General features: G+C 40.0%; 2 protein-coding genes across 3 annotated transcripts; both read left to right on the forward strand.

Moving 5' to 3' along the window:
- The first annotated feature begins 16,507 nt into the window (after nt 1-16,507).
- Nucleotides 16,508-26,802, forward strand: LOC307003605 (uncharacterized protein). 2 transcript variants are annotated; one of them, XM_079622267.1, is made up of 3 exons: nt 16,508-16,620; nt 17,197-17,344; nt 25,131-26,802. In XM_079622267.1, exons 2-3 carry the CDS (start codon nt 17,260-17,262, stop codon nt 26,453-26,455), a joined length of 1,410 nt encoding a protein of 469 aa, XP_079478393.1. In that variant the 5' UTR covers nt 16,508-16,620; nt 17,197-17,259; the 3' UTR covers nt 26,456-26,802. The 2 variants fall into 2 exon arrangements, with proteins under 2 accessions (XP_079478393.1, XP_079478392.1); XM_079622266.1 differs by having other exon boundaries at nt 16,532-16,793.
- Nucleotides 26,803-35,791: 8,989 nt separating this feature from the next.
- LOC307004679 (piggyBac transposable element-derived protein 3-like) lies at nt 35,792-52,149 on the forward strand. The gene is made up of 3 exons (XM_079624073.1): nt 35,792-35,855; nt 36,446-36,629; nt 48,343-52,149. Exons 2-3 carry the CDS (start codon nt 36,509-36,511, stop codon nt 50,265-50,267), a joined length of 2,046 nt encoding a protein of 681 aa, XP_079480199.1. The 5' UTR covers nt 35,792-35,855; nt 36,446-36,508; the 3' UTR covers nt 50,268-52,149.
- The last annotated feature ends 19,940 nt before the right edge of the window (nt 52,150-72,089 follow it).

The following is a 72,089-nucleotide window of genomic DNA, read 5'->3' on the forward strand; positions in this document are numbered from 1 at the left end:
TATCTGGGTATTGTGTTAAAAGGTGCTCCACGCATTTTACTAATCATTGTTTACAGGCCTCCAAAATACTCTTCAGCCTTTGCTGAGGATTTTACAGAACTGTTATCAACCATTTCCTCAGAGTTTGACTGTTTTGCTATTGCCGGAGATTTCAACATCCACATAGACAATGCAGAAAACAATATGGCAAAAGAAATCAAAACTGTTTTAAAAACTTTTGATCTGACTCAGCATGTACATGGACCGACACACAATCGTGGACACACTCTAGATTTACTTATCAGTAAGGGTCTAAACATTTCATCGATTGTTATTAAGGATGTAGCACTGTCTGATCATTTCTGTATTTTCTTTGATATATTGATCTCTCCTGCCATTGAAGCTAGATCTGTGTCTGTCAAAAAGAGATGCTTAAATGAGAACACTAGTGTACTATTTATGAAGGCTATATCTTTAACACCAAGCATATCTGCTGACTCTGTTGATTTTCTCCTTGATTCTTTTAACTCAAAAGTTAAAAGTGTAATTGATGATATTGCTCCTGTGAAGGTCAGGAAGAGTGGTAGACAAAAGGCACCCTGGAGAAACTCAACAGCAGTGCAAAATATGAAAAGACAATGCAGAAAAGCAGAGCGCATGTGGCGGAAGACAAAACTTGTAGTCCATTATAACATCTACAAAGACACCATCCATGCTTTCAATATGGAACTAGGCAAAGCTAGACAGACTTTCTTCTCAAATATTATTAACAGCAACTTAAACAACACACGCACTCTTTTTGCTACTGTAGAGAGACTGACAAACCCCCCGAGCCAGATTCCCAGTGAAATGCTCTCAGACAGCAAGTGCAGTGAGTTCGCTTCTTTCTTCTCTGAGAAAATCAATAATATCAGAAAGGCGATCAGCACATCCTTGAGTTGCACTAGGGTCAGACAGATCAGACCACAACCTGAGAAAGTTACTATGTCTGATTTCAAAGAAATTGATGGCAAAATTTTGGAAGAAACCGTACAGCACCTTAAAACATCAACCTGCGCCCTTGACGCTCTTCCCACATCTTTCTTCAAAAGTGTGTTAAACAGCTTAGAAGCAGATCTCCTAGAAGTGGTAAATGCCTCACTTCTCTCTGGAAGTTTTCCAAACTCCCTGAAAACTGCAGTTGTCAAACCCCTCCTAAAAAAGAGTAATCTTGATAAGACTATATTAAGCAATTATAGACCGATCTCAAATCTTCCTTTCATTGGCAAGATCATTGAAAAAGTTGTTTTCAATCAGCTGAACAAATTCTTAAGCTCGAATGGATACTTTGACAATTTTCAATCTGGTTTCCGATCGCATCACAGCACAGAGACAGCGCTCATAAAGATAATTAACGATATTCGCTTAAATACTGATACAGGCAAATTATCAGTGCTGGTACTACTCGACCTCAGTGCTGCATTTGACACTGTTGATCACAACATACTTCTTGACAGGCTGGAAAACTGGGTGGGTCTTTCTGGGATAGTCCTAAAATGGTTCAGGTCATACTTAGAAGCGAGAGGTTATTATGTGAGTATAGGAGACCATAAGTCTGAGTGGACATCCATGACATGCGGAGTTCCTCAAGGCTCAATTCTTGCGCCACTCCTATTCAACCTGTACATGCTTCCAATGAGCCAAATAATGAGAAAGAACCAAATTGCTTACCACAGCTATGCAGACGACACACAGATCTACTTAGCCCTATCGCCTAACGATTACAGCCCCATTGACTCCCTGTTCCAATGCATTGATGAAGTAAACAGCTGGATGTGCCAAAACTTTCTTCAGTTAAACAAAGACAAAACTGAAGTCATTGCGTTTGGAAACAAAGATGAAGTTCTCAAGGTGAACGCATACCTCCACTCTAGAGGTCAAACAACTAAAAATCAAGTCAGGAATCTTGGTGTGTCTCTAGAGTCAGACCTTAGCTTCAGTAGTCATGTCAAAGCAATAACCAAATCAGCATATTATCATCTGAAAAATATTGCAAGAATTAGATGCTTTGTTTCCAGTCAAGACTTAGAGAAAATTGTGCATGCTTTCATCACCAGCAGGGTGGATTATTGTAATGGACTCCTCACTGGCCTTCCCAAAAAGACCATAAGACAGTTGCAGCTCGTACAGAACGCTGCCGCCAGGATCCTGAGCAGAACCAGAAAATATGAACATATCACACCAGTCCTCAGGTCTTTACACTGGCTTCCAGTCACATTTAGGATTGATTTTAAAGTATTATTACTGGTATATAAATCATTTAATGGCCTAGGACCTCAATACATTGCAGATATGCTCACTGAATATAAACCCAACAGATCACTGAGATCATTAGGATCACATCAACTAGAAATACCAAGGGTTCACTCAAAGCATGGAGAGTCCGCTTTTAGCTATTATGCCAGCCGCAGCTGGAACCAGCTTCCAGAAGAGATCAGGTGTGCTCCTACAGTAGCCACTTTCAAATCCAGACTCAAAACACTTCTGTTTAACATTGCATTTACTGAATGAGCACTGTGCCGCTGTTCGTCCGACTGTTTGCACTGTATTTTATTTTATTTTTTTAGCTTTGCATTTACTGAATGAGCATTGTGCCACTGTTCGATATTAAAGTTTTAGTCTGAGAAAGAGCTAAGAATGTGAATGCTGGGCTAAGGAAAGTGAAAAGAATGTGCAAGTAAATGAAAGAGAAAAGAAAGTTGATACAGGGAAGTCGTAAGAAGATTGAAAGAGAATAGAAAGTTGATAGATGGTAAGTAAGAAGATTGAAAGAGAAAAGGAAGTTGATAAATGGTAAGTCATAAGAAGATTGAAAGAAGATTGAAAGAGAATAGAAAGTTGATACAGGGAAGTCGTAAGAAGATTGAAAGAGAAAAGGAAGTTGATAGATGGCAAGTCGTAAGAAGATTGAAAGAGAATAGAAAGTTGATAGATGGTAAGAAGATTGAAAGTCGTAAGAAGATTGAAAGAGAATAGAAAGTTGATAGATGGTAAGAAGATTGAAAGAGAAAAGAAAGTTGATGCATGTAAGTAAGAAGATCCTTTTAAAAGAAAGATCTATAATAGCTACCGGTCGATATAAAATACGTCCGACTGTTTGCACTGTATTTTTTTATTTTTTTATTTTTTTTTTTTCAAACTGTGATTCAGGAAGATTTTATTAATTTTTAGGGCTGTCTGATTGGAAGAGATTTTGAAGGGGAACGGGAGAGCTTCACTCCGACGAGGCGAGTGAAGATTAGCTATACTATGGAGAGTATAGAGGTTCGCTGTTTGTTTAAAACAGCAAAAGTGAAACGTGCTCTGTGGGGGCCCAGTGGGGCAATACTGGTGTGGTACACCACCCCAGCAGAGGACGTCCCTGGATTAGGTCCAGTGGCACCGCAAACCTGCTCAATCGCTTCCATCTCAGATAGGGGTGATTATTAATTATCAGGGCTGTCTGATTGGAAGAGATTTTGAAGGGGAACGGGAGAGCTTCACTCCGACGAGGCGAGTGAAGATTATCTATACTACGGAGAGTATAGAGGTTCGCTGTTTGTTTAAAACAGCAAAAGTGAAACGTGCTCTGTGGGGGCCCAGTGGGGCAATACTGGTGTGGTACACCACCCCAGCAGAGGACGTCCCTGGATTGTAGGTCCAGTGGCACCGCGAACCTGCTCAATCACTTCCATCTCAGACACGGTTTTAATTATTCTTATTTCTTTTCATTATTTTAATTTCTTCTATGTAAAGCACTTTGAATTACCACTGCTTAGCTTTGCATTTACTGAATGAGCACTGTGCCACTGTTCGTCCGACTGTTTGCACCGTATTTTATTTTCTAAACTGTTTTAATTATTCTTATTTCCTTTATTATCTATGTAATTATTTTTATTTTTATTTCTTCTATGTAAAGCACTTTGAATTACCACTGTGTATGAAATGTGCTATATAAATAAACTTGCCTTGCCTTGCCTGCCTTGCCTTGCCTAACACACCCTGTGTAAAAAAATCCTTTGTTACCTTAAAGGGAGATGTCTTAGCTCATTATCTCATGTCCAACCCAAATTCTAACTGGTCTGAGCAACGTCATGTCTGCAAAAGTTTCCTGTTCTTAGCTGCTGCTCTTTTTCACACATCTTGTCTATCTTTAGTTCGATCAAAGCTGCGCACATATTTTTTTTACACTTGGAGTACAAAAAGTTATTTGGAGTACACATATTGTCAGCCCTTACATGACCCAGTGAACATTTTGTTCCTTCAAGCTTGTTCTAACTTATACATTTATAAAAAACTTAGTTTTATATCTTTAATAATGTGCTTTTGATTATATTCTTTTAAATGCTTATGAGTAAAAATGAATCTTCATCGTTAATAAAAGTTGTACCCATCTAAAAGTAAAAGAAACACATCTAAATGTAAAATTTCCATAACAATCCACCCCATGTTCATTCAAAGAACATACACAATTTGACATTTACTTTTCCATACTCATAGTGATTTACAACAGGTAAATTTTCCCCATGGTTACTTAATTTTCTAGTCAAACTCATGTTCGCTCTTGTTCTCATAATTCTCATCATCATCAGCCACTGACACATTAACTTCACCTCTGGTGCCCTACGTATCATTGTTGTATTCCCCTGGATTCATTCTCACCATTGTGGTAGTCACTGTCTTAGCAGTGATTCTAGAAATATAATTCATTAATCATGGAATCGTCAAAAGAAAAATCAAAATCAAACATCCGATTGGCATAATGGTACTTATTAACAATTTCGTCCACCCCTGCAGGCCCAAGAACCAATTATCTAGTGAAAATTACATTTCATCTGGAGTGGCTATGGCCATTTTCATGTGTTCTATTATGTCTGATACATTTTGATAGACGTCAGTCAAATTAAAACAAGAGGTTCCTAACATTTTGCATATTTTCGAATAAACCTCCGTTCCTACATCTAAAAGTCCTGGATAATAGCACCCCATCCATTTATTAGGAAGGGTGTGGAAAGTGGTTTGACCACAGACACATACTGTTCAAGCTGTTGTCTCTCGGAGGTCATCGTCGTCACCTGGACATGTGATATTTGTACCATTAGATGTTATACATTTGTTATTATTCATGATTATTGTAGTTTTACAGTGTGCTGTACCAGCCATTATTGCCCCTTGTTGGGTCCCTAATTTACATAGACATACGTCGCCTAATTGCGGTTTCACTGCCCATACCCTGTCAAAGTCTCTAGTACTGTGTTCTGATGGGTTCTGACATTTGACTTTCTTTGGAGATATTGATTTGATTTCTACAGAATTTTTCACATTCAGTAATTTCTACATTGCACATGGAATTAACCCTATTAATTCTCCTAAATTTGCTGATCTTAATGGATGGACCCTCCAGGTCCTGCTGCTGAAATACGATCACATATTATGCTTATCTTACTCCCTTTACCTTTTGTCATTTTCGCCTCTATGCTATCATCTCGTGCTAGCTTACAGCCACACCAATTAAGAGGATAAGATTTAGTGACCTATTGCAACCTTACACATTAAAACCTTGTCAGGCAAAAACATTTTCTTGTGTAAATGATATCAGTCCCTTTTCTCTATGTATTTTTGGTCTCAGGGCAGAGGTCTAGTTGACATGATCAGACAGGTTATTCCAATGCCCACGCCGTTAAAGTTCCACATAGTCCTTGATTCAGTTCTGACCACTCCTAAAATTGCAGGATCGTCTCTTACTATTGATTCGTCTGCTCTCCAGTGACGGTGGTTTTCAAATTGGTAACCTACGGGATGACAGGCCTCTGGTTAGTCTGATCTCTGTTTGGCACTCGTTAGCTGTGAATGGGATTCTTCTTCTAGGAGCTGGCACTTTTCGACAGTGGGTCCCATGGATCCACGGAAGTCCTCTCCTCGACTTTCACCGCAGTGTGAGTTGTCAGCAAAACCTGGAATGGCCCCTGCCACCTTTTCGCCTTCCAATGCTTTCGTCTCAGATCCTTTATCAACACGAACTCTCCTCGGATGCTGTGCAGGGCCGTCTCAGCTGGCTCTGGAACTGCTGCCTGGACCTGTTTTGAAATATCACAGAACACCTTATCCCGTTCAACACAATATTGCAACATGTCATTTTCACACAGAGTGGTGTCAGGCAATGTTTGAGGATTTTGTGCCTCCCAGTCCATCTTTCTCATTCTCATGTAAGTTAGTTCCTCCTAATTCCGGATGTACCCAGGAATGCTTCAAACTGAAATTGCACTGTTTACAAAATGTGAACCATTGTCACTTAATAATTTTTCAGGATTTGAAATTCCCATGGTGGGACAATTTCTTGTAGGAATAGTTTTGCCATTCCTTTTTTAATCTGCCTTTGTTGTTGGCATGGCTTCTACCCATTCTGAAAACATGTCGACTGCCACTACGCAGTATTTCTTTTTGTCAGATTTTGATAATTCAATATAATCGAGCATTACATTTGAGAATGGTCTCTGCGGCCTGGGATGCCCCCCTGTCTCATTGCCTGACCCCTCCCCACATTGTTAATACCACAAATCAAACATCTGCTGCAAAAATCTGCTGCCACTGTGGAAAAAAAACTTTGGTAAATCGGTTATTTTGCATAATAGTAAACATCTCCATTTGTTTCTGGGGCCCCATTGTCCATTTTTATATTCACGGCCTGCCTTCTTCCATTTCTCTTTATCATAGGCAGAAGTGTGTTGTTGCATCGCTTCTGTCACCTAGTTCCTCATTCAGCTGTATTGCTATGGTTATCTGAACAGGAAGTCGAGCTGCAGCCTTCTCTGCTGATCTGTTTTCTTTTTCAATGGATACTGCATTTTCTTTTTGGTCTATAGTCGGATTTGGTCTTTATTTGAATCGGCTCACAATCTGCAATCAGACCTACATCATATTTATCAGTAGCCCATAAACATTTTGGAAACTCTCTCCAACCCGTCTGTTATGACAGGGAGTTGTGTTAAACTCAGTCTGTTTAGTTTCACTTCCTCATCCAACACTGTGACTGCTCTCAAACTTCTGTGTTTTATGACATGGCTGTTTGAACCAAACGGTATTCCCTTTGGCAGATCATTCTTTTTTTTTTTATCTATTATGACCCAGTCGGTCAGTTCATGGCACCTGGCCATGAAGGGACCCGCGTCACGCCATTCAGCCTTCACTGGTTTGGCCAGCGATATGATATAGTGATATATTTTCCATGTCATAAAACACTGTCTGTTTGTCAGTCAATTTCACATTCAAAGCACATCATTGGTCAGTCCAATACACATAGTCAGTCGTCACAATTTCTATGTCAACATTGTCAATGTCAACATTAAATCATCGCTGCGCATATTCATCATCATGATCAGTGCTTACATGAGAAGTGCAATGTAAATCTGAGTCTCTCATAGATTCAGAAGATGGCAACACTCTGTCATGAGCCGCTTTGTGGTCAGACATGTGTCAGAAATTTGCCATTCATATACAAACAGAGAAAAATCCTCTGTGCTTTCAGTTTCATGCGTCATTCTCATGTCAGCTGATAAGCCCTGATCACCACAGTAAACAAAAACACCCTACTTACAAAGTAAATCCCTTTGCATTAAATTCACTGGACATAACTTAGTAATTAAAAAACAATGCTTAATTTTTTATTTTATTTTTCCCCTTCAATTGAACACTCAAGGGTTTTCGAATATTGTTCTATGACCACATGACCAGTTGCACTTCTGGAAGAAGTCGTCTTACCAGAGAGTGGAATTGGTTTTTCAAACTCTGTGGCTTTAATTACAAAATTGGAAGCTCCCGTGTCAAGCAGAAATAGTAAAGATACGTCATTAACAGTCATTTCTATCAAGGGTAAAGAAATATGAGTCTTATAGAAAACCCTAGCAAGCAAGTCTTCATTGCATAGAGCAGAATCAGAAAATAAAGGTAAATTATACTCATCAGTTGGAGAGACAGGAACCCCGTCGCTCACCCCCTCCTCCTCCTTTCAATCCGCCTGATTCCCGCCTTTGCCGTGTGGGCATTCATCGCGCCAATGTCCTTTTCGTCCACAATTAAAACATTTGTCATAGGGCTCTTTGCGTTGTTGTTGAAATGGTTGACAGTTTCGTCCTTTTCCCCGACCACGTCCTCTCCTCTGCCATTGCCTCTCTGGTTCATTTGGTGATGGTTGGAGTTGTTGTTGCCCATATACACACCTTGCATTGTCACCAGGGCCAACATGAGGTCTTTGTCTTGCTTGGCTGCGTTGATTTTCCGCTGCGCTTTCATGATGTCTTGCGTGTTGTCTCATTTCTACTGTGGAGGCCAGTTGCCATCCGACACAGCTCTTTTGAATTGCTTTTGAAATGTCACTGTCCAATCCATCCAAGAACAAAGTCTTTACTTTCATTTTCTGGAGGGTTGCAGAGTGGTGGCATGGTTCTTTGTGTGGTGCGTTAGGAACTGCGTGATCCCGTCCTTCTGCGGCTGCTGGAATCTGGTTAGGATTGCGAGGAGGTGGAAGATGAGCCGGATGCGTCCTGTCCTCCTCTCTTATTCTTACAAAACAAAAACAAAACAAAACAAAAAACGCCATAATAGGGAGAAGAAGAAACAATGTCAGATCCGTCATTTTCAAGATTGCTGTGTGTCTTGTCTTTCTTCTTGACAACGTGAGTCGACCAATTTGCTTTAGTTTTAGTCAAATGTGACACACTTAAACCCCCATTGAACCCATATTGCATTTTGCATGAACCTTTCGAGAAATCAACATGTTCTTCATCTTTCCTTTTTGAATTTTCATTACCCATTTTTACTTTTACAATTTTGTTTGTTCAATTTCCCTATAATACTTAATTTTGTTTTGTTAATTTATATTTGCGTATTTTTATTTATTCTTTTATTACTTTATATTTATCTATCAATTTTCCTCGCGCAGTCACCCACGCTCTCCTCTACGTATTAACTTTTCCCTGGCGCAGCCACCCCACGCCTTGCCTTCATCCGTCGATGCAGGTCTTTCCAAATTGCCTTTATTCGTCAATATAGGTCTTTCCCAGACCAGTGCTTCTGTCTGGTGTTTGAGAAATTATTTCCAGGCCTATTCTCAAAACCCTGGCTCTTTAGGGAAATTTTAATACGTTTTGTGGTCTTATCCCGGACCTGTTTGGGAACTTGCTATCAGGTCTATCCCAAACGTGACTCTTTAGGAAAAAATATTCAATACGCAAATATCAATCAACAAAATTTGTCTTATTTGTTACATAAGAAATTTCCTCTCACCGTCTTGTGAGTCTCACTGTCTGTGAGTTCTTTAATCTTGGAATTGCGTCCACCTAGGTCGTCGTGAGGAGTTGAACAATTCTCTTTCCTTAAGCTTGAGGATTTTGAGCCGTAGAGTGTTCTCTCGGGATGGCCAGTCAACTGTTCCCCTCACGACGATCATCGGTTTTGCAATCGCATCCTCGTCGCCATTTGTTGTGGAAATTATCAATATTAAAACCTGGATGAAAGAGACAAAGTCGATTCTCAAAAGATTAAACAAAGTATTTTATTTCATGCATGAAATAAGACGTTCAACATACAGACAGTGTCTAAGTATGAGAAGGCCCATGGCATTCTCACGCAGAGAGCATCTGACATGAGAAGGCGAAGGCTAGTCCCTTTCGCCAAGGTTATATACCCTAACACACCCTGTGTAAAAAAATCCTTTGTTACCTTAAAGGGAGATGTCTTAGCTCATTATCTCATGTCCAACCCAAATTCTAACTGGTCTGAGCAACGTCATGTCTGCAAAAGTTTCCTGTTCTTAGCTGCTGCTCTTTTTCACACATCTTGTCTATCTTTAGTTCGATCAAAGCTGCGCACATATTTTTCACACTTGGAGTACAAAAAGTTATTTGGAGTACACATATTGTCAGCCCTTACATGACCCAGTGAACATTTTGTTCCTTCAAGCTTGTTCTAACTTATACATTTATAAAAAACTTAGTTTTATATCTTTAATAATGTGCTTTTGATTATATTCTTTTAAATGCTTATGAGTAAAAATGAATCTTCATCGTTAATAAAAGTTGTACCCATCTAAAAGTAAAAGAAACACATCTAAATGTAAAATTTCCATAACATATTACATAATACAACTAAAGTACAACTACAATGAATTAATGTACAAAACAAGTTTGTGTCTCAAACTGCAATGGAACAAAGGTTGAGGCCCTTTTTTATAGACATGGCATAGATTAAGCCAGTAGTAGGCCTTAATGCGTAGTAAAACTAGGACATTTAAGTGTTGTTCCTGCAAGAAAAATAAATGTTAGTTATGATTAAATAAAAAATCCATCACAGTACTTAAATGTCCTAGTTTTACTACGCATTAAGGCCTAAAGGAATACAACAGTTTTTATAGAATAGGAGCATGGCGAAAATGATATGATACATTACATAATTTCCCTACAATTTGATTGGTTCAAACTCTGTTTTCTTGGTCTAAAACTCTGACTTTGAGTGTGTGAGTGTATAAATAACAAATAGGGGAAAAGAAACTAGACAGGTTTGAAAACTTGTGATTAACCTTGTGATTAACAATGAAGTAATCAAGAAAACAGAGTTTGAACCAATCAAATTGTAGGGAAATTATGTAATGTATCATATCATTTTCGCCATGCTCCTATTCTATAAAAACTGTTGTATTCCTTTTAAGGGTGGGATTCTCTGGCCGTGATTAAAGGGTAACTAAACCCTAAAACAACTTTTTTTAGTTAATGATCTGTAACTGTACGTTCACACCGCCGCCGGTGAGAGCGGCAAAATTCGCTCTCGCCGCCCTGCCATCGACGCCGTGAGATTCGGGGACTCTCTGGCGCTCTGACGTAGATTTTAGAATGCGTGATTTTTTAAAAAACTTTATTTAAGGGAGCCGCGAAGCAAATAAGAACTGAACATAAATCAGTATCCTATGTTGTGCATACTGGACACACGTAGGGTATAAGTTAACCTATTAAAATATTTTAAATGTGAAAGTAACAAAACACCAACAATTTCAGACAACTTTTTCCATGCGTCATTCTTTTTATTAATGTCCCTGTATGTAAACAGGGACACGTCGTACAATAACGGGAAACCCGCAACAGAAATAATTAACTTTTCCTCCATTTAGCTTAGGAACTAATGTGGTCGGAACCAAAGTTTACAGGATTGTGTTCTCTGGTATCCTCTCAGGCGGAGGACTTCTACATTCCGATTGGTTGCCGCTGAACCGCGTCATAGCTTATTACCATAAAGTTGATTTGATCTCAACTCTTCTCGCCGTCCAAGACGCGCCGCGCCGCTCTCGCCGGAGCTCGCCGCTGGCTCTCATTAAAAATGAATGGCTTCCGGCCAATTTGACGCTCTCGCCGCGTGCGGTGTGAACGCACAGTAAGAATGGGGCTTCATAAATGCTGTTCATTGATTCAAGTAAATTTTTTGATATTTGGGTGTAAAGTGTTTTAATTTTAAAATATATGGTGTGCCCTCTTCAGGTTAAACGGAATCTCCTGAAGTAAGGGTACCCTGTGACATAGGGGTACCCTGTGATGATACTCTGTCACGCCCTTGGCAGCCGCTGGTATAAAAGCATCTGGTTCCGTCAAAACCAGAGCGAGTCAGGAGTTGGAATTACAAGTTTTGAAAACGACCAGGGTAGCGCATATTAGCATCTAGTTAGCATATCATTTATAGTTATTTATTTTGTGTAGCCTAGGTAGTTAATTTGCATCGTTTTTAGTGTTATTAGTATGGTTGGAAGCATAGTTAGTTAGTACTTTCCACCAGACTTGGAAATTAGGCGCCAGTGTTTACATGCACTTGTGTGCCAAACGCTGCTCTTCTTGCATGGACTCCACAACCACCGGCGCGTTTTGCTGGATATTTTTTTCACATAGCGGCAAAATATGCTTAACGTAGGTCAATAGTAATAATAATCCACTCAGATACTGGACCCATTCTCTCTTGTGCGGCTGCTTCGCTAGCATCGTCGCATGCCGATCGCGATGTGGGAGTTAATGCAGGGGGGCAGTGTTTCGGAAGACACTGAAGCATCCCCGGGCGCCGCCATTGGCTAGCGGACCCCCACCTGCTGTTAGCATTCCATTGACTCCCATTCATTTTGGCGTCACTTTGACAGCGAATAACTTTACATCTGAGGCGTTTAAAGACACCGTTTGTCCATTTTTTATTTCTAAAGAAACACGAAAATGTATAAAAGGCTCCATTACCTTGTATCTTACGTTATGGCCCCGTAGAAGCAGTTTTTGTAAAAATAGGCTAACGATTGCGTCATACCCGCGCGACTCTGTCGCACAAGTCGAAAAATTACCGTATGGACAGGCAGAGAAGCTCGCAAGCAATCGGGAGGACGTGGAGGCATAAAGTCAAGGGAGAAGCCCATAGAGAGTGATAAAGTTGCTCCCGTTGCTAGCTCATGGACAGCTAATACCCACGCTCTCCGTCTCTGCGGGATTCGGAAGGGAATGATTCAGATTTCTCTCGGCACAGCTCCTAGAAGACCTACAGGTTGCTCACGTCACATCTACGTCGTCAAGCTCAGTTTGAGCCTGCACAGTTCGCCTTGCGATCAGGAAGTGAGTGCTTCTAATTGACTTCATTTCTCTCCGTTGAAACCTATGGGGTCGCTGTGTCCAGTTTATATACTGTCTATGAGTTAATGCGATGCGACACCGCAGTTTGAGCTAGTGGCTCGAATTGATATGGTTTTGGCTCTGTGTCCACAGACAATTCCTCCACTTCAGGGGAAGGTGGGGGAGAAAAGTCCTCGACTTTAAATGACAGCTCTGTTGCAAAGCTACTTGCGTCACTCCAGTCACTCTCCATCTTAGCGAGTCTGACATTAGCTGTCAATCACTGCGTCACTGCGGGGCCTCAGGTGCATATTAAAAAAGATTTACATTTTATCAGTTGTTATTGAAACTCATCATTGCCTGGAACACACAGAAGATGGCATTTACCGCAGAGGCGTGTGTGGGTTAGGGCAGGCGGACAGGGTTTTGGGGAAGGGGGGGCTCGGCTGTCCTTACCGACTCTAAGGGGCGGCTCACATTCACCCAATTTGAAAACCCCTGGGTTAAAAGGTGCAAACGATTATCCGTTTCCTCTGCGCAAACTTCGAAAATGCAAACCCGCGAAAACGCAAACGCCACGCACGCTGTTCAGTCCAAAGGTATGCGCGTTTGAATATATATGCCATGTGAACCGGAGTAATACCGACAACGTTTTATCTGTACTGAGGTAAAGGGAAGGTACAGGCGCAGGTCCTTCATCAGATCTGGATACGGCCTGGATCCGGCGTACTGCAGTAAACCTCGGATAAACAGAGAGACTAATATTAGCGTAGACGCCATCCTTCTAATGATGTAACGAGTACATCAGGATTTATGGGAAGTGTTCCCGGTTCCGGCTGACCTAAACTATGCAGCCTAACATTGAATTATAGAAGTCTATAGTGTGTTATGTGAATGCTAGGTCAAAGAGATGTGTTTTTAGTCTAGCTTTGAACTGACAGAGTGTGTCTGCTTCCCGGATAATATTAGGAAGATTGTTCCAAGTTTTGGTGCTAAATAGGAAAAGGATCTACCGCCAGCAGTCGATTTTGATATGCTAGGTATTTTTAACTGGCCGGAATTTTGAGATAGCAATAAACGTGAAGGACTATAATGCGTTAAAGGGTAACTCTTGCCAAATTGCAACCTAGGCTATTTTTGTTAATCTACCCGAGTCAAACATTTGTGTAAAAGCATAATTAGAATGGAAATTTTCGTTTTCAGTTAAATTGCCTTTTGAATGGGAGTGCTAGGGGCGCTACAATGATAGCATCAAAATTGCTATTTTTAAGGAGGCTCGACACAACATGAAACTGTGCTTGAAGTATCACCTGGGGCTCTACACATAAACTCGAGTATTGACAACATAGTTTGTGTACACAAAGTTTACTAAAAAGAAAGGTTTTGTACGTCTCACTTTATCAGTTAGTGTTTCCGGTGGCTGGAATTTTTTCAGTCAAAAGTAGTCGATCTCCGAATGCAACGTAACATGAGGAGAGTAAAGATGGAAAGCTCCTAAAAGCTTGTTTATTATTATTATTTGAATAGATATTGCCATGAGCTAAGTGTCTTAAGTTATCATACTTTTCATTGGAATTACAAGTTCATGACATTTCCTCATATGGACTCAGTTCATTACGTTGCATTGGGAGATCGACTACTTTCCATGTAGTATAATGCTCTTTTCACATAATTAAATGTTCTCTTATCCAACCTGTTATATTTTTTAATTAGGTGAATGAAATTAACATTTGAGTTCTTCTCCGCCAACAGTAAGAAGGCAGAGGACCTGCACCACCACTGATAGATAAAGAGGAGATACACGATATTGGAAGAATAGTAAAAATCCAACAGGGAAAAATAATAACTGTTGCTTTTGTATTTGTAGGAAATAAAGATGACCAAATAAATTGTGAATAATTAGTGTTTATTTAACAGCTGTGGTGGTTACGGCATATATCTCTATCCTTCCATCTGGCATCCTCCCATTCCATATAGTAATCTGGTTCATTTTCGGCAGGTGCATGATGGGAATATGCGTGTCGTCAATGCATCCAACCACACCGGAAATCCTAATTATTCGGTTACTAAATGAAGTTCCGGGTAAATATTTCCCCCTCCGAAAGTCCCTGCTCGCGAGGTAGTACTTTTTCAAAGTTCAGGAACTTTCGGGGGCGGGACTTGTGTGCTGAACATGCTGATTGGTTGTTCACGCCGCATTTTGATTGGATGACTCCACACAGCATTTTATTTTAACCGCCATTTTAAAAAAATCTATTGCGGTTCGTGGTTTCATGCAGTAAGAGTCGTCTGTCTTCAAATAGGGAATTTAATTTTTAAAAATGACCGCTGAACCAATGACGAGGTTCAGGCTTTATTAAGCGCATTAGTGGAAGAGGAAATTTTCTGTGTGTTCGTCCCAGCATCTCACGGTCAATGTCCGCAATAGCTGATAACATATTTTATAACTAGCATTACGAGCTTTCTGAACACGCTTTAGGATCAGTGCTCGTCTCTTTTCTGCCGTTTTGTTAATGACCTCGATAGTAAAGCAATACATCACAAACAACTGCAGCACAGTTTGAATCTCCTCCATACTTATTATAAATGTGGCGCTCAAAACTGATTACTGTCCGTCGCAGACTGGGAGGAGCAGTCGCGCGCAGTTTATAATCTTCCCGGTACTTTAGACCGCGGTCGAAACGCAGAAAGCAACCGGTCTGGCGAAAAAAAAAGCTCCTCCTCTCCATCTCTGCTCATAGCAGAGTAACGGTCTGAGGGGAGTGGTTAAGCGTTTCCAGCCCAAGCCGTCAAACTGACGTCATCAGAAAAGGAACGCCATTCCAGACCGAAACTTTTTAGATTTTTGATTAAAGATTACCACGGCAAACACATTTTTTCTGTGTATTAACTTGCATGGATGAATTGTTCACCACAAGACTAGTAATATGCGCTAACAAAGTAAATAGGGTCAATTTTGATTTCATGTCGATTTTAAAAATCTGAGAAATATTTCATGTTTGATTGGACGGAACCTTTTTGCAATAATGGTTGAAATTGAAGGAATTACATTTATACTTAGCAGCCATATCACCCTGTAGCCCAAGACTGGTTTCCCACTGAAGCTAAGCGGGGCTGAGTCTGGTTAGTACCTGGATGGGAGACCTGAGAAAACCAGGTTGCTGCTGGAAAGAGGTGTTAGTGAGGCCAGCAGGGGGCGCTCACCCTGTGGTCTGTGTGGGTCCTAATGCCACAGTATAGTGACGGGGACACTATACTGCCAAAAGAGCGCCGTCCTTCGGATGAGACGTTAAACCAAGGTCCTGACTCTCTGTGGTCATTAAAAATCCCAGGATGTCTTTCGAAAGAGTAGGGGTGTAACCCCGGCATCCCGGCCAAATTTGCCCAGTGGCCTCTGTCCATCATGGCCTCCTAATCATCCTCCTATATATACAATAATTGGCTTCATCACTGTCTCCTTTCCACCAGTGAGCTGGTGTGTGGTGGGCGTTCTGGCGCAATATGGCTGCCGTCGCATCATCCAGGTAGATGCTGCACATTGGTGGTGGTTGAGGAGATTCCCCCCTTCCATGTAAAGCGCTTTGGGTGTCCAGAAAAGCGCTATATAAATGTAATGAATTATTATTATTTTATTATTACTTGAAACATTTTATTGCTTCTTTTACTCATACTGATTCTTGAAAGATAACTTTTTACACATTTTATATTTATTTTTAGATTTAAATGAACTTTATATGTCCACATTTTTAATATGGGTAAAAACACTGACTGTATGAATTTCGATTCAGACATGTATGAACTCTGCTTTATAAACTCATACACTCTTGTTAACATCTTTGTTTTGTTTCACATATCATATATATATATATATAAAACAGGTAGACAAATATAACATTTCAATGCACTTCTCTGAGACAGCAGCGTGTGAACAGGACTTTTATTTTGGAGTGGTGACATGACGTCATAATGCTGCGCCGCGCTCCTGCATCTGGCTGAAGAAAAGGTTTGTTTTAAGAATAGAAGCTGTTTAAATCGATAAATGCCGTTCAATTTCTTATATTTTTTTCAAGCGATGTTAAATTAGTTTATTTACTATTAATCCTTATTTACTATTAAATAAACTCCCCCTCGCTCCCCTTTTTCGTGATTCAGTTGATCATAAACGCGAATTCACTGGTAAGTAGTGAAGGAGAAACTGAGCTTTTCGACACTCCGAGTCAATTGAATCAAATACTTTGCTAAATGATTCAGTGACTCGAATCGCTTGAATCACGACACACGTGCTGCTCGAACAGTGTAAATGAACGAGAACAATAACAAACTTTTACAAACCAACTGCTAATGTTTTCATGAAAGTGTAATCTGTTAATTGTAATTTATACATTTAATATAAAATACAATTCATTCTTAATTATGAGATGTCTGTGTAGTTATTTTCTTAATTGCAGCTTTAAGTCCACTCTCACTGACTGACTCCTTTACCAGTGAACTGAACTACTGAACTAGAGCTGATTGAGACTCACACAGATTTAGTTTGGGTTTATGTTTCCTTTCTGTTAATTATTCTTATCTTAAACAGGACAAACACACAGGAAAACTCCTGGTGAAGCGACTGAGATTCACGTGACGAACTATTATAAAGATGGCGTTTATTAAAGAGGAGATTGAAGACGTGAGGATTGAAGAAACATTCACAGTCAAACATGAAGATCCTGAGGAACAAACAGGTTGGTTTCATTCTCAAAGCTTAACTCAGTCACTTGATCCTTATTAAAATGTCCAGCTCTACAGAAATAGAGAATATACACAGGGGTGCACATGACTTTTTTAGTCTGGTTTTCAAGGGAGCACCTGGAGCCTCATTTATAACCATTGCGTACGCACAAAACAGGCCCTAAAAGAGGCGTACCTCACTTCCGAATCATAAGTTGTGATTTATAAAAACAAACTTGATGGGAAAATTTGTGCACCTGCGCGCAAACTCTGACCCATGCATAGGCCTACGAATGTTTTGGAGACGGAGCAGTTTGGCGACATCGATGGTGAGCTGGAGTTAAACGTCTTTTTGGTCACTTTTAGACAGAAAAGCAAAAGAAAATTAGACATAGATAATACAAATATAATTTCACTCACCAAGCCTGATCACTTGAAGCAAATATCCATCCAGTGTTGGGCCGTTTCGTGAAACTGACCCATATATAGAGCCTAAATAAATACAGTGCACGTTCACACATTTTAAAGATTGATTTAAACTATGTTTTACTTCTGACATAAATATTTAGATTAAATATGCCATTCTCATTAATGGAGTTAAACACTTAAACTACATGAAATCATTACTGAGAAGTTACAAACAAAAATTATATTCAATGAATAGAAATATTTGTTGTTGATGCAATGCTATTGAACACTTTTCCTCTGGCATGCTGTGTTTCAATGTTTTCACTACAGAGATAATTGCTTATCATGATAATAGCTGATTGTCTGAGAAAATAGTTTTGTGCAAATAATGCACAATGAGGTCTTGCCTATCTGTTTCCATTAGAAATATACACTATTTTATTTATTTATTCAAAAACAAGGCAAGGATAGGCTACTAAATGTTTGTTATTAATGTAATGTGACGGCACATCCGTATTTCATATTTTCCTAATGTCTTGTACCGTTAAACATGTTATCACGTGGATGAATAACCATATGTAAATGATATGCAGATGAGGATATGAGCTCATATATGGTTATTTCGGGGAGGAGACGCATGTGCGCACAATCTTCCGCTGACTGGGATTTATAAAGTGAACTCTGCGCAGGTTCTGGCGTACGCACGATTTTATAAGTCTGAATATTTTTTTTGCGTACGCCATATTTGGCTTTCAGGCGCACGTACACTTAGGCCCTGTTTACACGAGAACGCTCGCGGGTGAAAACGTAAAAATATTTTAGCGGATATGTGCGTTTCGTTTACACGGCGACGGTGTTTTTGGGACTTAAAAACGTAAAAAAATAAATAAACCACCCTCCAGAGTGGAAATCTTAAAAACGCTCCAGTCTGCTAGACAGTGAAGGCGTCGCGTACGCGTTTACGTCACAGGCATGTGCCAGTACAGGAAAATAACAAAACATTATCAAACTAAAATATAGCATTAATTTCATTGACAAAAATAAAATAAAAAAATTCTGTAATTTGAGAGCGACACGCGAAGAGCACCGAGGGTTAAAGCAGCAGCTTTACCGTATTAAACATGAGAAACTGTGTCAGCGTCTCTTTCACTGTCAGTGCTCCACATCGCCACCTAGCCGTCTGGAGTGCACACTACATCCAATCTCACACACTTTTGCGTCACCATATGCACGCAGATTTCCCCCCCCATAACGCTCGTCTAAACGCAGAATAAAAAGTGATAACGCAACGCCACTTTTGCGTTGTCTCTTCAGATCGTTTCCGTGTAAACATAGCCATGTAAACATAGTGTAAGGATCCTACGCACAGTTTTATAAATGAGGCCCCTGTAGATGCTACTTCGTACTCACATTTTACGCAGCACACTTATCCTAAAAGCTGGCGTCATCATTTTCACCCTCATTATCTACTTTTCTCTCCAACATGGTAAATGATGCTGTAGGCCTGCTTCTTTCTCCCTGGTTAACGCCCGTTTCACACATACTCCGTTTGCGGTGCATATTTTTTATTACAGGTTAGAGCGTTCACAATGCTCCGGCGATCCGTTCCAGGAGCGGTGCGTATACAGCAGTGCAGCGATCGTTTCCGCACCGAGTCTATTTCTGCTGTGCTGCACGCACTGAATTAAAGTGACAGCGCATAGTTCGTGGTCAAAATGAACACAAATTGACATAAAAATGTATTAATTTCATCACAAATGCATTTAAAGCAGAGCAATGCATTTTCGGGAATTTCTTCGCTGTATTCTTGCAGGTTTCTCTATAGAGCTCCCCCTACAGCTTCGGAGTCGATATTTGACAACACCGTCGTAAAAACTCGTTGTCGACTCTCAGATACCAGAGGCTAGTAGATCAACGACATCAAAGCAGACGGGACATTCTTTACAACGTCTTCTTGATTCGGGTTCGAACAGCGTGAGGGAGCGCAATAATGACAGCATTTTAGCAGATCTTTTTTTTTTGCCATAAAGCAATTAGTTACATCGCGAGACCTGATATTACGCAATGCTGCCGCTGGCCCAAAGTTGCAAGGGTGGGTTTTCCGCTCACAGGCACCATTTAACCCCCCCAAAAAGTCATATAACTATTCCAATGACTCCGAAGCTGTTCAGTTAAGGTAAATTAAGCTAAAAAAAACCCCTGCATGGTTCACCTTTAAGACGAGACACTACAGGTGAATAGGAAAAAAGATTTCACTTACAGATATGTTAATATCGAACTACAGGGCTCCAGACTAATTTGTTTTACTAGGAGCACTTTTTTACTAGAAGCCGCTTACTGAAAATGTTTAGAAGCAAAGTCATAAAATTTAGAGGCACACCTTAAATCAACCTGCAACGCAGTGATTTTGACTGTACTACTGACAAATGCCTTGGTAATAAATAGACGTAACGTACGAAAATTACAACGTGCAGTTTTATATTATTAAGTTCACAGGCACAGGGCTCCACTAACATTTGAGGACACCGCACCGGTGCCACCAAGTTCTACAAAAAGTATTCTAGAGAAGAGAGTAAAGTTCTACAGGAAGTAAAACATTCATAATGTCTCAATATTAATTCTAAAGCAAAACGAGTGGAAAAAAGTGTAGTAATTAGGGAGTGGGAATTGCCAATAAGCGCTCCTCTGCAGCCACCTACGGGTCCCAGTGGTAATTGAATGTCTTTTTTATTTTTTAATAAGTGTGCGTTTTCTTGAAACTTTTAGTTTTATAAATGGGCCTCTGAAGATTGAACAAATAATGTGTTGGTCATCACATTAAAAATAACATTTAAATTAGGGCTGAACGATTTTGGAAAATAATCAAATTGCGATTATTTTTACCAATATATGAGTTTATCTGAGACTCAAGTTCACGCGCTGGTGCCTCCATGTCATGATGATTATATTGCATGCTATATTTACTTATTTCTTATTTATTACATTCAGGCAATTGGTTGATAAAACATTGATTAAAATTAAGATATAATTAATACAAAACAAAATTCACTTTAAAGAACGGCTTTCTAATCAACATAGATGAAATACATTTATTTATTTATTTTATTTAAACATAGATATGAAACTAAATCGTTTTCTTTAATGACTAGGATACAACATGTAACTACTAACTTTCAGATAGGCGATTAAGAATTGGCTTACCTGTACAATTACACCCGGTAGGTCTGCTGTCATCCTTGACAGTCCATTTTGGAGTGCGAGCGTCCTTGACATCAGGGTCTCCAGGGTTGGTAGAAGACTACCATAGTAACCGTTATTGCAAGATATCCAGTATTCCTTTAGGAATAGATATTCGCGCTCTGTTGGGCCTCTGATGTCCAGTCTAGTACAATCTTGTCACTGATATGGGACAAGGCATCGTGGAAGGAATTCCACCTTGTGGATGTAGGCACGATAATTTTTTCCCCACAGATTTCATCGACAACCTCAGAGGCCATGTTAGAACGGCTTGCCTTTGTCCAAAGAGCAGCACACTTCGCCGTTGCACTCCTGTACACAGATTTTGAGTCAGTTTTGTTGGATGACAGCCATTTGTCGATGCCATTGCACGAGATCAAATTGAGCGTATGCGAAGCGCACCTAAAATGCGGGGGAAGAGAAAACTGCCCTTCTGTGGTCCCAAGCAACTCTTCCACATCTGTGAAAACTACACCTTGCTCAACTTGCTCTTCATCCTCCTCCTTGTCAGGCTCAGGGGGTGCATACATCTTAAAAGCTTTAACAAAATTCGACCCGTTGTCTAACGGTGGCGGTGATCCTATGTGAAAGGCCAAACGCTGAGTGAATCTGTTCCATTTCAAAGCCTATAACATCATATGTATGCCTGCCCTTTATTCTTTTGCATGCGATGGCAGCTTTCTCACGATTCTAGTTGCGTGGATTGATCCAGTGCACAGTGATTCCCCAAAAGCTTTGGTTATGGCTACTCCATATATCCCCAGTGGTTGACACATACTGCAAACTCTCGCATGTTTTCTTTAATGCTATCTCCATTTTTAGATAACATTCGTCCAGATAGCCCGTGAAAGTTCTACGATCTGACCATGGGCGCCTGTCTCCTCCTGTTATAGGTATTTTGCTAAGTATCTCTCTGAAAGTGGGAGATTCGACAGTACTGATGGGCAACATTTCATCAACGATGAACGAAGCGACAAGTTTGTCCAACTCTTGTTTAGTTACCTCCTGGTGGTGAAAATGAAGTTTTAGCTGCTCATTTGGGGTTGGACTCCACATATCATCATTTCCCCGCCGGGGATCTTGAGCAACAAGCTTCATGTTAGCATGTTTTCCTTTCAAATGCTTGGTGAGGTTGGCAGTTGAGTTAACGGCAGTGGACAAAAGTTTCTCGCCAGGACACAGGGTACACCTTACACTCACATTCCTCCCCTTAGTTTCAACGAGTTTGAAGTAGTGGGAATACCTCCATCCCTCAAAAGTTAGCGTCGGCTGCTTCTCGCTTGCCATGATTGCTTTGACTGCTACCTCTATAACGTACCGTGTGGTAGAGGTCTTCACGGGTCCAAAAATTCTTACCCGAACCGGAAGGGACCCGTAATTTGCTACACCGAACCGACCCGGACCCGACTATTATTTCAAAAGCTGGACCCGGACCCGTGCAGACCCGATAAATGCCTAACAAGACCCTACCTGGACCCGTCGATTATTTTTGTAAGCTGGACCCGAAACTGCCGGGAAGGCACAGACCCGACTGGACCCGATTGTCACATTTTCCACCTTAAACTGCTATACCAGGTCAATAAACCTGTTGCGAAAAATTACAACTTTTTGTCTTACCTAATTTAAGGAGCCGTAGCAGCGTAGTAGTCTCTCCATCCTTTCCTTGTAACGTTACGTTACCTGACTGGCTGTGATGCATTACAATCCTTCGGCTCCGACAAGAAAGTTATCCATGTTATTCCTCTCGTTATTCCACCAAGTCCAAGCTTAATCCTTGTTATTTCAGCTTCAAAAGTCCACATGATGTCACGGACTCACGGTGACGGATGACAAATTAAACGAGTTAGCTGCTAACTCGCACAATAACTTTTGGCTGTTTGCCTTTTTGAACTATAATAACGATTGCTCGTTCAGTGCCATGGCCGCTGCGCTGACGTTATTTATCATCTCCGTGCTCTCTGCTCTGCATCATCGAGTCTGAATCTGACCACTAAAACTTTAAGATTGAACAAAACGATTAATTGACATTGTAAAATCTAAAGCGCGGTTTGGCTGTCCCTCACTGAAGCTCTGCCTCTGGTAACTGGTTGCCATAGAAACATGACACGCGCTTGACTGCAAATGCGCGCTAGCTGGATGGATCAACCTAAAATATGCTTTTTAACGCAATTTATTTTGAGTGTCAAAGTAAACATTCATGTGACAGTTCACCTCAGATTATGTTACTGATTTAAAATATATTAAATATGAGTGTGACAAGACGCATTTTTGAGATTTGATGACTCGCACGGGTATTACATACAATGTTAAACAGACCCGGGACCCGAAGTAATAGATTCGACCCGACCCGGACCCGGCTGATCATTTAAAATATAGACCCGAACCCGTACGGGTCCCGGGTCAACGGGTCAACGGGTTCACCTGAAGACCTCTACCATGTGGAGCTTGTGACTATTGCGCAAGCGCGCAGAAGGCAGTGTCGCTGTCAAATCTAACCATGGGAAAAGTAACGTTGCGCCGAATTGAAAAATGAACTACGTTTCATTACCAAATTTTCAGTAGTAGCGCGTTACACTACTTTTTACCCGAAAAAGTAGTTACGTTACTGTAACGCGTTACTTTGTAACGTGTTACACACAACACTGTTTATAACAGAGAACTCTGCGTCAAATCTGAATGCTCACTAGGCCACGCTAACGCTAATTTTGGTCACACCGGTAGGAAAAATACGACCATTTAGATCCCTGAACTAAAATTATATATTTAATTTTATAAAATGGTTAGTTCCAATCATGGATTCTGATTGGTCAATGGCTGTGTTTTATTCACGATAAAACACGGCGATAACCACTTCACCCAACGGTTCTGTGTATCACTACACAACACCCAAAGCAACCACTTTTAGCATCGTAAACATATGTTTGATCTCATTTTGTTCATTGAAGCTTGTAGAGTAGAGTATTGTGAGAGATTGAGTAAGCGAGTGTACTTGTATTCACAGTAGATGTAGCATTTTCCTTCAGGCCAGTCCTATATTCATAATAAATAATCAGTTTGAATGCCCGCTGCCATATCTTTTCCTTTTAACAGTTAAGGGGTTTTCCGGTGCCCTAGTCATTTGTCAATTACGTTGTGTCACGACTTTCAGAAACGAACCCAAGTGCAGACAGTAATAAATAATCACAGTTTATTAAGGAACAGAAAACAGGGGAAAACAAAACCCACGAGGGGGCAAATAACACAGGTGGGGGAAACTAGACTAACTAAGGCTGTAACTAGACTGCAAACTAGACAATAAATAAACCGCTAATACAAGATTAAACTTCACTGGACAAAACATTCGACAAGATACTTCACAGGTAGGATACAACACGAACCAGCACAGGACGGCAAACACAAGGGGATTAAATAGGGGAGAAACTGATAAGGACAACAGGTGACACTGATCAAGCAATAATGACAAACAAGGAGAACAAGGGGACGGGGTAAGGAGAGGAGACAACACGACACGTTTAGACAACAGCCTAAAGAGAGGCCATGTGCTCGAACACAAAACATGGGTCTGTCATGATCCTGCCTCAAGACTAGAGGAAAACAAGGACAAGATGGCAGAATCATGACACGTTGCTTCTCCGTGATCACAACTTTTAGTCCTTTCAATATAAAAGTCTTCTCTACTGACAGACTTACTCATAAAGATTGTTTTTGCCGCCATCTTATGGTGAAATAATGTATGTAACTTTTGTTGCAGTTACAGTAAGGGACTATTTTTTCCAGCGGAAGAAAGGCTTTTAGTGATTTTACTTCATGGAAGTTGCATAGATGCATATTTTTTGGCTTTAATATTTGTATTGTGTGGTAACCATTTTATAAAAGCAATAAGGTACTTGAGGCTAGTGTTGTATCTTGAATGAGTCACGGCTGAAGGGGTTGCAGGCACACAGCCTCTCGTACCTTATGGCTTACTTAACTTTCCAAATCCAGATTATTCTGACCCAGATTAAACGTAAAATTTTACATTTCGGCCTTGACGGCCCTGGGAATAAGATCTAGTTGTATGTTGGTTTTGACGCTTTACATGTGTAAATGTTTTGTTGTCTGTTGCTTTGTGCCATTAAACTGGTGTTAATTTGCATTTTTCTCTTTTCGCCTTAGACCTGATGGTGCTGAAAAAGGAGAGTGAAGTATTGAATGAAATGGAAGAGAAAGATGAGAGTCATGATTTCATAACAGGAGAAAAAACTTTTAGCTGCTCACAGACTAAAAAGACTTGCTCACGAAAAAGGGCTAAAAAGACAGAAACTAGAAGTAAATTCTCCTGCCAACAGTGTGGAAAGTGTTTCAACCAACATGAAAATCTTCAAGTCCACATAAGAACTCACACTAGAGAGAAGCTATACACCTGCCAACAGTGTGAAAGGAGTTTCAGTTGTAAAGGAAACCTTAAAGTCCACATGATAACTCACACTGGAGAAAAACCTTACAAATGCCAACAGTGTGGAAACAGATTCACTCTAAAAGGAAGTCTTAAAAAGCACATAATAATTCACACTGGAGAGAAGCCTTACACCTGCCAACAGTGTGAAATAAGTTTTAATCTAAAAGCAAGCCTTGACAGGCACATGAGAACTCACACTGGAGAGAAGCCTTACACCTGCCAACAGTGTGGAAAGAGTTTCAGTCAAATTGGACACCTTAAGATTCATGTGAGCGTTCACACTGGAGAGAAGCCTTTCACCTGCCAACAGTGTGGGAGAAGTTTTAATCTAAAAGCAAGCCTTGACAGGCACATGAGAATTCACACTGGAGAGAAGCCTTACACCTGCCAACAGTGTGGAAAGAGTTTCAGTCAAATTGGACACCTTAAGGTTCATGTGAGCGTTCACGCTGGAGAGATGCCTTTCACCTGCCAACAGTGTGGGAGAAGTTTTAATCGAAAAGCAAGCCTTAACAGGCACATGAGAATTCACACTGAAGAGAGCTTTTTCACCTGCCAACAGTGTGGAATAAGTTTCACTCAAAAAGGAAACTTTAACAGACACATTAGAATTCACACTAGAGAGAAGCCTTACACATGCCAACAGTGTGGAAAGAGTTTTGATCAACATGAAAACCTTAAAGTCCACATGAGATTTCACTCTGGAGAGAATCCCTACGTGTGCACTCTGTGTGGAAAGAGTTTCACTCAAAAACGACACTTTAAAGTCCACTTTAGACTTCACACTGGAGAGCAACCCTATACATGCCCCCAGTGTGGAAAGAGTTTGAATTCAAGACAACACCTTGAAGACCACATTATAATTCACACTGGAGAAAAGCCTTTCACTTGCCAACAGTGTGGAATGAGTTTCAACCGAAAAGGAAGCCTTAACAGGCACATGATAGTTCACACTGGAGAGAAGCCGTTTACATGTGGTGACTGTGGAAAAAGCTTTAGGTATAAAATAGCCCTTAAGTACCACATGACTATTCATGTTTGACAGAATTGTTTTTGTATGTCATCAGTGTGGAATGAGTTTCATAGACAGGAAACTCCTTATGTTTGAGAGACTGTATATTGTGCTGATTATTGTTATTGTACCAAATCACCTTAGAGGGCCGAATTCCCAATTAATGTCAATTAATGACTACGAGTGGAGTAAAGAAGCCAGAGTTAATAATTAGAATCGATGATTGATTGTAAAATTTAAACTAGGTCATTCTTCATTTGACTATGTTAACAGAAGTATAAATCTGTATCAAATAAAAGCCTTTGTCCTGTAACACTGAGCCCAAAATAATTTCCGCCCTTAAATAAATAATAAATATATTTCTGTCTTTTACGGTGATCAGAATCCACATCGGATCACAAATGGAAGTTATTTCAAACACTCGCTGCTGTCTGAAAGTGAGTTTTGAGTTAAAATGATTTTAAATGTCTTTAATGCTGATGTTAACTGGTAGCTATAAATGAAATGATCCGTGGTGCTGACCCTCTCCAGACTCGGACAAACTCTGCCTTTGTTCATGACTGCTCCTCAAGCTTGAGCTGGCCCGCTGTGGACCAGGGTGTTCGGCGAGCCAAAAAATGGACTTGTCTTTTATAAGTCCATCAAACAACTGTGGTGAGTAGGATCAGTCAACAAACCCGGTGATTCATGTCATCACTGTTATTGTCATTTGCATTGCCTGCTACATGTATAGTATAGCCTTCTCTGTCAGCAGTGAGGGCTACACGTGATAAATGCAGGGAGATAGTCAGGTTGACGGAGAAGACTTCAGAGCTAAAGACATGCATCCAAACTTAAATGGTAAGAATGCGAGGGCTTTAGATACGAGCAGCTGTACATTGTTCAGTTTCCGACTGTAGAGCCCGTGCAGCAGGGCAACTGGGTGATAGTGAGATGGCATGGTCGTGGAACAAAACACAGCTGTTCTATTCCGACTAGTTTGTACATCAATCAGATCCCCACTCAGTGACGAACCCACAGAGAATCCTGTTGAAAGTGCCAAAGTGATTAGTGATTCTATTACACAGAACGTAAAAATAGAGACACCAGCCACCATAGTCACATGTTTGCCGGGAGCCAGAGCGCCTGCCATCAAAGCAAATTTAAAAGTACTGGCTAATGTTAATCGTAAATTCTCTAAGATTGTTATTCATGTCGACACTAATAATTTTCGACTTCGCCAGTCGGAGATCACTAAAATTAACATTAAAGAGGTGTGTGAACTCGCAAGTAAGATATCAGACACTATTATTTGCTCTGGCCCCTCTCTGTTCGCCGGAGTGATGAGATATTTAGAAGACTGTCCTCACTTAATGACTGGCTGTCTAAGTGGTGTCCACTAAATAATATAGGGTTCATAGACAATTGGAAAAGTTTTTGGGGCAAACCTGACCTGTTGAAAAGAGATGGCGTTCATCCCTCCTGGGCATAAAGTGATAAAGTTGAACCTTGACTAACTGGGGCCCAGGTCAGGAAGCAGACAGACTGGCTGTCTCATGTCACAGAAGTCAGATAAATCCCATCACATAGTCTCTAAAAAAAAAGAAAAAAAAGAGTGAGTCTCTGTGTATGTTTCCCGAATTAGGAAATACAAAAAACTCCCAACCCCATTTAAGGGAAGACATGTAATTGATATTCAACAAATAAAAAACATGTAATACAAGTTAACAAATGATAAAGCTTGGGTTGCTTAATATAAGCACTTGTTGTAAATTATATGATTACAGATCATAACCATTGATGTGCTGTGTTTGACAGAAACTTGGCTAAAACCAGATGATTACATTACTTTAAATGAGTGAATTTAAGTGTTTGTGCTTAATGTAACAACATAGTGTAAATGATAAATCACGTTTGAGATTTGTGCTGACTACTATATACAGGCCACCAGGGCACCATACAGACTTTATCAAAGAATTTGCTGATTTTCTATCAGAGTTAGTACTGGCTGCAGATAAAGTCATAATTGCTGGTGATTTTAATATCCATGTAGATAATGAAAAAGATGCATTTTGATTGGAATTTAGAGACATTTTAAACTCTATTGGAGTTAGACGACACGTGTCAGGACCGACTCACTGTCATAATCATACTTTATGAATCAATGAATGCCGCAGCAGAGCGATGGCGTCTCAGATCATTATCTAGTCTCGTGTAAATTTAATTTAGCCAAGGCTGCGAAACTGACTCCCTGTTACAAATACGGTAGAACTATCACTTCTACCACTAAAGATTGCTATTCCTGAACAGTTTAATCTGAGAGTATTGCATCAGACAGTGCATTGAGACGGCAAACATTTTTTTCCAAAGATTTCAAACAAACTTCTTACACGTTGTCATTTTGGGGTATTGTTTGTAGAATTTGGAGGAAATTAATTAAATTTGATTCATTTTGGAATGAAGCTGTAACAACAACAAAAATGACCTACTGATAACCTACTACTTCCAGCGAGATTCTGAAGTGTGTATACGATGGACACTTTACCATCCCATGATGCCACGGGAGAGAGAAGTTGTCGTTATATTTGAAAAATGGCAGAAAACGGAGACGTGGCTGTTTTCAAGTTTTAGTACTTACAAGACACTTTTTGTTTCTTTGTGGTTAAATTGTATTTGTTTAACTTCATATAAGTAAACGATTGACTTGTTAAAAGTTTAAATTATGTAAATGTAGGGTCCTTTTCCAGGCAATTCAGAAAAAATATAGTTTTATTATTATTGCGGAATAGACCGAGCTAATGTAAATCAGCTAGCTAACACTGTTTTCTTTCAACAAAGACGTTCGTTGTTAGCAGTTTAATGAGATTGTTTCTTCAGTAAATTAAAAAGATTTTATTTCTCCTTTACCAGTGTTGATATTCTGAAATATGTGTTGGCTACATAGCAAGCTAACTCACTGTTAACAATTTGTTTCAAATGAACAAGTGTACCTCAGCTTGTCAATGTAACATTAATAGATTGACCATGGTTCATCACTATTGTTAAATTGATTTAGCAGGGACTGAGGAACACACCCGTGTTTTAATTGAGTGGAGAGTGGCTAATGAAGCCCTTTTCACTGGGAAAAGAAATGCTGCAATAAAGGGTTTCGAGTAAGTATACAAGACAAATGTAATATGTAATTTTATTCAAGTGGTGCAGATTCAATGGTAAGTTACAGTAGTTGATGTAAACATTTCTAGTCAAGCTCTTACTGCATTCCTTTTATGCTTGATTTCTGTGCATTTATTGCAGAGTTTTTATCACAGAGCAGAGGCTGGAGGGCAAAATGTCTGCTGTTCAGATTTAAAAAAAAATGAGAAATCCTTACACAAAAATACAATGTAAGATTTTATTTTATTGTAGTTGATCCCAAAATGAGAATTCTGTCATGATTTAATCATGCTCATGTTTGGCCCTGTAATGCAATAATTTAATGAATCATATGTTTTTACAATACAATTGACTGTCTTGCTATTTTGTTTTCAAATATTTGTAGGATCTGAAATGTCCACAGACTGGGGTGAGCACTGAGGATGGAGAGGTAACAGCAACATCCGGGCCGGATGAGGCAATAAGGGTGGGTGGTGTGATGGAAGGTCTGCCCCCTATTGCCTCATCCGGCCCGGATGTTGCTGTTGCCTCTCCATCCTCAGTGAGGTCAGAGCGTGAAAGAGTAGGGAGGAAAAGAAAAGACGTTGAGGAGATGATCTGAGAGATGGAGGAGAGGGAAGCTGAAAGAGATACCATTGAAAGGGAGGAGAGGCGACAGAGAAAGATGGAGGAAAAGGAGGGAAGAAAAGAAAGAGAGCGACGGGAGCTTGAGAAGAGACTAGAACAGGAGACCAGAGAAAGAAATGAAAAGAGAGAGAGAGAAAGGGAGACAAAAGAGAGAGGAAAGATTCCTTCAGCTACTAGAAATCATTCAAAAAAAGTATATATATATATATTAATAAAGAAATCAAATGATACACACTCTCTTTTCATTTATTTGTTAGTAAGTTCACGGTGTCATGCTGTTTTAGCAAGTTTTATTACAAAACACTTAAAGGATAATTCCGGTATTTAACACCTTGAGTCTATATTGTAGTTTGTTTTGGATGAACAAGAGTGGTGGACAACATTTTTTTGACAATGGTTCCTCTCTCAAGTTTTTGACTATAAAAGAATTGGCCATGGACCCATTTAACATTGGAGTCAATGGGCATATCTGAAAATGTCATTAAAACAGCCTTTAACATTAGTTTTCAAAACTGTGCAACTCACCGAGTGATTAGTGATGTTAGTTGATGTTCCAGAAACAAAAAGTGTTGCGAAATACAGTTTCTGTCGTGTTTTATTCGTCATTTTGTAAAATCCCATTGAATTCTGTTGAAGGACTGAGTGCTCGTTAATATAAATGCGCTAACGGAAACGGAAAGGGGGCTGTTTACATTTGGTCGATGTAGTCTTTTTGCTCGCTTCCGTTTCTCATATGGCTAGCGAGCAGAACAACTGTGCTCCGGGAGAGTAAGCGAAATAAACAAACAAAACCTTGAAAATATTGAAAGACGTGACCACTGACCAGTGCGATATGAAGTTGAACTCGACTGTGACCGTGAGTGTCCCGCGAGACATAAACATCGGTTATCGCCATCAAGTGGTCGGGAGTGTGCTAACGATTCAGATTCAAATATTGAGCGGAAGTTACACGGTTGTGAAGTGTCTGAAAAAATAGTTCCACTATAGCAAAATAAACGGATTGGAATCATATATTGCGACGATATATTGTTTATAATCATCAACGAACACCACTAACCACTCGGTGAGTTTAACAGTTTTGTAAACTAACATTATTGGCTGTTTTAAAGGGCACCTATTATGACATTTAAAATGTTCCTAATGTTGTTTAGGGAGTCCCCAACAACAGTTTTACATGCATGCAATGACAAAAAACACTTTTGTTGTCGTATAATATGCATTTATTTTTACCTGATTTGCTCACCGACTCCCAAATGATTCGTTCAACGACTCGTTTTTCAAACCCCTCCTTTGCGTGACGCTAACGCGTTGATTGGTCAGATGACCCAGCAGTGTTTCCAGAGATAATACTTATTGTTTAACATGGAGTACAATGATGCTTTTATCAATTAAATTGTGTTATAATAATGATTATAGTCCACTGCTTTATAGTTTGTAGTAAAAAACGAAAAATAAGATAAATAATTTAATGTTATGTTAGCGAGCATAGCCCAGAGTTCATATTGTAAAAGCACAATCAGTCTTTGTTTGCGTTAGCCCGATGCATAAACATAACGTTTTTAGAAAAAAAAAAATGCAGATTTACGTTACTACGAGGTATTATTCTATTCTTTACGACAACTCCGAAAACAACGACAAACACTTCACATATCTCAATACAATTGCCATTGAAGACCTAGAAGATAAACGGTGCTTACACAACAAACAAAATAATTATTAAGCATGCTACATAAAACATAAAAGCAACAATTATTAATAACACTTACAGGTTGTGATACGGAGGAGGAAGCTGATGCAAATACACTTGGAACTGAACCTTCCATCAATATTAGCCGGCTCGCGAATCCAAGCTTGATTGTATTTAAGTTAGTAAAGCAATCGTCTTCAAAATGGCACGAACAAAGCACAAGCTCGGACTATACTTCTGTGGTATAGTGAATTGTAGCCACTTAGTCTTCAAATGCTCCTCTTTGGGCAGATGAAAAAAGTTGGCTTTTGAGTCGCACTTCAGAACACAGCGTCTCGTCGCCATGATGTTTTCAAGTTTTCCCTGCTGGCCTTGGAGCGCAATAAGTGGGCGTATTGTATTCAAATAACTTGACAAGTTGACGTCATCTAGTCAGAGAAAAAGCTTCGGTCTTCTAACGATTCATAAAAATGACTCAGAGTCGACTCTTACTTTTGAAAGACAATAACTTTATATACGGTGCACTTTCATATTTCAAACTTTGCAAGATGTTTTTGTTCACTTAGATCTATGTTACACACTACATGAAAGGTACATTTCAAAATTCCATAATAGGTGCCCTTTAATGACATTTTCGGACATGCCCATTGACTCCAATGTTAAATGGGTCCATGGCCAATTCTATTATAGTCAAAAACTCGAGAGAGGAACCATTGTCAAAAAAATGTTGTCCACCACTCTTGTTCATCCAAAACAAACTACAATATAGACTCAAGGTGTTAAATACCAGAATTATCCTTTAACTCCCAGGGATTTACAGTAGCTAGATTGTCAGTTGTAAAGTGTTTAATATGTGGCATTGAATGATTAATATTTTTTAAGTGTTTGGTGTGCCCTTATTTTGTAGCAGATATACCAGAAGTTTTTTTTAAACAAGCATATTGCAGGTATATCTGAACATTATGTTGTCTCTATATGAGTGCCGCACTGTAGAGAAATACCCACACACTCCAGACACTTTTAAAATGTATTTGCTTTATTTTTGTGTATTTAACCTTTAAGTGGATACAGAATACAAAGCTTAAAACACAATCAAATAACTTTGGCATAAAGTAGAGTTTAAAGCACCACCAAAAGGAAAAGTATTTTTGTTTTAATTATATAGTGTCATCATGAGGAAAGAAAATTAACTTCAGCAGCTTCAGTAACTCACAGGTTTCAAAAAGATCTAAAGGGACTTCGATACTAGCAATCTCATTTGTTGGGAATCACTTTAAAATAATTAAATATATGTTTCTTTCAAAACGTGTACAAGATGAGGACTTCACACCTTGGGTATTTTTTGGATTTCCACATAATTTGTAAAACATTAAGCTCAAATAAGTGATGTGTAGCTAGAATTTCAAAGATTTGGTGTACACATTCACACACAGCCTAAGGCAGTGTGCCAGTGGTTGGTGGGTGTCACCTCTAGGGGTCACTGTAGCTGCGGGATCCCCTGTCGATTATCCTGGGTCTGCAATATCCCCAGTTACCATGTGCAGGAGGACTGACAGGAGTCTTGGTGATGGAGAGGCTTTGTCCAGCGGCAGTGAGCTGTAAGCAAGAGGGGGGCACACAGACCTAACTATTTACATAACTAATATAGACAAGCTGGAACAATGTCAATCTGAGAGCAAGAACTGATGGAACAATGTCAATCTGAGAACAAGACAAGCTGGAACAATGTCAATCTGAGAACAAGAACTGATGGAACAATGTCAATCTGAGAGCAAGAACTGATGGAACAATGTCAATCTGAGAACAAGACAAGCTGGAACAATGTCAATCTGAGAACAAGAACTGATGGAACAATGTCAATCTGAGAACAAGAACTGATGGAACAATGTCAATCTGAGAACAAGAACTGATTTTTAGTGTCTTAACCTGTGTTACGTGTCCTACAGGTAATCGTGCTCATGAAGAGCAGGCACACAGATGCCTGGTGCAGACACCGCTGCAGTGAGATTGTCCCGCACGTGATCTCCTGCGCTGGCTTCTGTGTTGCGGGGTTCAGGTGCGCCATCGTCATCCTCTGCAACTTCTGGATCAACAATGTCCCCATTGAGAAGACCGAGGTTGTGGAGCACCGTGCAGCACGCAACAACATCTGGCACAAAAGCAGGGCTGACTTCCAGGGCCTTGAAAAAAATGGAGTGCCAGCGTGTCTTCAGCATCCCGAAGGCCCTCTTGACGATGTCCTGTGCACAAGAATGCTCCTGTTGTAGCGAGCCTGTACAGCATTCTGCACAGGCTCTCTGTGTGGGGTCATGAGGCAGATGGGCGCACTCAGGCAAGGATACCCACCATCTCCAAGGATGCACTTTCCTGCGGGTGGAAACAGGCGGCCAGTGTACACAGGGCTGTTCTTCAGCACCCTGGCATCGTGCACCGACCCAGGATACCCGACAAAAATGTCAATGAACTTCCCCTTGTGGTCAGTGATGGCCTGCAGCTGGACAGAATTAAACAGCTTCCGGTTGAAGTAGCACTGGCCGTCACTTGCTGGTGGTTTGATGCGGATGTGACAGCCATCTATTGCACCAGCTACAACACTGAAAGCTGGAGACCCTGCCAGCCTGGCAAAACCTGCTCCCACTGCCTCCAGGTCATCTGCGCTGGGGAAAGCGATGAGCTGCCTTACAATACCGATGACCGCCTTGCTCATTCTGTGCACAATGTCGTGCACAGTGGACTTTGGGATGTCAAAGGCGAGTGACACTACCCGGTATGATGCTGCATGGGCCAGCCAGTAGAGGAACACCAGCACCTCGACATCCTTTTCCCACCCATGGTCGCAATCGGGCTTCACTGCAGCAATCAGGGACCGGATGGACCGCCGTGAGAGTCGGAGGTCGGGGCGGAGGTCACCATCTTCAAAATACAGCCGAAGAATTGGCACAGCAGCATTCAGGTGGCAGTAGGTCGTAGAACACACAATCTGTAAATGTGTATATAGTTTTATTTTCAGAATACAATTTGAATCAACAAGACACTTGTTTCCTGTGTTGGCTTATTTATAAATATAATACGTATGTATGTATTTATATGTATATGATCCATTTCTTATGTATGATCATTGATGTTCATGTATAAGACTTCAGATGTAAAAGCCTCTGAATGTGGTCTGAAATTTTCTTCTAAAATTATTTTTTATCAAGCTTGTATATTTATGTTCAGTTATTTCACTGTAATGGCAATGAAAAGGACCTATTGCCATTAAAATCAAATTACTGAACCTAGACATACGAGCTTGAAAAAAATCATTTTAGAATAAAATTTCAGACCACATTCAGAGGCTTTTACATCTGAAGTCTTCATACTGTATATGTATGTATGTATTGTATCTGACCTCAGTGTGTTGCCGTACTGTGTGTGTGTGTGTATACGCAGACAAAAGCGGAAAGCAGAATTAAAAACATCGCTCGAAGGTGGTGCAGTCAGTGGAATGGGCTCTTTAAACAACTTTAAATGTAATTTGCTTCTTTGTTTTAATAACAAAAATAAAATAGCAAAAATGATTATATCAGGATGTAATTAGGAAAGTCTTTGATCTTGAATTAGGATTCTGGTCATATTGCCCACTCCAAAATATCACTTAATATTAACCTTACTTTATGAAGTCTAACTATTTGTATTATATATTTTTAACCTATAAACTACATTTGTTACTACTTATTACTTTAATATATGGTATAAATGGTTTCTGCACCCAAAACATTACATGTTTGCCATATAGACAATCTCTCTCTTTAATTATTAATTCTTAATATTTTCATTAGTAATATTTATTATTATACGTATATATAATTGTACATTTCTACGCACGTTTGTGATTTCAGACGCAGAAGCGTGTGAACAATAGGACTTTTATTTTGGTCAGAAGCTGTGACGTCACACGACTGCGCCGCGCTCCCGCATCTGTTGTGATTCGGCTGAAGAAAGGTTTGTGGTTTTGCGCGTTTAAAATGTTTAAACCAATGCAAACTGTCCAATCAATTTAATTGGTTTACAATCTTGCAATGTCAATTGATTATACATAACATCGTTACATTGTAATGCTTTATTTAACCAAAACGAACGTTGTTTATATGAGTAAAGCGCATTCTCACACGAGTGACAGAAAAGATGCGTCTCATTTCGCTCAATCTATCGTGAATCAGGTCAATGTAAACACAAATTCAGTCACTGGTAAGTAGTGATGAGAGAGACTGAGCTTTTTTGAGTCAGTTGAACCGAGTCCTTTGCAAAACTATTAAGTGATTCGAGTTAAAGCCGTTGACACCATAGACATCATATAATATCTATGGTCGACACCAGCGAGTTACAACAGTGTAAATGCAACGAGAACAACACACACTAACTTCTCTTTTAACGTGTTCAGTTTGAGTGTTTTTAGTCTAATCTGGTGATTTAAGTCCATTAACTCTCACTCTGACTGACTCTCTTACCTGTGAACTGAACTAGAGCTGATTGAGACAGAGATTTAGATTGGTTTTATTTTTCTTTCTGTTAATTATTCTCATCTTAAACAGGACAAACACACAGGAAAACTCCTGGTGAAGCGACTGAGATCCACGTGACACACTATTATAAAGATGGCGTTTATTAAAGAGGAGAGTGAAGACATAAAGATTGTGTTTATTAAAGAGGAGAGTGAAGACGTGAAGTTTGAAGAAACACTCAGTGTGAAAGATGAAGATCCTGAGGAACAAACAGGTTAGTTTCATTCTCACGGCTAAACTGTCATTTGATCTTTATTGAAATGTTGATTTCTTCAAATCAAACTAAAATGGTTTGTGTCGCTCACAAATATTAACAGTCAAAGACACAAAATGAGGATTTAAAGGTGCCCTAGAATTTGAAATTCAATTAATCTTGGCATAGTTAAATAACCAGGGGTGCACATAACTTTTTCAGTGAGTTACTCAGGTGAGTACCAGGAGATGGTGTTTGGTACTCACCCCATGTGTAGCGTGGCCACAGCTGTCAATCATGATGCCACATTCCCGTTTTTATAGCATAAAATAACTAACTAAAACCAAACTTATTAAAAAAACACTTAAATTTACATCAGCATGAAAAAAATGACCTAAAATTATAGAAAACACCTTTGGAAAAAAATAATTTGAAGTGTTATTTGATTGTTCAGATATATTTATTTGTATACATTAAATATAATTAATCCTTATTAAAGAGCAGTGAAATTTCTCTTTTTATTTTGTTGTTTGATCAACATTAAGTGTACAGAAGGCATTAGGTTTATTACGCACTGTCACTTTAAGACCGAGTGTGCAGATCCAATTGCACGGATGTAGAGACATAACCGACTGTGTTTACGTGAATACTCTCCAAAACTGACATTTAGACATAATGTTGTGTGTATTTGTCCATTCAGACGTGAAAGACAGCTCAATTCAGTTCTTGCAGCGCACTGTCTATGTGCAGGGCTGCACGCTTTCGGGTCGTGTGTGTGTGTGTGTTCGCACAGAAAAAACATACCGAATAAAGCTCGCTTTCGCGTCGTCACTCTTATTCAGATCTATCCATAGGTCTGCTCTTCTCGTTCTCCCAGACGTTTACATTTTTTAACGATTTGAGACATGCATCAAGCGCATGCCAACTCGTGTGCGCCGGGTAGATCAGCACGTTACAATTCAAATGTGCGCATCTTCCACAAACGCAAATCAGTTCTGACTGGATCACTAATGTCAATACATTTTCGTCATAGTGGTCGTCATTTAAAAATTGTTTTTATTTAGTTATCGTCTCGTTTTCATCTGTGAAAAAATGAAATTAAATGAAATTAACACTTGCCTAGGTTGCATTTTGGCAACAGTTACGCAACGGCGCGTAGTAACACAAGTGGCATTACGCATTCCTGATTTTTGTCGCTCATGCGTACCAGTTATGTGCACCCCTGTAAATAACAAGAGTTCAGAACATGGACATCACATACACTCAAGCACCATTGTTTTCTCCTTCTTATTTAAATCTTATTTAAATCTTATTTAAATCTCGTTTTTGAAAAACACCCCTGAAAAATAAGCGAATCTCGACCTAACACCGAATGTGACGCAACAGTCGGGATCATTAATATGTACGCCTCCAAAAATGTGCATATGCCAGCCCATGTTCAATGCCAGGCGGAACTGCGCAGCCGGATAATCTGAAGCTCTGCAGGTGAAGAAATGAGCGAGTATCATTGGGAAAATGGCAGATAAATGTTATGTTCCAGGCTGTGCAGGGGATGTGAGGACTTTTCATACCCTTCCCACAGAAAAGAAATGTCAACAGGCGTGCTTGATGTTATCTATAATCGGATACCGCAACAGTTTAATTCGAAGTTGTTAGTTTGCTCGGCCCATTTCACCGACGACTGTTTCCTCAACTGGGGCCAATACAGAGCTGGCCTCGATGAACGTCTGAAAATAAATCGATCGAGCCAAGCAACACTTTCTGATGTGTAATTGTTCAGTTTAGACAGGTAATCTTTCTCTATTGAAATCGTTCAATACTGTTTATGCATCAGTAAGTCAAGCCAGTGAGTTAAATATCAACTTCACATAGTTTCTTTTCGTAGGATGAAAATAATCTTATTTAAATTGTGAATAAATTATATACAGAAAGCGATCAAAGAACAATCTTTCCACTCAGCACGAGTTTATCTGGACACTTGCCAAACTCGTTATGAAATCAATGACGCACGTTACACTGCACATGAAGCTCTTACTGTATTTACATCATCGTGTTTGCATTGGTGAAAGCAGAGAGAGAGTGCAGAAACTGCGTTGCAATGATAAGATCTTCATTCTCGCGATCAACAACAGACTGTCATCTACTTGCTCAATGCTCATCATGGCAACATTTTATGTGATGGGAATAGATCTAAATACTTTAAAAACTTCTGACGATTTGTTAATCTCGATAGCTGTAATAGTAAAAATGCATAATAACTGTAGTAAAAGTATTCGAGAGAGTTTCACATGTAATAAGTAGCTATTTCATATGCAAGCATGTCAGCCAATCACAGCAGTGGGCGGTTACACTGAATCTCACACAGACACGCCCCTTCAAACAGAGCGTTCAAATCAGAGGCTAAAACTGGGCTAGGAAAAATGACTTTTATTTCAAAATTATGACTATTTTTGATCTAAAAAACATACTAACATTATAAAATAATAAAATAACCCCATGGCATGGGACCTTTAATAAAATATCTCGTGTCTTTCACATCTTCTATCGACCAGAAGTGGGATCAAGTCATTGTTTTGCAAGTCAGTCTTGGGTCAAGTTGCATGTCTAAATGAGTTTCTTAGTATTAATTACTATATAGTAAATGTTAGGGATGAGCGAGTACAGCATTATCTGTATCTGTTAACCATATGAGTTATCTGTGGCCCTGTCCCAAATGGCACACTCCGGACTTGTGGACTTCCTCAGAGTCCACACTTTGCTGACGTCATGTAGTGCAGACCTAAAGGGCCCTTGGCGCGAGTCCACGAGGGCGCATTGAGAGGTATTTTTGGGACAGACTCGATCGTCACGCCGGAAATAGGAAGACGGTCCGGTTGTTGTTTAAATATTATATTTCTACATTTATATATGACTCAGTAAAGCCCTGACATTCGGTTATATTTATTTAATGAATCATAATGCGATCGTAGCCTATTATTCAGCAAGCTATTTATGTTTATAAAATATAAATATATATTTATATTTATGTTTGAGATATCAACCACTGGTTGATGACCATAATGTTTGTATAAACTGTAGGTAATAACTGGTAAAATGTACACATAGGTCATAAAAACCATAATGATATTTACACTTAAATATTTTCTTATCCATGTTAACGTGAGCGAAAGCTCCTCCCATTCGTTGTCTGATTGGCCTTTCGCAAATTCGCAAGGATTCATGGGTAGTTAAAGTGCGTGAAGCCTGCATCTATGCGGGCTTCGCGGAAGACCGCTTCAAGGGTACAAAGGGGGCGCTGCTGAGCACACTTCAGAGCGTTAAAGTGATGAATGGGACGGCCTACGGACTTGTAGACTCAGCGAGCACGCGCAATTTAAGTCCACGAGACCGAAAGTCCACATCAAGTGCGCCATTTGGGACAGGGCCCTAATCTGTACTCGGACTGGGCGGGGCCTAACCCGGAAGTGGACAGGATTTAACCCGGAAGTGGGTCTAGTTGTCTTGAAGTGTGTGTGGGTGTTTGTAGCTATGCATATTCGAATATGCATTCGAACATGACGTGAAATATCCGTAATCGAACTACAAATAAACTATCCGGTTTTTAAAGTGCCATGTGTAGCGCATTTTTTACAGTCTATTTATTAGATCTTTTGTTTTTTATTTTTAAAAAGCGTGTTATTTTGAAAGCGTGTTACAGGCTGTATGTTATAGTATGATATATATATGGTATAGATATGACGGCGCGCTGCAACACGTATCACCGCAGATGATCTATTCATCAAGCCAACGTGCAAACTATCGCATATCAAAGTGAAAGTAAGTCGCAGACGCTTTAACACACAATAATAATAATCTTCATTTAAAAGTAAAGAAACGAAATGATCTTACCAGGGCTGCCGCTCTCTCTTATTGCAGTCTTTAATTTTGAAATGTTAGCTGATGATCAATAAAATGCAGCTCATATCTGTTGCTTTTGGTGACATTAAATCCATATATAGTGCGGGAATTGAAGATCGGATTTATATCCGTTTTGCAGAAACACATTTAGGCCTATGTGACCAGGTGTAAATGGAATCGTTTTGATAAATCAGATAGCTATCCGATCTGAGAAAACGCATGAAGTGGAAACGCAGCAGACGGCCAGAGCATCGCCAGGCGTCCAACATCGTATGACTGCACAACCGGTCAGCACCTTGCTAGATGCACGTGTAAAGGCAAGGTTTATTTGCAAGGATATGAGTCCTACAAGTGTAATTTTGGGAGTCCTGTTCATGACTAGGGATGGCGAAAACTAAAACATTTCTTGACCAACCACCGAGCCTCATTAGCCGGTTGAAACCGGTTAACCGATTAGTTTAATACGCTATTTGAAATGACAGCCATTTCGAGCCGCGCCTGCAATTTTGCAACTGTCGCATCTCTCCGCCGCTCTGCCTCCCGCTTACACACACACACAGCCCCGGCGCCGCGCTTCCATTCACGTCACTTTTTTAAATCCCCTACAGCGCGAAACATGAGTCCCGCAAACACGGCGCCGAGGAGCTTGTATGTAATCGGAGGACAAATGGCTCTTTAGTTTCTAAATGGTTCGGGTACAAGGTGATCGCGTTGAAAATAAAGGCGTTTGTCTAGCGTTAGAAGCTCATTTGAAACATTGCCACGGCTCATTTAAGAAAATGACAGCTCCGAACCGTTTTAGTTTGAGGTAGTGCTAACAATAATAAAGAAAGATGATGATCATCATCACCTGATCTGTAACCAATTAAATGTCGATGTAATGTATTTTCATATTTAAGCACTGTATCACACAAGTTGCAACTTACATCTGTGTCATTCTGTTTGGTGAAATGGTCCCACACACTACTCTTCTTTGCACGCTTCCTCCTGTCGTCTGCTCTGGCTCTAACCTCGAGTGTGTTAGCCTGTAGCCTTTACTTTTCGCAAACATTGCGAGCGCGCGAACCCAAACGCTGTGACCTCGCACCGAATGTTTTTATTGGTTTATTAAGTACAAACAGGCGTGTTATGAAAAATTGAGTGAGAGGGATTTGTTCACTTCACACAAAAAGATATTGGAATGAGATGCTAACTGTAGTAGCGTTTAGTCCACTGTCTGTAGACTAATTTAGAGATCACTTTAATTTTCTTTCTTTTTTTACCGACTACCGACAACTTTGATTGGTTAACGTTGATACGGTCAACCATCGGTCAAACGGTTATCGGTTAACATCCCTATTCATGACTGTTACTAAAGTTGTGATTGAATTCCCATTACGTTTTTTTTTCTTTCTTCTTCTTCTTCCGGGGGGCGGGGGTAGATATTCGAATATATTCGAATACATAGCTTGGTATTTTATATTCGTTCGAATTTGATTTTTCTAAAATGTGACAGCTCTAATTTTTAATATTATTTACACCACAACTACCTTAATTTTTTTATGAAATACAGCAAGAAAGTGTCAGACACTCAGTGCGTGAAGTAAAAAAACTGGTTAGAGCCAGCAGACGGTTTAAAAAAGAAAAAGATCTCCGACAGGCAGAGATGCAAGGCGAGTCGCATTCTACCAAGCACCACGTCTGAACAAACCCCATGTTTACCAGAACTCTACTGGTTAATAAGTAATTACTACAAACCGACGTAAAAAAACAAATCTGAAGCTGAAGAAACCCTAAACGTTAACGTAAAAGACCTGTGAACCTGAGTGACTGAGGGAGAGAGAGAGACACAGCTGTTCTGTGTGTGAGTGAGCAGAGCTGTGACCACTTCTTTACATTATGTGATGTTGTTTAAGTTGTGTACATTTTGGAACTTTTTATTTAGAAAATAAAAAGGTTCTTTCTACACAGTCGAATGGAATGCAAAAACTTTAAAGCTCAATATCTCAAAAGTCAAAACCAGTCGGAATGCGGATAGAACCTTATAATTCCAAGGTGGCGATATGTCCTGTCAGTTCTTTGTAATCTTTAATAAATACACCATTCTGGTTTCACACATTTGATCCATGGTATTGCTTGGAAAACACAACGTCATAAAAACGAGCCAGACAATTCTCCTTTTCCCGCTTTTTCATGTTTATTGGAAAGAAATATCAAAACATGAAGTGCTGCTTGCATGTATTTGAGGATAATGGACCCACCATTCCCTTCACAGACATAAGTTGGGAGAAATTTATTAAATCGGTGTTTCTGTGGAAAAACCTTGAGTGCAGAGAAAGCATTATAGCAGAAGAGGCAGTACAGGCATACAAATAGCAAAGCCAGGAACTTACAAACCAGTTAGTCAAACCAGCTAACACTGGCTACCACAGGGAGTGCTACAGCCATTTCACAAATATCACGAAGATAAAACATGCACAAAAGAGAAGAAAGGCAGTTTTAGTTGAAGAAACTGCAAAGAAAGGTTGGTATTATATTGTATAGACAGGCGGTGCAGTATAAGACATACAGTGCAGTATAGACAGTAGTATGGTTTACAGTAATATAAATTAAATATAAATATGCAATGTTTTAGCTGTAGCCTTATAAGATATAGATTTAAGATTTGTATACACAGAAATGTGACACATACATATATATATATATATATATACACACACACACACACACACACACGTGTAGTAAAAGTATGAGTAATACAAATAATATAGATATATACAGTGATCCAGACATTCCTCCTCCTGTAAATCATGGCTGGAAGATGGTAGGAGATTTCTACAGAGTGGACTGGATGACACTTCCGCCAGCTCCAGAGGCCATACTGGAACTTGTGCACTGCTTGTGTAAAAAAAAAACCAAATTGTGTTAAGGGTAGATGCACATGTAAACTGTCCATATACAAACCTCTGTCGGTGTGTAAACTGTGACAATAAGTCACTTGAAGATGACTAGTGCACATGTGTGCATGCATGTATGTGGGGAGTGGTGTGTGCGTGTTTATGTGTTGGCTACTCCTGCAGAAGTAAATCTGTATGACTCTGCTCTGTTTGATAGCCCATGTTCTTTAACAGTTATACTTAATCTTATTTCTATTGCACGCAGCTCTAACTTGAGCTCTTAGCTCTCCGGTTAGAATATTGACTGCTTACTGACCCTTTAACGTTATGTCAGATGCAAGTTAACTGATAATTAAATTTGTCTTACAAATCAACAGGTTCATGTGTGCCTTGAGTTTTTGGCGAACGTTTGCAAAAAAAGTCGGAGGTAATTATCCATGAACATACAGTGGAGCTGTAACCTATGTGAGTTGGACGAAGTGTTACCGTTAAAATGGAATCTTTACACCAAATCAAATGTAATTGCATGATGCTAGCTACTGTTACTAGTTAGCCAGTTCAAAATAAAGTGGACTAACCATGTTCTGTACACTTTCCGCCTTTCACTGCACGCCAGCGACCACTCCTCCGTTGCTGAAAGTTAATTTAAAGTTAATAATAACATAAGTTACTTTTTCTGAAAAGTTGGCTACGAAATAACACTGTCAATTGAGTTAATGTTTAGTTTGTTAAAGTTAAAATATTCAATTAATGTAACAAGTTACGTTAACATTAATTTAATTGACCCTTTAAGAATATAAATACCATCACTGCACGCAGGATGATAGGCAAACAGCGCCTGTGCTGACAGAGAGTGGCGACAAACAGTCATCGCCCGCGCAATCGTTTTAAAATTCCCCATTTCAAAGCATTGAATAAACAAAAAGGTAATATATTTAAAATTATATTCATTTCATAAAGACTGTAATACTGTGAAAAGCATAAATGTATTTATTCAGCGATCGGCGGTAAAAGTTAATCTGTACGGAACATCGTTGTTGTACGGAACATGGTTAGTCTACGTTACCCTACTTAAAACGACACTAACGAGACGCTTACATACGTTTGAACAAAACAGTGTACACAACAAACATTTTATATAGATATTATATTCTAATTAAATGAATACTTACAATCACACAGAATGTCCTTGGCGATGATCAATGTGCTGCCGCCACAGTTCGTGTCTGACAGCTGAATCCGTGTAACAGCTGTTCTAAATAAACTACATCTGATTGGTTAATAAAAATCATATGTCAGTATCTTGCCGCGCTATTGGTTTGACTGATATAGTAGGCAACCGCGTTTGCCTGCATATTTACGGTGAAATTTTATCATTTCGGGGGAAAATGTGCAATAAATGGGAGTGGCAACACTTTTCATATCGTTGAGAATAAATCAACCGTCCTAACTTTTCAAATTCAGGTTCTCCCTCCATGGGGATCATCCATTTAGAAAAGTAAAGCAGATACGGACCCTCGGCCCACCGTCTATAGAGCTGGTAAGTCCCGCCCCTCCGTAAAACCCCGCTGGACCTCAAAGTTGAAAAAGCGTCAATGCAAGTGAATGGGAGAAAATAATTATTTTCTGGTCCCGTTTGAATTGTGCCATGAATGTGAACATATGTTGTCTGTGAATTTTTTATATAATCTTTCGTGTGAAGAATGCTACAATTTAGCGGGTAGAAGTTTGATACGGGTAGACTTTGTGTGAGAGCACTTTGTGGACTACAACTCTTCGCTGCTGTCGACGCGTTTGAAACGTCAACACCACTAGCTCACGGCTCTAGCTCACGGATCCCGCTAGACATGGCTGTGTCTTTGGTGCACTTCACCGCCTTCTTTCAGGGAGAGGACAAAATCGTTGAGGTTGGCGAAAACCACGGGTAAGTCAACTTTATGCGGTGACGTCACATATGCGACATGTAGTCTTTCTCGTTATGTCTTTTCCACAACTGCTAGCCGACGAATCATACCATATACTGTCAAACTTGTAACATGAAAGATTATATAAAAAATTCACAGACAACATATGTTCACATTCATGGCACAATTCAAACGGGACCAGAAAATAATTATTTTCTCCCATTCACTTGCATTGACGCTTTTTCAACTTTGAGGTCCAGCGGGGTTTTACGGAGGGGGCGGGACTTACCAGCTCTATAGGGGAGGGGTGCTGTGACTAGCCATTCACAGAACACAGACACAGTCCGCTACCCAATGAGGATTTTTATTCAATCCGAGCACAGATATTGACTCGTATTACTTGTATAATACTCGTACTCGGCAAGAGTGCTTTATCCGCTCAACTCTAGTAAATCTATATTATTTTATTTCCCCCCTCATTTTATGTTTCTCATTATCCAATTGACATTCTGTATTGTCTATTTTCATATTTAATGTACCATATGTTTTTTAAATACACAAAGTCCCTGATATTCAGGCTAGGGATGCACAGATACCATTTTTTTCAGAATCGATACGATCCGATACCAAAAATTCTGAGTATACCAGCGCAGTTAAAAAAAAAAATTAAAGTAGAATTTCTATAACTCTGTTTAACACACAAAAGAGTGATTATCAGTTAAACACACAATCTACTTAATACAGACAACTTCATTATAAAGAAAAACAACAAATGAAAAAAATATATGATCATAATCTATGACAAAAATGTTATAAACTAGATTAGTGGATAGTTCAGCAGTAAAATTTAGTCTAGAAAAATCACGAGACAATTTACACATTAATTGTATAAAATCTGAACATTTAGTGAAAAAAAAAAATTTAGTGGGGGAACAAGAGACAAAGTTTAACACTAAATCGGGTTAAATGTTACACCTTGCTCTTTGTATTGTTGTAAAATACATTCATGTAAAACAAGATAAAAATATAAATTGTTTTATATATATATATAGCCTACTATAAAATTGAGACATGTTTTAAATGTTTTAAAATGTAGCTGACATGTCAGCTGAGACCCTGCGACCTCATATGAGGACATTACATTTTTGCCTCTTGACCCATGATAGTCAAATTTGTAAATCTTAGACCTGTTGGCCACATTTAGAGACACTGCCCACAACATTATACCAATGTCAGTGAGAAGAAAATGGCTGGAATATCAGCAAAACACTTCTACACCAGTTCCCGAAAGAAAAATTACTCAAATTATATGAATGAAACAAATGTATTTATGTACAATACTGTCTCTATCATCATATGGGGATTAAAATTTGACATTTTAGTAATAGTAGCACTCTAGGACATCAGTAAATGTGAAGCACTCGTTTGAGGACATTGGGAGTATATAACATTATTTATTCTACCATGTGGTTAGCAAAACTTGGGAATATTTATATGGATCGCAATAGCATTGAAAAGACAACAACATTTGTGTGTGTGTGAGTGAGCAGAGTAAATCATGGTAAAATCACACTTGAAACATGGTAAATCATAGTAAATAATACCGCAATATGGTTTATCAAGGTGAATCATGGTAGAATCCTGGTAAATCATTCTAGAATGACAATAAAATATGACTTTATTGATATTAAAGTGGAGAAAAGAGTCAATTCAATATTTCACTCGGAGAAAGCCACTTTTAAGAAAGTCCCTTGGTTAGGGCTGGGTACCGAGTCTCGATACTTTTTAGGTACCGATCGAATTGCCTCGATACTATCGAGTATCGAAAAGTGACATGTTGTTCGGTTCCAGATTTCGATACCTAAGGAGTTAACTCTCCAACGTCAGTGCTCAAACAAATACATATGAAATGCACAACGACGACACACATAAAGTCGCTCACGCACATACACGCAAACTCTACACACATGAGACGCGCGGAACTCTCCGCGCACATACTCATATGAGACGCGCGTGCGCGCACGCACAATCTCTCCACGCGCATACTTATATGAGACGCGAGCACACACACACATAATACCTTAAAGATGTGGAAAACTCGATCAAAAGTGTGGGTACATTTCTGCAGGCTCGATGCCAACAGCGTGCGATGCAGTATTTGCGGTAAAATAATTGCTGCAAAGACCGGTAACTTACCACGACAAATATGATGAAGACCTTGACAGTGCACGGAGTAAACATAAGAGCAGAAAGTTGCTCCGTCTTCGACTGGTAAATGAAGAGATACCTTGTTGATCACTCTGCAGTGTTTATATTGCAATAAATAATAACCTACTGAATGTACACTGCTGTTCAAAAATGTGTTTGTTAGTCAGAATTTTTTTTTTCAGTAAGTATGCATTAGTTATCAAAGGTGACATTAAAACATGTAATGTTACAAAATATTTAGTTTTTAATTAAATGCTTTTCTTTAGAATTTTGTATTCATCAAAGAATCATGAAAAAATGTATCATAGTTTCCAAAATATTAAGCAGCAAACTGTTTTCATTTTTCTGAAGGGTCATGTGACACTGAAGTAATGATTTTGAAAATTCAGCTTTGACATCACAGGAATAAATTAAATTTTGATATATATTCAAATAAGATTTTAAATTGTAATACTATTTCACAATATTACTTAAGTTTTACTGTACTTTTTTATTTAAAAATTCAGCTTTGGTGAGCATGAGCTCTTTATAAAACATTTTTTGTTCCTTTGTGCACTGGTTAAGGAGCATGAGTCAAACTGAAAAAATAAAACCAAAGTTTTTCTGAGGTAATGTGTTATGTAATCTTGTTAAAATGGATTTCATAAAATTGGTGTCGAAAAAAGTATCGTTAGGAACCGGTATCGAAACTGAGGTAGCGAAATTGGCACCGGATCGAAAGATTTTGAACAATACCCAGCCCTACCCTTGGTATCGGTAAATATCGGATATCGGCAGATAGGCCTACTCAAACCCCGGTATCGGTAGCAAAAAAGCTGGATCTCTAATTTTTTCATGTTATCATTACAGCGAAACTTTCATTGTCAAGAGCAGAACGATTGCTCATGGCAATTGTAGACAACTCTGAGGTGGAGGACCTCTCAGATGGGGAAGATAATGATCCTGCTGTGGACGAAGTCATTCCACAAGATGTTGACCTCATGGATGAGAAACCTGATTTTTCGCCACCTGGTTCATCAGGAGATGATTGCGATGAAGAATACACACCACCTGATGCAGCTGAAGATACTGACTCTGAGAATGAAAGTCAGCCAAATCATCCACAAGTGCACAGACGTGGACGTAAACAACCGCATGTTGAGAATGATGAGCTGGATGAGGAAGATCATAGACATGGAGAGCTCAGACCAGAACCAAAGAATGCTGGACGTGGAGAAAGCTGGAGGTCTGCTCCGTTTAGACCAAATTTGGTCCAGTTTCAGGATGGAGATGATGGACTGAAAGATGAGCGAACAGGTTGGCAGCCACTGGATTATGTGGAGCAGTACATTGACTCAGACCTGATGAAACTCATTGCTGACTGCACAAATGCCATGTCACTGGGTAACAGTGGGAGATCTCTCAAAACTTCAGTAGATGAGATGTATCACTTTTTTGGAGCAGCAATCTTGATGTCTTGCGTGCCTTATCCACAGATAAGGATATTTTGGTCCAATGCCCTACAAATCCCAGCCATTAGTAACACAATGTCACGTGATCGCTTCTTCAAACTGAGGAGCCATCTGAAAGTAGTTATTGACTATGATGTCTCAGAAGATAAGAGGGAAACCGACAAATTCTGGAAGGTGAGGCCTTTTATGGACCGTATACTTACCGGCTGCCGCCTTCAGGCTCGTCCAGAATGCGTCTCAATAGACGAGCAGATGATCCCGTTTACAGGGGCCAGTCCTTTCCGACAATACGTGCCACTAAAGCCAAATCCAGTGGGAATGAAGAACTTTGTGCTGGCATCTGTGGATGGACTCGTGCTAGACTTTGAAGTCTATCAAGGTTCAAAAACCCTGGCTTCGAAGGTTCAGGACTCGGATGGATTGGGTCTAGGAACACTAGTCATCAAACGTCTTTCTGAAACCCTCACTGCTGGCACACAAGTGTATTGTGATCGCTTCTTTACCACCATACAAGCAGTTGATCACATGCTGAAGGATGATATTTATCTTACTGGTACAGTGATGAAGGGCCGAGTCAAACAAGCAATGAACAAGTTACCCGATGACAAAACCCTGAAACACCAAGGGAGAGGTGCCATCTCCACAGTTACCAGGGCAGATGGGAAACTATGCGTGGTCAAGTGGTACGACAACAAGCCAGTTGTGATGCTCTCCACTGTTCACTCAGAGCAGCCAGAAGATACTTGCCAGCGGTGGTCCAAGAAGGGAAAAAAGTATGTGACCGTGACACGACCAAGCATCGTGCGCGAGTACAACTCAAAGATGGGAGGTGTTGACATGTCATATAGGATGATGAGCTACTACCGAATGTCTATGCGGACGAAGAAGTGGACAATTCGCATGCTGATGCACTTCACAGATCTTGCCCTTGTCAACAGCTGGCTGCTGTATCGCAGAGATAACCAGGAAAATGGCACCCCAAGGAAATCCATCTTGAAGTTTCTTGAGTTTCGCATGGTAGTGGCTCAGGTATTCCTCAGCAAGTGTGGTGTTCTTCATGATGGTGCTCATGTCGCAGAAGAAGAGAATGAGAATGAACACCTTCCACCACCAGGCAAAAAATCTCGGGTCGCTCCGATCCCCCTTATCTCAGTCCGTTCCAGTGCTGCTCATCTCCCAGAGATGGTGGCCTTGAAAAACCCCATTCGTTGCAGAGCACAAGGCTGCACTGGGAAATCCCGTGTGCGATGCATGACATGCAATGTGCATCTGTGCTTGCAAAGTGAACGGAACTGCTTTGCAGCATTTCACACCGGCCAGTAGGGGCTATTCCAGACAGGCTGGAAAGATAGAGGGAGCTAGTTAGAAAAAAAGCCACAGTTCAAAGGCTGCTCTGCTGAATTCAACTATTTTTGGACTGTTACTGTTGCAGTTTGCACTTTAGCTTTATTATTAGCCACGTTTCAGGCTGTTTACATTTTATGTTGACACTAGGAAATCAGCCGGTCCTGATGGCCTAGACCCTGCTTTACTGAAACTATCTGCACATATTGTAGTGGAACCTATTACATACATTTTTAATTTGTCCCTGTCTACAAATGACTTACCAGATAGTTTGGAAATCAGCACATGTGCTGCCCCTGCTGAAAGGGGGGGACCCCTCCATTCTCGATAATTACCGCCCCATTTTTTAAATTATCTGTACTTGCAAAGGTCCTAGAGTCTTTAGTAAACAACCAACTTAAGGGCTTCTTGCAAAATCATAACATACTTAGCCCAGCACAATCAGGTTTTAGGGCTAAGCATAGCACTATTACTGCAGCTGTCAAGGTGCTTGATGACATCATCTGTGACCTTGACAATAAGATGAGCTGTGTTGCCCTGTTCATCGTCTTGTCAAAGGCCTTTGACACAGTTGATCACTGTATCCTGCTTAAGAGGCTCCGGGACATGGCTTGGGCACTAAGGCAGTTGATTGGTTCAGAAACTATCTTGCCAACAGAACTCAAACTGTAGTTGTCGATGGGCATAGTTCTGCCCCACTGGGGGTCCGGCGAGGTGTCCCTCAAGGGTCTATCCTTGGTCCGGTCCTATTTACCATCTACATAAACACCATTGCCTTTGTAGCAGATAATGGCAAAATACACCTCTATGCAGACGACACAGTACTATATTGTTCCGCCCCCACCCTAGCTCAAGCTTATCAATCACTACAGCAGTCTTTTAATTTATTACAGGCCACCTTCATTGAACTTAGACTGGTATTAAACGCTGGTAAAACTAAGGTGATGCAGTTCACAAAGTCTCGCACAGTACCCTCATCAACCTCCCTAGACATTTCCACACTGAATGGGAAGTGTGTTGAAAATGTTTCATCTTATAAATATCTTGGTCTGTGGATTGATGAAAAGCTAACCTTCAAAGTTCATATTGATAAATTAGTGAGAAAGCTGAGAGTGAAGCTTGGCTTTTATTTTAGAAATAAATCCTGTTTTACTCTCCAAGCTAGGAGGAAATTGATCAGTGCCACTTTTTTACCAGTCTTGGACTATGGGGATGTTATTTATATGCATGCTACTTCTTCCTTGCTGCATACACTTGACACAGTTTACCATGGTGCATAACGGTTCATTACTAATGCCAAATCACGCACTCATCACTGTCGTCTTAATGAGGCGACTGGTTTTAGTTCTTTAGGTCTGCGTAGATGGTTGCACTGGCATATTTTTCTTTACAAAGCTATTAACGGTAATTTACCCTGCTATCTTAACAGTCTGTTGACCTGGAAACATTCCATTTACAATCTTCGCTCCGTTAGCATTCTGGCTCTAAATATCCCACGTATAACAACTGAATTTGGTAAGACTGCTTTTAGGTTATGCTGCTCCTTGGTGTTGGAATTTGCTCCAAAAAGTTTTGAAGCTTTCTGTTTTTATCTCACTTGAACATTTTAAACAATTACTTAAATGTTCCAAATTTGAACAATACACATGTTTTCAATGACCCCTTTATGTTATTTTAAATTGTTTTACATGTACTGTAAATCTGTTTTGTTTGTTGTGTCCGTTTCTGTGACTTGTGTAATTTGTTGCCCCAGGGCTCCCTTGTAAAAGAGATTTGAATATCTCAATGGGACATTAAAAAAAATGTAGGCTGTACACTTTGATGTTTACATTTTCAAATAAAATGTCAAGTGAACTTTTTTACCAATGGAGTCTATTTGTGTCATACAGTAAATAGAGACCCACTGTACTCGTATGAGGACATTCATTTTTGAGATAACTACTTATTGTATTAAAGGATAATTCCGGTATTTAACACTTTGAGTGTATTTTGTAGTTTGTTTTGGATGAACGAGTGGTGGACAAAGAAATTGACAATGATTCCTGTCTCGACTTTTTGACTATTTTAGAATTGCCCATGACCGCTTTAGAATGGGAGTCTATGGCCATGCTCAAACATGGCCATAGACCATGGCTTAAAACAACCCTTAACGTTCGTTTTCAAAACTGTGCAACTACCGTACTCTTAGGGGCACAGAAATAAAAACCCCATTTATGGTACCATACTGCTCGAAGGTTAAACATTTAATTTGTAACCATGGATACAAAAATTAAACTGAGGGGGCACAAATCAGATCTAAATCAGGCCCTCGTGGCGCCGGGCCTGAGTGGTGCACACTTCATAGTGGGCACACGATCTGCATTTATTACACTTTCAGCGTGAGCTGAAAGCTTGATACAGTTCTGTGTGTAGTGGTGCGCACTTCATAGTGGGCACACAACTACATTTATTACATCTCCCGCATGACCTGGGGGGGGGGGGGGGGGGGGGACTTTCAGTAGGCACATGAGCCAGAGGGGGAAACTGTTAGAAAGCGCTCTTTCTTTATTAGAGTCTCTGTTGAAACCGTGTTGAAACAGATTCACAAATTCAGTGTTTTTTCTTCTGAAAATCTTATGACATATTTTGCACACGGGTAAAGGTGCCCAATATCAGTAATTTCTGAAAAAAAAAATAAAAAGTGTTTTGGAAAATAGCTCTTTATTTGATTATCATAAAAAAATATTTTCTATACAGAGATATCGACATCGGTAAATATAGTTATCGGACATAACAGCAATATTAATATCGGGTAGCAGCCACAATTTTCACATCGGTGCATCATTAGTGCATATAAATTACTACTTATAGAGCTTGAATTTGACCTGTGGGCAGTTTTTCTACATCATTTTGTGAATGTCGTTTTACACAGCGGATCATCTTCAAAGTGCCGTTGGAGCCTCTCTTGGTAGGGAATCGTAAGATGGCCGCTCGAACACTTCCGGTGGCTTCACTGCCTACTGGCAGTTTAGAACGTCATAAGCTATCCAGTCATTATATAGATCAGTGGTCTAAGACAGCCGCTTGGTTATACACTACACTCAAAAAAATGAACTAGGAAGGTTGTGCACTTTACATAATATATTTATATTTAGTTTACTTATAATAATTGTGTTTGTTGACTTGAAATGTTTTTTTCTATTAAGGTCCACGTAATTATGTCTCATCTTAACAGTACAAAATCCTAACGTGTTGTCTAAACACAAACCATTTATGTTAAGTAAAAAAATCTTACATCCAGAGGGTGGCGGTATAGTGCGACGCCAACTGCCATTTTGCCCTAACTTAATTTGATTGTGTTCAATCTGCTTAAATATAAAATTTAAATTTACTTAATCCGTTTGTGTTGGATTACATGAATGATTTGTGTTGCATTAACTGAAACTGGGCGGTGCTTGTTAGTTCCCAGCATGCTTTGCATATGGTTAAATTAAGAGAGAATAAATGTTCAAATTAAGTGTTATTTTATGTTTTTTGAGAAAATTAGAAAAGGGGAAGACTTGATAGTGTGTAATTGTGTTTAATGTTCAAATACATTGGAATTATTAGAACCATTTCAATTACAGTGGGTTACCATTGTGGAGAAGAGTGGAGCATTTTGTTTGGCTGTGAACTGATTCAGTAACATTTAACTGCTTTGGTTGAAGGAGCATGTAAATCTTTGCAATTACTAACATGTGCTACTGCTAGCAAATAGCTAGCTATATAGTCTATCGATTTAATTATGTGTCACTAAAATAAATGAAATATTAATGGGTGATTGAAAATAAAAAACTCTTGAATCATGTCAGAAAACCTTAAAATTAGTTGGGCTGACACTATTAAATTAAGCTGTGCCAAACCACAGTAACTAAGTTGAATCAACCTTAATAAATTAAGTTGACCCAACGTAAGTACATTAAATTGGAATAACAGAATTGCATAATGCTGAAATAAAGCAAGTTAATCATGTGGAAATCCTTTCCATGATTTTTTTATGTTCATTCTAAGAGTAATTTTTTTGAGTGTATATTGCCCAAAGTTCTGGGATGCCTGCCTTAACATGCACATGAGCTTTAATGACATCCCATTCTTAATCCGTAGGGTTTAATATGGAGTTGGCCCACCCTTTCAGTGTTTCCCCTAGAAATTTTTTCCAGCAGCGGTGCTGTTACGTGCCGGAGGTTGTTACCAAGCCACGTCCGGGGGCATGCACCTCCGGAATAATTTTTAAAAAATTATCCCTTAAACCATGACTTCTGGCAAGTTTTGTGGATAGAAATGGACATTTCGAAACAAAAATATGACATACTATCAACAGATTCAAGGCCTGATTGTTTGTTTTAAACCCAAATAAGTTTCTTTCTTCTGTTAAAAAAAGTTATTTGGAAGAATCTGTGTAACCAAACAGTTGATCAGTTGACAGTGACTTCCATAGTATATATTTTTATATTATGGAAGTCAATTGGGGACCAGCAACTATTTGGTTAGCCACATTCTTCAGAATATCTTTTGTGTTCAGCACAAGAAAAATAATAATACAGGTTTGGAACAACAACAACAGAGAGTAAATAATGACAGAATTTTTTATTTTTGGTATCCCTATTATTTTTACTATCCCTTTAAGGACAAGCGGCAGCATGTTTACTATTATATGGCTACTGTCTCTTTAAAGTTCCTATGACATGGGGTTATTTTATTATTTTATAATGTTTTCTGGGTTGCCCTTATAATGTTAGTTTTTTTTTAATCAAAAATAGTCTAGGCATATAAAAGGCATTTTTCCTAGCCTGATTTTAGCCTCTGATTTGAACGCTCTGTTTGAAGGGGCATGTCTGTGTGAGACTTCAGTGATTGGCTGACATGCTTGCATATGAAATAGCTACGTATTACATGTGAAACTCTCTCAAATACTTTTACTACAGCTATTATACATTTTTACCATTACAGCTATTGATGTTAACAAATCGTCAGAAGTTTTTAAAGTATTTAGATCTATTCCCATCACAAAATGTTGCCATGATGAGCATTGAGCAAGTAGATGACAGTCTGTTGTTGATCGCGAGAATAAAGATCTTATCATTGCAACGCAGTTTCTGCACTCTCTCTCTGCTTTCACCAATGCAAACACAATGATGTAAATACAGTGAGAGCTTCGTTGTGCAGTGTAACGTGCGTCATTGATTTCATAACGAGTTTGGCAAGTGTCCAGATAAACTCGTGCTGAGTGGAAAGATTGTTCTTTGATCGCTTTCTGTATATAATTTATTCACAATTTAAATACGATTATTTTCATCCTACGAAAAGAAACGATGTGAAGTTGATATTTTACTCACTGGCTTGACTTACTGATGCATAAACAGTATTGAACGATTTCAATAGAGAAAGATTACCTGTCTGAACTGAACAATTACACATCAGAAAGTGTTGCTTGGCTCGATCGATTTATTTTCAGACGTTCATCGAGGCCAGCTCTGTATTGGCCCCAGTTGAGGAAACAGTCGTCGGTGAAATGTTTGACGCAGACATGCAAAACTTTGGGGCGTTGTGTCTGCGCATTTCTAGCCTGACTACGTCAGATTTCGTACTTCCGCTCAATTTCATTTCGCTTCTGTACTTAGTCTGAGACATCGACATGTCTCTGTTTTCCTCCGGCCTGAAAACAGCCGGCCAATCAACGAACAGAGGGCGGGCTGAGAGCCGTGACGTAGACGCTAAGCGCCGAGTTTGAGATTGGGGAAATCGAAAACGACCGCGGATATGGAGACAAGGGATGAAATTCGCTCTGTTGTGGAGAATATTCCCGGCATTTCCAAACAGAAGGACGAACAAGAAGAGTGTTTGGTAAACATTTTGAATGGAGGTGATGTCGATATGTGATATCTAGGTCTCTTTTATCTGTCGAGCTCGAACTGGCACCCTTTTGACAGGTCAGTGTCTCCTTTTTTTTCCAGTTCGTAAATATTGCCATGTCATGCTGTAATCTTGCAATTAAGTTGCAGCATTTCGGACAGACTCGAAATTAACAAAGAGCTGTGTTTGACAGAACTAATCCTAACTTTGACAGTTGGCTACAAATATTTTCCTGTTTCTCTTTATTGCCAAAGAGGTTTGGAGGCCTCGATTGTGCAGTGGATGCGTAGATTTACATCACATAATCTACAAAAGTCGTTGACAGCCATGTTCACTCCGGTATTTCTCTCGATGGTTTCGTTTTCGCATTACAGTTCGACAGTGGCAGTTCGATGCTGCTGAGCTGGCGCATAACCAAACGTTATGTGATTGGCTTACTGGTAACCAATGATTTTATACTTCAGGCGAGCGGCTTCTTCAAGGCTTTAAATCACATGCAAACAATGAACTTTTGTGAACTGCAGTGTCCAGTTCCTCTGCGTTAACATTTGATGTGAATATACGTCGCAACGGTATAGTACAGTATGTTGAGACGGAGGCGTCTACTTTTACTGTTGTGCTTTTACAGTGTTTAAGTGAATGTGGTAAGATTACTGATCATGTGAAGATTTTGCAGTGGGGCTGAAAATACAGCAGCGGCGCTGCGCCGCTGTTGAAAACATTGTAGGAGAAACACTGCCTTTGCAGCTATAACAGCTTCAACTCTTCTGGGAAGGCTTTCCACAAGGTTTAAGGGGAGACACTGCACTGCAGGCAAAAACATTTTTTGCCAGTTTTTTTTTCCGCTGGTCAATTTTGAGATTTTGGGCTATTTATTAGTCTTCAATAACATGTCTTCTTTCAGACTTTTGGTGAAAAAAAGTCAGAAATACACATTTAGGTCTTTTTTTTTTAACTACACTTTGTCTATTTGTGTCTGTAGATTTCTCAGAAATTAAACAAAAGTTGGCGTTCTAAATTAGCATCGCTGTCTGCACCCTGTCGTCAAGTCACCTTAATTTATATAGCGCTTTTGACAACATATTTGAAAACATTTGTTTACCCTATTCACTTGTAGTGTCTCGCCTTAGGAGTGTGTTTAAGGGATTTATTTTTTCTATAAGCACACTTGTGAGGTCAGGCACTGATGTTGGACGAGAAGGCCTGGCTCGCAGTCTCCGCTCTAATTCATCTCAAAGGTGTTCTATCGGTTTTGAGGTCATGACTGTTCTATTGAGGTCAGGACTCTGTGGACTTGCACAGGTGGCAACCTATCATGGTGCCATGCTTGAATTCACTGAGCTCCTGAGAGTGACCCATTCTTGCACTTATGTTTGTAGAAGCAGTCTACATGCCTAAACATTAGCTAAAAACAGTAGAGCGTTGGCGCTTGCAAAGCCAAGGTCATGGGTTCGTTTCCCAGGGAATGCAAGAACTTATAATGTAAATGTGTACCTTGAAATGCAATGTAAGTCACTTTGGATAAAAGCGTCTGCCAAATGCGTGAATGTAAATGCCTAGGTGCTGTGGCCATGGAAGTGATTGGAACACCTGAATTCAATGATTTGGAGGGGTGTCCCATTATTTTTGGCAATATAGTGTATGCTGGTCTTGAGATTGTGAGTTCCCATCTCTTGTTGATTTTTTATGGTAGTTTTTTTCCCCAGTACTTTTGTGGTTGTGCTGTCATAGCGCAGCATCAAGCGGTGTCTCTTCATTATTATTAACATGGGCAGTGTGGCAGACAGAATTGCATTAACATCCTGTGAGAGCGATCATGGGTTTCAGCACTGAGACTATGTCTGCCATTGTGCAGTTGTGAGATCTAGATCTTGGTCAGACCAGTTTGGTACCCGTGTCTGAAAGCATAGCTGTAAATGGCCACCTCTTTTCCAATTGCATCTTGAAGTATACATATGGGATTACTGAGGGGGAATCACAGCTTATTGGCATCTATCCCAGTACAAGGGCTGACCTACCGGGCATGCACAAGTGTACAGGGCCTGGCATCACTCCTCCGAGTTTGGCTGCCGAAGGGTGCAGGAGAAACTCGATTCAGGGTTTGCTCACCTGCAAACTCCCCTGCAAAGCAAGAAGGTGCTTGCATGCCCTCGTTAGAGCCACTCAGAGCCAGCCTTCCAGCGCATTACCTGTTTGTACTCAACACACAGGATGAGACTGGCTCCACTTGGAGATTGTAGAATCTCGCAAATGTTTTAGGTGTTGCCCAGCCCGCAGCTCTGCAGAGGTCTGCCAACGCCTAGAAGGAAGTAACACCACGGGTGGAGTGAGCTCTTATGGCACTTTTCCACTGCATGGTACGGTACGGTTCGGTACGGCACGGCACGCTTTGGCGCTTTTCCACTGCAAGGTACGGTACGGCTCGGTTCGGTACGGCTCACTTATGGCGCATTTCCACTGCATGGTACGGTACGGTACGGCTCGCTTTCTGCTCGCTTTAAATGGTACCACCTCTGTTGAGGTTCCAAGCGTACCGTACCGATACTAAATGTGACGTGAAAACACTGTAGATCACTGATTGGTCAGACAGAATCGTCACTTCAGCGTCATTGTATTTGCGACACGAGACACTAAACCCGCTAGATTTAAATAGCCAGACAACAGCCAACACGGTAGCACCTGTTTTTAGAGTATTTACTTGACAAAAAAAAGTAAAAAACAAACAAACAAGAAATGGCTGAATCGTGGTCAGTGGACGAGGTGCAGACGTTCCTCTCGTTGGTTGCCGAGGAGCGGAAGTAGCACAGCTCTTAGCCGCACACGGCTACCACCGGACCTACAATAACGATCAGTCCCACCCACTTTGAAGCGGTACTAACTGCAGTGGAAAAGCAACCGAGCTAAAGCGAACCGAACCGTGCCGTACCGAGTCAAGTCGTACCACGCAGTGGAAAAGCAAAGCGAGCCGAACCGTTCCGCGCTGAATCGAACCGTACCGAGCCGTACCATGCAGTGGAAAAGCGCCATTAGGTGATAGCATCCACTCTCCATTGGCCCATCCTCTGTTTGGAAACTGCCTTTGCCTTCTGCTGACCCCTAAAGCAGACAAAGAACTGCTCTGAGCTTCTAAAGCTCTGCGTGCAGTCCACAGCAACTCAAGGGCTAGGTCTGCCTCCTCTGGGAGCAGGGCTTGAAAGTTCATCACCAGGGGCCTCATTTATAAAACTTTGCGTAGGATTTGCGTCAGAAGTGGCGTACGGATGAAACATAGGACGTGCGTACGCACAGAATATATTCGGATTTATAAAACCGTGCGCACGCACATCCTACGCAGTTTTCCCTTAATAAATCACAATCAATTCTAAATGTAGCGCAGCTTTTGCGGCTTCATGTCACGCCCCTAGTTGCCCATAAATAGTCCGTGAAACGCCCACAAGTTAATATTCATTGATTGCGAAATCATGGCAAACACAGAGAGGAAATAAAAAAAACTTAACTTCACTCAATGTGAAGTAGAAGTTATCGTTGGCGAGGTGGAAAAGAGGAGAAAAATGTTGTTTGGAGGGCACAGTGTGGGCATTACTAATGCCAAAAAGGCACTTGAGTGGCAAAAGGTTGCAGACGCCGTAAATGCTGTAGCCTCACAACCTCGGACCGTGGCCGAAATAAAAAAGAAATGGTCGGACAAGATCAGCAATTGTGCGTCATTACGCATTGTGATGGGGCATTTTATTTCCATCCATTTAATTGCATCTGACAATCTACAGATGTCGGTTATAATCTACATGGAAATGGAAAGTAGTTCAGTATTCCTCAGTGCAAATGTAATTTCTTGCAGCTTTCTGAATGGGACATTGAGACATACGTCATATTATTTTATCAAAAATAAAACAAACTAAAGGCATATGCATGAATACCACGATTCCGTAGCAGATGAATAAATATTTACTATGAAAACAACTTTCCCCAGTGGACAATGTATCTATCTATCTATCTATCTATCTATCTATCTATCTATCTATCTGTCTATCTAATTGCATCTATCTGCTCCGCCAGACGGACACATTGACGAGAATATCAGTTTTGTACATTATTTCGTTCTGTTTACCATATTATTTATGAGGATGAATTGCATAACATGCCAATATTATCGCAGAACATATTTCATTTTCTTTTTGCAAATATGTGTTCATTTGCATTTAATTTTCGTTTGATTTTGTTTGTTTTACACTGCAGATCGATCGAACGGGTGTTCGTGTAGGCTGTTAATTGTAAGACTTGTTTTTGGGAAGTCTTCATGTTATTTATGAGAGGCAGTATTGCCATTTCTTTTACACAACGGTCTACAGTTTCACACACTTTCACGTGTTTCTTCCATCTGCCGACGGTGTCGCCATTTCTCATTTCACCCGTTTGTGTGCGTACGCCTGGGTCAGAGCTTGCGTGAAGGACCGCACATTTTCCCGTGAAGTTTCCTTTTTATAAATACCAATTATTGCGTAGAGAGCGGTGTACGCCTTCTTTTGTGCGTACGCAACGTTTATAAATGAGGCCCCTGGTCCCTAAAAGGAGTGGTAGGAACTTTGGGCACGTTTCCAGGCCTGGGTCTCTGGGTCACAGAGCTGGCATTATTCACTGACCATAAATGCCTGCAGGTCCCCCACCCTCTTGAAGGAAGCAAGCTCGGTCAGGAGAACTGTCTTTAGAGACAGGATTTTAAGCTTGACTGATTTGGCTTGAAGGGAGTTCTCGGTAGACCAGAGAGGTCCAAGGAGGGGATGAGGTGCAGTCTGGGAGGATTCAACCTCCTGGCATCTTTCAGGAACCTGATGAATGGGTTTTGCTTTCCAAGTGACCTGCCGTCAGGCAAAGGCAAAGGGGGATAGCCTCCGCTCCAACCTCTCTTGCAAGAAGGAAAGCACAGAGCTGATTGGGCATTTCTGGGGGTCTTTCCCCCGGGAAGAACACCCAGTGAACAGACTCCACTTCAATGTATAAGTACAGGGGACTCCAGCTTGAGTGAGTGTCTACCAGCGCCGGTGGTAGACCACATAAGTCCTCCACGTCCTGTGGACGCGGCTGCCATATGGTGACCCGTCCCTGAGAAAGCAGGTCCTTCCTCAGTGAAATCCACCAGGGAGTGGCTTTTGTAAGGAGCAACAGTTCTGGGAACGAGATCTGGGTAGGCCAGTAAGGCACAACCATCAAGACCTGCTCCTCTTCCTCTCTGACTTGCACAGTGCCTGTGCGAGGAGGCTCACTGGGGGAAATGCATACTTGCATAGGCTCCGGGGCCAGCTGTGTCCCAACGCATCCGTGAGACATCTTTAAAAAGCTTGCCTTCAAAATCCAAATCGCTGGATGCCTTCACATCGGCAGAGAGGTCTCCCACGACAAACTTTTTGGAGAATATCTCCAGCTTAACAATAAAGATTTCTGTTTGCTCTTTGCAAAAATTCACTCTTTTTGAAGGATGATTGAAATGAGTGATCACTGTCACAACCAATTGGCTCTACGGCAAAATATGAATTGAGTACGGCCGTTCATATTTTTACCTGTTAACTTTTTTTTTCTTTTTCTTTTTTTCTCATCTAGCCAATGAACGAACAGTGTATGATTATGATTCAGGCAGCATTACAGATCAGAAGTCAGATTGGATTGGAACCAGTTCCAATGTTTTGTTGGCAATTTTGTTTTACTGCAGCCTTTTGCTGTCTGTTGCTTTATGCCTTTAAACTGGTGTTAATTTTGTGTTTGATTTCTTTCGCTTTAGACCTGACGGCACTGAAAGAAGAGAGTCAAGAACTGAATCAAATGGAAGAGAAAGATCACGATTTCATAATGGGAAAAAAATCCACACAGACTGAAAAGACTTCCTCACAAAAAAGTGCTCAGAACACCATATCTAACAGTTATTTTACCTGCCAACAGTGTGGACAGAGTTTCACTCAAAAACAAAACCTTAAAGTCCACATGAGAAATCACACTGGAGAGAAACCTTACACCTGCCAACTGTGTAGACTGAGTTTTTCACGTAAAGGAAACCTTAATGCGCACATGAGAACTCACACTGGAGAGAAGCCTTACAGCTGCCTTCAGTGTGGAAAAAGCTTTTCACGAAACGAATGTCTTGAGAGTCACATGAGAACTCACACTGGAGATAAACCTATCACTTGCCAACAGTGTGGACAGAGTTTTACACGTAAAGGAAACCTTTATGACCACATGAGAAATCACACTGGAGAGAAGCCTTACACCTGCAAACTGTGTGGACAGAGTTTTGCACGTAAAGGAAACCTTAATCAGCACATGAGAACTCACACTGGAGAGAAGCCTTACAACTGCAAACTGTGTGGGAAGAGCTTCTCACGAAAAGAATGTCTTAAGACTCACATGAGAATTCACACTGGAGAGAAGCCGTTTGCATGTGATCAGTGTGGTAAGAGTTTCAGATGTAAAGAGAACCTTAATCAGCACATGAGGATTCACACTGGAGAGAAGCAGTTTGTATGCCATCATTGTGGAAGGAGTTTCCGAAACGGCAATCACCTTAAGAATCATGTAATTACTCACACTGTAGAGAAGCCTTTCACCTGCCATCACTGTGGAAAGAGTTTTAAACATAAAGGAAACCTTACTATTCACATGAGAATTCACACTGGAGAGACACCTTACACCTGCCATCACTGTGGAAAGAGTTTCAATCATAAAGGAAACCTTTATGTGCACTTGAGAAATCACTCTGGAGAGAAGCCTTTCACGTGTCCTCAGTGTCAGAAGAGTTTCACATATCGAAGAGAACTGAAATGTCATTTGCAAACTCATTTTGAAATGCAACTGTAGTTCTGTTTGTGGTAAAAAGGTTTACAAAATACAGCAGTTTCAGAAATTACTTGCATATTCACTATGGACGATGACCATTCAATTTTGATAAAAAATAAATAAATTCAGATTCTGTCATCACACTTACAGACACACCTGAGAAGTCACGCAGTTGTGAGACACTTAAATCATGTACTACATTTTTGGTGCTGTTCGAATACTTTAACAAGTATAACTTTATAGGGCATTTGTACAATATATTTGTCGTTACAGGTAATGAAATACCTTTTATGTTTTATAAATATACCAACATCATGTAGTGCAAAAGTTTAATTGTAAGGACGTCCCATGTCCGAGATAGAAGTCACACTTAACATGGGCATCAAACCGCAACACCAGCAAAACTAACCGGCGGAAGATCCAACTTGTTTGCTACTGATAGTTGGATGCTGATTCTCATTTCAGCGCTTTATTGAAAGAATCAATGTGCAGTTGCAGCGTTGCCGGTGGTTTTAATAGCTATCCGTATTTTCACTGTTATTCTGATTAGGGGTGGGTGATATAGCCTCAATTATATCACAATATTTCAAGAATATGTGCGATAATTATATTTATGACGATATAGACATTTTCTTATTACATTTATCTCACCTAAATGTTTGCTCACTCATTGCGTTTTTACAATGGAGTAATTTTGTTGTAAAGAGTTTACACAATACAAGGAAGCTTGATTTCAATCTTTTAATTAAATTGAAAAAAGTAGCAAAAATGTATACAAAATAATAAAGATAAAAATAAAGTTTCTGGGTAGGTCTAACACTAATATTCAGAAATACTACAGAAACTGAACAAAGTAATAAAATGTAAAATAACACAAAGTATTTTATCCCTGATTCCTGACTAAATTAAATACATAGGCTATTGATTCATTACAAATAAAGCTATCTTTTGTTGTTTTGACGACAATATTAATGAAAGACACATTAATGTCTGTCACACTGTCAACATGAGTTTTATGCTTATTTAAGACATAACTGACTGTGTTTACGAGTATACCAACCAAGACCAGAATTTTGACACAATTTAGCATTTTTTTCCCCATTAAAGCGATATAATCGGAGAAACTGTTTGTGAGGGGGCTTTACTGTAGGCTATGCGTGTGTGTATAGACCATCTCTCAAAGCGTGCGCAATAGGATAGTTTAAAATCGCTTGAATGTTTAAACTGATAAGACTTAAAAAGACGTGAAAATATAAACACGATGCACTGATGGCCCGATTGTGCAAGTGACGTGCCGACTCCTAAACGACTCGAGTGTAGAATCGCCGCCTGCAGCGCTTCACGCTTGCCTTGAGCAACACATTTTGAGAGACGAGAGAGAGAAGACGCGGCAGCACCGCTGAACACTCACGCGGTTTGTGGAATTGCGTCTCGGAGAAAGTTTGGTTGTACTCGACGGTGTGTTTTTGCTTGTTGTTTCCACCTTTAGCGGTAACCGTTTTTTTGTGCATATTTTACCAAACATTGTGCTTGAGGTCTGACCTTGCTTGAGGTCTGACCTCTTGTAACCAAACCACTTCCATACTATTGAAGTAGCTCCTTTTTATGTACTAAATCATCATCGGAGGCTGACCGGCTGATCTCAGACAGGTGGTTTTGTGCGCGCTAGGGAACATTAAATGCGCCATACGTCATCGCGTCGCTATATCTATGATATCACGATATGACACTTTTTTTTTTATCATGTAAAAATTTATACCGGTATTATCGTGGCCGGTATGATTTGGCACACCCCTAATTCTGATAGAGTACAGAATCTCTGGATCAAAACATATGTGAAGAAGCAGAGATCAGGTAAGCTAACGTGATCAAACTTTAAAGGGATGGTTCAACCAAAAATTACATTTTTGTCATCATTTACTCACCCTCAAGTTGTTCCAAATCTTAATGAGTTTCTTTCTTCTGTTGACCCCAATGAATATATTTTGAAGAATGTTGTTAACCAGACAGTTGACTGTAGCCATTGACTTCCATAGTTTGAAAAAAAAATACTACGGCAGTCAATGGCTACCGTCAACTGTCTGGTTGTTTCGATTATCATTTAGAATTTCTGTCTGATAAAAACTTGATTTTTCTTAGCTTTTTAAAAAAAATGTTAGCCTGGGAAAACCCTGATAAACTTCCGGCAAAATTGAGATTTCCTCTGCAAGTCCGTCTAGCCAAGAGCCCATTTCCAATTTTTCCAAATCGAGGCCCCAATCACAAACGTTGAGGCGGGCTGTACACGATGACGATCGCTCTGATTGGTTTTAGGTCTATCCAATTGCGCCCAGAGGCATTTGAGCGACGTCCGTTAGGGACGCCCCTTTGGAAGTGGGCTGTGAATTAACCTTCCCCAGACTCACTCTCAGTTACGACTGAGAAGGGTCTGGTGTCAACCAGGCTATCAAAATGTAGCTTATTTTATGAAACCTACACACATTTGAATGTTGTTAAAAAAAAGAATACATGAAGTTTGAATAAAGTTGTTTCTTTTAAAGCTGATGGTCTGTTATTTTATTTGTGCAGATATTCATTTACATTTATTCATTTAGCAGACGCTTTTATCCAAAGCGACTTACAAATGAGAAACAATAGAAGCAATTAAACTAGCAGTAGGACAACAGTATGTAAGTGCTATAACCCTTCACAGTACAAATCCAAAGTTTTTTTTTTTTTTTTTTTTTTTTTTTTGTAGAATAGAAAAGAAAGTGTTAGTGTTAGTAGTACTGGATCAAGTGCTCAAGTGCTGCCGAAAAAGATACGTCTTCAGCAGTTTCTTAAAGATGGCTACAGACTCAGCAGCTCTGGCTGAGTTAGGCAGATCATTCCACCAGCAGGGAACAGTCATGGTGAAGGTCCGAGAGAGAGATTTCGTGCCTCTTTGAGATGGCACCACCAGACGCCGCTCACTTGCAGAGCGTAAGTTTCTGGACGGCACATAAGTCTGAATTAATGAGTTCAGGTACAGGGGAGCAGTGCCAGTGGTTGTTCTGTAGGCAAATATTCACACAACATAATATCTGGGGGACATTAAAGTTTTGTTAAAATCATAAAAAAAATGCCTGGTGGTGGATGTCAATCTGTTTTTATAAAAAGACTGGTAGTAAAACAGTAAATCGGATAAGATGGTTTCCCACATTGTTTACAACTGTGCTAGTAATATATGTAGGAATTATCAATTCTAATCGGCAATCATGGGATTCACTCATGTTCCTTTGATGCCAGATTAGGGTTACACACAATTTAACAAATTTATAAAATGTTACATCTAGGTTCCAATAGAATAGTATATAAACTGAGAAAGTTCTGTACATTGTGAGGCATGAGATTCAAAGAAGATTAAGTCAAGCGACCCAGGTGTCTGACATTAACCTTTTGTCTTTATGCACCTCCTGAACAGTGTCCTTGTCCCAAGTTAAGCTATGATAATGTGAAGGTATGGGTGATACTGTCAGGCTGATTGGATTAGCATCTATGCATTTGAATGACACTTATGCTGATGAGATCAAGGCTGGGACTCCTGTACTTCATTTACATGCCACCTCTATGTAAATCCCTCCCTCTTGAAAGGTATAAGACACCATGTAAAGTTCCCTTAGTTAGACTTGATAACTGCAGCTACTGACAGCTCGTGTTCTCAATAAAGAATCCTGCTGAAGATACAACCAAGTCTCCTGATCTTCGCTTCTGAGTTTCCAACAATGATCTTAAGTAAAGGCTTAGGATTGGGAATCATAATCAATTTTCCAGGTCCGGTTCCGCCTATCGATTCTGGTTCTATTAAAATGATTAAACTAAAAAGAAATTCTGATAAGTAAAAAAAGGAAAAGCACAATACTCAAGTAATAATTTTAGTTTTTTACTTATATTTGAAGTAGCAGAGTGTGTGCACATCCAGAAAACTTTAGGGAGGTGCGTGATCAGATCAAGAGAATAAACAAAAGTCAAAACTGCCACTGCTGCTTCCAAAGAATACATTTATTGAACAATGTTTCAACCCGAAGGTCTTCGTCAGGCATTAAAGGGGTCATGACATGAGAAACCAAATTTGCCTTTTAGTATATAAGAGGTCTTTGTACCATTAAAACGTCCTGCAAGTTTCATAGCTTAAGACGTCCTCCCCATTATAAACGAATCATTTATTTAATCAAGCTCTAAATACAGCTCGTTCTGGATTCATGGTAAGAAGTGACGTCACGGTACGAAGTGACGTACCAGCGTTTGCATATGACCGCCTCCAGGCACAAGACAACTACGCTTTAAGCGCAAGACAACTACGCTCATTTCGTATCGTTGTCGCGCCCGCGCGCCTCACAAGTGTTCAGTCGACGGACAGCGAGTGGGTCTGTGTACAGGGAAATTACGATGCCACAGATGTGCTGTTCCTGGCTGTGGACAAACAACATCTTTGAATACACTGCGAAAGATCCAGTCGTCAGGGAAAAATGGATGCACTTTATTTTTTGCGGACGTCTCAGTCACGGCAGTGTTAGTTTAAGCGTTTGTTCTATACATTTGAAGGATGACTGTTTTGAGAACAAATCCCAAAATGATGCTGGCTTTGCCAGAAAACTGTTGCTCAAAGATAAGTCCTTGCCGACTATTATTCTGGGCTCAACAACGACGACGCAAACTGTAAGTAATGTGTTTAAAACTTTAAACTACTTTTTAAATACGCCGAATCCGCAAATATTCTGGCTGGGGGCGTTAATAATTGATGCATGCACTGACGTTAGCCAATCATAACAGTGGGCGTTAACACTGAACTCTTAAAGGGGAAACACCCCCAAAACAGACTGTTTGAATCAGAGGATGAGAAACAGGGTGGGGAAAAAAAACTATAGTAATACTATATTTGCACCTAAGGGAACATAATAATAAAATAAAAAAACCCATGTCATGACCCCTTTAAAACAATTATATAGCAAGATATGATTTATATCAACATGATATGAACATGAGTCATTAACCCAATCATCCAATAAACTGAGAAAAAAATACAAAATAGTAACCAACATAAAATAATTAAACAAAAAAAGTAAAATTCACACACAGACACATATTTGGATTGAATCAATTATTTTCTGTATATACTGGTTACTAATATTTTCTCTTTACTAGTGTTTATATCTATATATATAATATTTACTTTTTTTTCAAGGGTCTTTGATTTGGAGTTTTCTCATTATTTGTGTAATTTTCTTTCAGTATATATTTCAATTATTTTCTGAATATATATATATATATATATATATATATATATATATATATATATACGCACTGAGCATATTTTGACACCTTTACATTATTTTTATTGTCCTCAGGTTGGGTAAGTAAGTCAAATCTGACCTAAATTATAAGCACTAACTAACATACTTACAAACGGTAAGAAGACTTTGCCGTGATCTTTTCTGGCTCATAAATCAATGCCCTGGGAGGCAAACTTTGTTATAAAAATAGAAGTCAATTTATTACAATTAGTATCTCTAGCAATACAAGTATTCTAAGTAAAGTAGTTCTACCAGAAAGACTCGGGAGAATAGATACTCGACAATTGTACATTTATTAACAGCCCAGCAAGCCACATGCAATAAGTTCTTTGGCGTAGGCCCCATCCGTAACTCGCAATCAGAGGGTACGGATTCAGCATTTCCCGCTTGAAGATGGCGGGGGCGCAGCCGACCCCCAATGCGGTATTGGAAGGGACCATCCTGGTGGTGGTGGGGAGGTTGAAGGGGAAATCCTATGGTGATAGGAAGGATGGACTGAGGAACCCATCTCTTGCTGGAGGGAAGAATCATCTTGGTGGTGGAGGGGTGGATGGAGGTGACTGAAGCGTCAGCATCTGCGAACTCAGACAAGTGTAAGTACGGTTCTTTTATACTTCTAGTATTAAAACGTGATTGGATAGATGAGAAGATAATCAATGACGCAACAATTGAGTCTTCCCAGCAGAACTTACGCTAAAGCTTCCATTTCTACCAGAAAGACTCGGGAGAATAGATACTCGACAATTGTACATTTATTATCAGCCCAGCAAGCCACATGCAATAAGTTCTTTGGCGTAGGCCCCATCCGTAACTCGCAATCCGAGGGTACGGATTCAGCATTTCCCGCCTGAAGATGGCGGGGGCGCAGCCGACCCCCAAAAATGGGTGGAAGAATAATTCCACTGGACGGGGCCCACCCCCAAAGAATGGAAAGGAAAGTATTCCCACCAGCCGTGTGTCATGTAGATCCTAAAAAAGATAGAAAATTAAGTTAGTAAGCTGACAACAAATATGGAACATATCAATCCTCATAGTCGATAGCTTATAATAGAATTCCATAATCTTCGGGGACAGTAGATCTATAAAGAATGTAAAGTATGCATTTATATGATTATAAGTATACGTGTGCCGCGTGTGAACGAGGCCACTCTGAGCCACATAGAGACGAGGCCGCGCTGAGCCACATAGAGACGAGGCCGCACTGAGCCACAGAGACAAGGCCACGCTGAGCCACAGAGACAAGGCCACGCTGATCCACAGAGACAAGGCCACGCTGAGCCACAGAGACAAGGCCACGCTGAGCCACAGAGACGAGGCCACGCTGAGCCACAGAGACGAGGCCACGCTGAGCCACAGAGACGAGGCCACGCTGAGCCACAGAGACAAGGCCACGCTGAGCCTTGTCTCAGAAAAATGGAGCGCAACTGGAAGAAAACAAAACTAGAGGTGTTTAGGATTTCATGGAAGGAGAGCTCGATTGCTTACAGAGAGGCTTTAAAAGCTGCTAGATCTGCTTATTTTTCAACCCTATTAGAAGATAATAAACATAATCCTAGGTATTTATTTGAAACAGTGGCTAAACTAACGAAAAAGAAAGCTTCAAGCCCAGAAGTTTCCATGCAACACAGCAGTAATGACTTTATGAACTTCTTCACTTATAAGATCGATAATATCAGGGACAAAATTATAACTATGCAACCGTCTAATACAGTATCGCATCAGGAAGTGCATTGTAGTCTCCCTGAGGGAAAATTTGATTCATTCATTGCTATAGGAGAGGAAGAATTTTGCAAACTCGTCAAATCATCTAAATCGACAACGTGCATGTTAGACCCTATACCGACTAAGCTGCTGAAAGAGATGCTTCCAGATGTCATAGATCCTCTTCTTAATATCATTAATTCATCTTTGTCTCTAGGATACGTACCAAAAACCTTTAAGCTAGCTATGATTAAACCGCTTGTTAAAAAACAGCAACTTGATCCTACAAAGCTAGTCAATTACAGGCCGATCTCTAATCTGCCATTTCTGTCAAAAATATTAGAAAAAGCAGTATCCTCACAACTGTGTTCCTTTCTTGAAAGAAATGATATCTGCGAGGATTTTCAGTCCGGATTTAGACCGTACCATAGTACCGAGACAGCTCTCGTTAGAGTCACAAATGATTTGCTCTTATCATCCGATCGTGGTTGTATCTCTCTATTAGTATTACTGGATCTTAGTGCTGCATTTGACACCATTGACCACAACATCCTTTTAAATAGACTCGAACATTATGTTGGCATTAGTGGAATTGCACTAGCATGGTTTAAATCATACTTATCTGACCGTTATCAGTTTGTAGCAATAAATGAAGAGATGTCTTATCAATCACAAGTTCAGTATGGCGTACCACAAGGCTCAGTACTAGGACCGCTGCTGTTCACTCTGTATATGCTACCATTAGGAGATATCATTAGGAAACATGGAATTAGCTTTCACTGTTATGCCGACGATACTCAGCTGTATATTTCTTCAAAACCTAACGAAACCTACGAATTCACAAAATTAACGGAATGCATAGCCGATATAAAAAATTGGATGACTAGTAATTTCCTACTACTAAATTCAGAAAAAACAGAGATTCTAATTATTGGACAAAAAACTTCCACACGTAATAACCTAGAGTACTGTCTAACACTTGATGGCTGCTCTGTTAAGTCTTCGTCGTCGGTTAGGAACCTGGGTGTGCTCTTTGATACCAATCTTTCATTTGAAAGTCATGTGTCTAGTATCTGTAAAACCGCTTTCTTCCATCTTAAAAATATATCTAAATTACGTCATATGCTCTCAATGAATAATGCAGAACAATTAGTTCATGCGTTTATGACCTCAAGGCTAGATTATTGTAATGCTCTACTGGGTGGTTGCCCTGCACGCTTAATAAACAAACTACAGCTAGTTCAAAACGCAGCAGCTCGAGTTCTTACTAGAACCAGGAAGTATGACCATATTAGCCCTGTTCTGTCAACACTGCATTGGCTGCCTATTAAACATCGGATAAATTTTAAAATATTGCTGATCACTTACAAAGCACTAAATGGTTTAGCTCCGCAGTACTTGAGCGAGCTCTTAACGCATTATAGTCCTTCACGTCTACTGCGATCTCAAAATTCCGGTCAGTTAATAATACCTAGAATATCAAAATCGACTGCTGGCGGTAGATCCTTTTCCTATTTAGCACCAAAACTTTGGAACAGTCTTCCTACCATTGTCCGGGAAGCAGACACACTCTGTCAGTTCAAATCTAGACTAAAAACACATCTCTTCAGCCTAGCATACACATAACACATTATAAACTTATATAATTAGGCTGCATAGTTTAGAACAGCCGGGACCGGGAACACTTCCCGTAATCCTGATGTACTTGGTACATCATAAGAAGGACGGCGTCTACGCTAATATTAGTCTCTCTGTCTATCCCGAGGTTTACCGCTGTCCACTGGAACCAGGCCGTATCCAGATCTGATGAAGGACCAGCGCCAGGACACGACGACGACGCCGCTGACCTGAAGTGTCAACCAGTCTCTCCTCCTCTCCACTCTGACTTCAAACAACCGGAACTGGACAAATACTCTGATTCATTCTGAACTTCATACACTGTTTACTCATTGGCCAGAGGAGAACTGGCCCCCGACTGAGCCTGGGTTCTCCCAAGGTTTTTTTCTCCCTTCTGTCACCTGATGGAGTTTTGGTTCCTTGCCGCTGTTGCCTTACCTTCTGGCTTGCTTAGTTGGGGACATTCAATATTCAACAA

The sequence above is a fragment of the Phoxinus phoxinus genome, assembly GCF_949152265.1.
Source record: "Phoxinus phoxinus genome assembly, chromosome: 9".
In the NCBI taxonomy this organism is placed as follows: domain Eukaryota; kingdom Metazoa; phylum Chordata; class Actinopteri; order Cypriniformes; family Leuciscidae; genus Phoxinus; species Phoxinus phoxinus.

Coding starts and splice junctions, on each gene's coding strand:
- LOC307004679 (XM_079624073.1), top strand. CDS start 36,509: ATGGCGTTTATTAAAGAGGAGAGTGAAGACATAAAGATTGTGTTTATT. Junction 36,630..48,342: donor AGATCCTGAGGAACAAACAG/GTTAGTTTCATT, acceptor TTATCATTACAG/CGAAACTTTCATTGTCAAGA.
- LOC307003605 (XM_079622267.1), top strand. CDS start 17,260: ATGGCGTTTATTAAAGAGGAGATTGAAGACGTGAGGATTGAAGAAACA. Junction 17,345..25,130: donor AGATCCTGAGGAACAAACAG/GTTGGTTTCATT, acceptor TTTTCGCCTTAG/ACCTGATGGTGCTGAAAAAG.